General features: G+C 41.2%; 4 protein-coding genes and 1 non-coding gene across 6 annotated transcripts in view; 3 read left to right on the forward strand and 2 right to left on the reverse strand.

Annotated features, from left to right (window-relative positions):
- Window positions 1–22,578: 22,578 nt before the first annotated feature.
- On the forward strand, window positions 22,579–24,076 carry LOC135698255 (uncharacterized). The gene is made up of 2 exons (XM_065218185.1): window positions 22,579–23,721; window positions 24,014–24,076. Exons 1-2 carry the CDS (start codon window positions 22,579–22,581, stop codon window positions 24,074–24,076), a joined length of 1,206 nt encoding a protein of 401 aa, XP_065074257.1.
- A 999-nt stretch (window positions 24,077–25,075) lies between these two features.
- On the forward strand, window positions 25,076–25,702 carry LOC135700379 (uncharacterized). Its single transcript, XM_065220905.1, has one exon. It carries the CDS (start codon window positions 25,076–25,078, stop codon window positions 25,700–25,702), a length of 627 nt encoding a protein of 208 aa, XP_065076977.1.
- A 1,235-nt stretch (window positions 25,703–26,937) lies between these two features.
- Window positions 26,938–29,218, reverse strand: RpS4 (ribosomal protein S4). Its single transcript, XM_065222070.1, has 4 exons — window positions 29,146–29,218; window positions 28,369–28,627; window positions 27,618–27,715; window positions 26,938–27,550 (listed from the first exon to the last, which is right to left on the reverse strand). Exons 1-4 carry the CDS (start codon window positions 29,146–29,148, stop codon window positions 27,122–27,124), a joined length of 789 nt encoding a protein of 262 aa, XP_065078142.1. The 5' UTR covers window positions 29,149–29,218; the 3' UTR covers window positions 26,938–27,121.
- On the reverse strand, window positions 28,183–28,330 carry LOC135708725 (small nucleolar RNA SNORA16B/SNORA16A family). The gene has a single exon (XR_010518310.1). It is a non-coding gene; the product is annotated as a small nucleolar RNA SNORA16B/SNORA16A family (small nucleolar RNA).
- A 34,464-nt stretch (window positions 29,219–63,682) lies between the features above and the next one.
- Srrm1 (Serine-arginine repetitive matrix 1) overlaps window positions 63,683–72,089 on the forward strand; it is a 25,631-nt gene continuing 17,224 nt past the window's right edge. Inside the window, exons 1-5 of one of the 2 annotated variants that reach the window (XM_065222182.1) lie at window positions 63,683–64,056; window positions 64,217–65,124; window positions 65,188–65,264; window positions 65,325–65,517; window positions 65,584–66,135. In XM_065222182.1, coding sequence (XP_065078254.1) covers window positions 64,045–64,056; window positions 64,217–65,124; window positions 65,188–65,264; window positions 65,325–65,517; window positions 65,584–66,135 — 1,742 coding nt within the window. In that variant the 5' untranslated portion in view covers window positions 63,683–64,044. The remainder of the gene's footprint in view (window positions 64,057–64,216; window positions 65,125–65,187; window positions 65,265–65,324; window positions 65,518–65,583; window positions 66,136–72,089) is intronic. The other variant, XM_065222258.1, reaches the window with a different exon arrangement.

Consider the following 72,089-nt stretch of genomic DNA (forward strand, 5'->3'; position numbering starts at 1 on the left):
CGTCTATACTTTTACTATAGATAGCTGTACCATTACTCATGCTTGGCATGCACAGTTTTGGTCACGAACTGCTCATTTCCTAAAAACTTTGCACACAGTTGACGGAACATAGTTCTTTTTGAAGCAGTAGATAGAATAGAGTGTAAGCTTATTATAGATATGCAAAAAAAAACTAGATTTTAATGCTAGTAGTAAACTGTATTTGTTTTTGCGTTGCAAAAATGAGGTGAGAAATGCTCACTACACATCTCGGAATTAAATCGTTAAATTGATTAGTGTTGATTCAAATATTAAGCTTTACCTAATCTTCGCATATCTATAGTAAACTATGAGCCTACCCTAATAAAAATGGTATGGTTTATTTGCTTAACGACGTGTTCGGGGTATCATCCAAACCATTTGTGGAATTGTTCAATGATTTGGGTTATCGTTCGTTTGTGGTAATTTTTTATTAGGGTAATCTATCAATTACTTTAAAGAAAAATAAATTTCAACATCTAAGTGAAAAATTATTACTAAATGAGCAGTTGGTGTGTACAACTGTGCATGCCAAGCATGCCATTACTTCGGTGGCACAAAAGTCATCCAAGAACACTTTGCTTTAAGCCGATTTTTTTGGCTCTTTGCTAAGGCTGTGAACCATTTGCCGGGTTAAATTTAACTCGTGGTTAAAAGTGACATTTCGAAAGTTATTTTCTATGTTCGAAAATCGCTGTGCTGTCGATCGACCGGTTTTCGAGAAGAACTTAGCCAAGGTTGTCAAAATTTAACTTCTTGTCTGTCAGAAGTAACCACGCTCGGATAGCAGGGTTAATCGATAACTTTCCATCTGTCAAATTTTAACCAAAAGTTAAAATAATCCACCAAATGGTTCAGAGTCTAAGGCTGTGTTCCATTTGGCGAATTTTCACTTAAATTTGACACTTCGAAAATAAATTAAGATGTTCGAAAATCCCTCTGTTGTTGATCTTCCTATTTTCGAGAAGGTGTTTGTCAAAATTGATTCCTGGTCTGTCAGAAATAAGTCTGGTACAATAGCAGGTTTATTTGAAAATTTTCCATCTGGCAAATTTAAGTGAAAATTCACCAAATGGAACTCAGCCTAAGAGAAGAGGTTACAATCTGTTACAATACGGGGGCGAAAATGAACCACTTTTCTGTCAAACGTGAACCAGCTCCTGATTGGCCGATTTCATGTGCGTAAGATAGAGATAGATAAATATAGAGATAGAGATAGAAATAAAAGAGGAAGAAGCCAATTGTCACCTCTTCCTCTTAGCAACAATCAATACGAAACAAACGATTTTAAATTGGCTCACTACTTGACTAGCCTATTGGTCCCAAGCAAACTGTTGTGAATGCGATAAATTAGCAATAATTGAAGAACGTTCTCGAGTCACCCAAGACGATGCAAAGAAGTAAATGTTCAAAGTCAAATATAAACAGCTGTTCTGTTTCATCATCCCTTCGCTTAGTCAGGTTCAATGAACACGAGAGCAACGAAAATGACACAATATTATAGGTCAATTCTATGTAATAAGAGAACGCATATGCGGTACACTCTCGTTTGCTCAGTAGGATGTACCCAACGGGTGCATGCAGCATAAAACAGGCAATAAACTCAGCATAGGGAAATTATACGCTTTCACCAGTTTAGCTTTGGTATAGGCGCTGCGTAGGAGTCAAGTGCATCCTAGACGTATGCATACATGTGAGATTATTCTGGAAGGATTGCGTTGGTCCCAAAATGCATCACATGATCTTGAAGGAGAACGATGGATAAGTTTAGATCAGGAATACTTTTTGTCTCTTTCATTCTTATCAACATTACGTTAGGAAGATCTTAGCAGGAGACAAATCTTTCTATGTATGTGTATGTAAAGGATACCACTCATTGTTGCAAGGCACAGCCATTAGACAGTGGATCATCCTCCAAGTATGACTTGATCAAGTACGATACCTGGTTGTATTCAATTTACCATTGTAAGAAGGGCCAAAAACGGAGAGGCGGACCCGTAAGCAGATACACTTACGCGCAATCCGCGGGATCAGGAGAATCGCCTTCCAATGATAAAATCCTACAACCCGATGTAGAACAAGCCATCATACGAGGGAACGTCCCAATGAGTGGGGAGAAGAGCCCGCCGTCAATTCACGAAATGTTAATGACAGGGAGTTGGCAATTCCACTCTCCCCATCCAAATCGCTTCAATCCGGTGCCCTGGTGGTTCCATCCCTCCCCTTTGCATTTAATGTGTGTATATATATATATATTAATATCGGCATTACCCGTTAGATTTTGTCAACACAATTTTGCCTTCTTAGCTTTTCAAAATCTTCAATAAATGCAAATCTTATCATCTGACCTATTCCGCGAGTCGTGCGAATCTCCACCACCAATGAGTCAACAAAAGTCACGCACTAGTGGGGTGACTCTCCGTGCAATCAAATGAAGAGTCACCTCACACGAGGCGACCACCGTCACCCTACTAGCGACAGAGAGCCATACTACTCGCAGAACAGGCCTGCAGGTGACGTTTAAAGCTCCACAATTTTACTGAAAATCTAAGAAAATTATTAAACATAATTTAATAATATAACTGCAGAGCACAAGCAGTTTAAATATACTGAAAACGTGTTGCCAAAATCGAACGGATACTTTATATGTTTATTAATTTATCTTACCTTGATGGACCAACTACTTACCTGTCCTTAATGGCCATAAGCTCCAATCGGTATTTCCCGGTAAATCCGATCACGATCATTTACAACATTTGGCCGACACCAACGCGCATCATCGCAACCACTCAGCACTTTCTTCCTCTTCACTAAATTGAAGGGCTTCTAGGGAAACTATTTTCTTGCGGACCGCGTTGCGGTCGGACTTCACTGTTCTTCTCCTTCTTTTTATCGTTTAACCCCTACTACGAGAAGATGAAACACCTATGTGGCACTCACTCTCCTACTATCGGTTGTCGCTGCATTAAAACCGCTGCCGCTCTCTTTCACCGTTTTCTTTTTGCTTCTCTTTCTACTCTCTTCGTCTCACAGAATTTCACCACCGCTTTACTCTGTATTCCTTTAGGGTGCTCACTCACACACTACTGTTTGCCGCTATATTTTTGGCTTTTTATTTTCCCCGCACTATCAGCTTCTTCTTTTTTCCCCTTTCCTGCCTTCTCGCACTCGAAATTATCGCTACCGTTCGGCGTGGAATCCACAATTTCCACTCTTAAGCGCAACTACCCTTGCGCTCCTCTCGCACACATATGCACACTGGGCCTCCCCGCATAGACCCTTCGCCCCTTCAGCAGCAATCCTGCCAAAAGCAGTCTCAATCACGCTTTTTCTTTCTTCTTCTATCACCGCCACCGATTGAAACCGTCACGCATGTTATAGCGCATCACCTGCGGATGTTAACCGCCACCTTATCTTCGTATCACTCCACCAATCCGCCTCCTAATCCGTATTACCGGACCAGCCTTCCGTCGAACACTGTCCTCGAACCAGCAACAGCCTGAACGCACCAGCAAACAGCACACACGTCCGACTCAGTCGGTAGTCACTCACGTATGATGCAGGAGACAAATCTTTCTAGGCTTAAACCCCTATATAAGGCAAATTTTCAACTTAATCCCGAATAGAAATTTACATTAGCCCAACGTTTGATTTTGATGTCTACATCAGCATCGAAATCAAATGTATGCCTGATGTCAAACATTAGGAAACATTATGATTTAGTTGTATTTAAGCAACGTAACATGGTGTATACATCAGAAATTTTGGAACAAAATTTTGCCATTCTAATGTCGGTCTGACGTCAAGAATTTCAATCTATTGACATTAGAACCAAACGTTTTAAGGATGTTTTCAGATGTACAAAACGTTAGAACTAAATGTTGTTCAGATGTTTTTAAATGTAAACGTTTTCTGATGTTTTCTAATGTACACACTTAGATTTTTCAACCGAGCTCGGCTGTGCAAATCACGGCATAATAAGTTTTACTGATATCTCAGCAAAAGTTACATTTGATAACTGAGTCCCGGATAATGCTTAGCTGAATCTCAGCAAACAAATGAAAAATTTGCTGAGATCTCAGTAAAACTTAACTTGCCGAGATTTGCACAGCCGAGCTCGGTAGAAAAAACTAAGTGTGTAGATGTTTCCTGATGTTAGAAACAAACGTTTTTGGATGTTTTCAGATGTAAAAAACGTTAGAACTAAACGTTTTTCGGATGTTTTTATATGTAAACGTTTTCTGATGTTTTCTAATGTAGAGGTTTCCTGATGTTAGAATCAAACGTTTTTCGGTTGTTTTCGGATGTAAAAAACGTTAGAACTAAACGTTGTTCGGATGTTTTTATATGTAAATGTATTCTGATGTTTTCTAACGTAGATGCCTCCCGATGCTGGAACCAAACTTTTTTGGATGTTTTCGGATGTACACAACGTTAGAACTAAACGTTGTTCGGATGTTTTCAATTGTACTTCGTGTTTGTTGTTCTCTGATGTGTTCAGATGTACAAAACGTTTAAAGTAAACGTTGTTTGAATGTTTTCAAATGTAGATGTTTACTAATGGTTTTAGATATACAAAACACTAGTATCTTACTTTTCAAATGCTTTCAATTATAGTTACAACACATTAGAATTAGAAACATGATCGTGTAAACACTACACACGATTGTTGTTAGATTACATCATAAAAATGCGTACATAACAGTCAATGCTGAAGCTCCCGTTTCCCACCAGTCAGTTAACTGACCTTAGCTAACCTAATATCATTGCGGCAACTCTCTATGCGGCAGGGGAACTATGCCATTAGCGCGCTAAGAGTTGTTAGACCACTGACATAGGCGCCAATTTGTAGGTGACGAGGCACTTGGTGACATTACAGCGAGCTTGACGATTTTTGCAGCATTTTTTTTTAGCAAACTACCAGTTAAGGTGTGTAGTGTTTACAAGATCTTGTTTTTAGCTCTAATGCTTTGTACAATTGAAAGTATTGAAAAAGTTGATTCTCATGTTTTGCACAACCGAAACCATCAGAAAACATAAAATTGTACAAAAAAAGTCATCCATTCTGGTAGACTATCTCTTAAATGCATAAAGAATAGCCATTGCTTAAGCTCCCGTTTCCCACCAGTCAGTTAACTGACCTTAGCTAACCTAATATCATTGTGGCAACTCTTTATGCGGCAGGGGAACTATGCCATTAGCGCGCTAAGAGTTGTTAGACCACTGACATAGACGCCTATTCGTGGGTGACGAGGCACTTGGTGACATTACAGCGAGCTTGGCGATTTTTTTTTTTTTTTTTGTTTATTAATTTATTTGATAAGGCTCAACCGAATTAACTTTACAGAGCCGAGGATTCTTGGTTACTATACAATACATTTTAAAACTATAGTCAAAAGGTACAACACAATAAACACTTTATCTTCCGCTATCCAAAAAGCCTCCTCCATCAGAACTGGAGCCGCTTTCAGTAGTTTCATTGTATGGCGAATTGTTGTACGCCAACGAGGGTCAGAGCGCGTCCATTGCAGCAATGGACGCAAAACGTGGTCAGCACTCACACACTCATCACGAAACGGTTGCTTTCCAAAGTCGACGACGCATCGACCGAAAGAACTGCTGATGAAGAACAATGAAGACCACACAATGGTTGCTGCCGAGAAAACAGACGATCGCGTAGCACACATCGAGAGTGGCCTGCTTTTGTCGACAGCCGAGTGAACACTGAGCTTGGCGATTGTTATAGCATTTTTGAGTGAACTACCAGACAATCATGACAATAAGATCGCTGCGCCTCCAGATCTCCCTTTAAATCGACCCACTGTGCCAATTTGTCAATAATGCATGACACTTTGGACGGGGTTGCTGGCTTGTTTGGTCCACTGTTCGGATATACAAGTGGCAAGCCTTCCCCTTCACGGATCGCTCCAAAAATTGCTGCAAACGAACTGCAAATATATAATAAACAAAATTATTGTGCATGAAAAATATGACAATGGACAATGCTCGAGGAGCACTGGGAGTTTTCGAACGACGCGTGCTTAGGACCATCTTTGGCAGAGGGTATATGAAAATGGTGAATGGAGTAGAAGAATCTAGATAGAGCTGGAATTAGGGCGTAACAGCCTTTGTAAACAATGACTTCTCTTGTTGATTTCTCGGAATTCAAGACACGCCTACACAAACCAACATATCCATCGGGTAGTAGAAGTCTTTCTCTAATCGATGGTGATGTCGATTCGCCTGGGAGAGCCATGACTTCCGCGAAATCATCGAGAGAAGTCATTGATTACAAAAGCTGTTACGCCCTAGTTCCAGCTCTATTTAGGAATGAACCACGAACTGGCGTAACTTTATGGCGAACCCAATATCCAGAAAGTCGCTAAAATTGGAAGGGTACAATGGGCGGGACACGTTGTAAGAATGCCGGACAACAATCCCGCAAAAATGGTGTTTTCCTCAAATCCGGCCGGTACAAGACGCAGAAAAGCACAGCGTGCTATGTGGTTAGACCAAGTGGAGTAAGATGTAGGAAGTGTGGGACGCTCGAGAAATTGGAGACAAGCAGCCAGGGACCGAGTTAGTTGGCGCAACTTGTTATACAGGTTAGGTTCCGAGGGACGTCGGATCAGCAAAAGTAAAGTAAGTATACAGACAAACAGACATAACACTCGCAAGATGTTCATCGAACAAGCATTTATCGGTCAATTTAAAAGTATCTTAGTTGGTAGTACCGCCACCTGTGGCGCGCATAGTCAATTCCCTTGCGTTTGACGTTTCCACACTACCGCCATCTGTTCAGCGTACTACCCACCACAGTGTACTCAACAGAGGGCGGTAATGTTTTAACGACGATGTTTTACAGTGAGAAATATTCAATGTGTTATGTCTGTTTGTCTGTGGTAAGTATCTTATACGTTGGCTAAATTGTTATCCAAACTGCCTAAAAGTTCGAAGAATAGTTCAAGAGCAAATTTTCATTACGTCGAATGTAACAAAGGTAAACAAAGTCGAGCTATCAGTGTCAATCGGTTCTCCTGCTATTACACTATATACTGTCCGAATATAGGATCAAATCCTATTTTTAAATTTATTTGCCAGTCAAATTGCTTTTTGACGTAATCACCTTCCGATCAAAATAGTTTTCGATGTTACTTAAGTCACCCAATTTCTATGGAGATGCCGTTTGACTTAAGTAACAGCGCTGAGAAACCCGTGAAAAGTGTACGTTCGTCGTTTCGCTTTCTCATTATTAAAGTGAATAAATCGAACTGTTTGTTGCTAAGATGATTTCGGTAGTTCTAAAATGATGAATGGGCTGCACGTAAGGAGACGTAATTGATAATTCTCCCGAATATCCTGGTAAATACACTTTGACTTAAGTAACAATAGGGGCCACCAAACGACGTATAATAACTTTTGACTCAAAAACCAGTATTTCTTAGCATGAAAGCTAGCGATTTGCATTTGTATGATTAAAACCCTGCTAAATATGTTAAACATTGCTATCACTATGAGATTATATGTGTTTACTTGGAAATAGGAATAACTTTTCGGTCATCAAAACAAAACTTTATTTTTCTCGGATTGGTGCGAATGTTACTTACGACATAATGAAAATTTGCTCTTGAGTTATTAGATAGTACAGAATTCTAAATTGGCATTATTTATGAAAAATTTACATTAGAATTCTTAAATCTCAGTCTTTCCCTGATTGCGAACCACACTTTAAATTTTATATAAACTTGCGACCCATCTTGTGTACCATCATAAGGCTTGATGAAACTTATTCCGCCCGGAAACATGTTTTTTTTCGGAATTATGAAGTTTTATAGGGTTAACTACCCCATTTTCGGCCTATTAAGCACAACCCGCACAACCCACAGTCCTTCTTTATCTAGCGTAGTTTAGCACCAAACGGAATGTTATTATTACTGATGGCTTCCAAATTTATTTACCTTTCCGTATGTACCATAAGATTTGATAAAGAGAAACCAATCGTTGAGATATTGTCAAAAGTCTAACACTGCTTCTTGACACCAAACTCGGCCTACGGATTCTAAACTCGTCCTAGCGCATTGAAACGCCATTGAAACGCCAATGAATTCACTTCGGCCTATCGGATGAAGATTAAACATTGTAATAATCATTGTATGTAGTCTACACTGGCTTGACGAAATGGAAATAAAGAATAAAGAATGAAGATAAAAATTGATTCGGTCGGAGCGCTTCTTTTGTTTTTGGGAATAATGGGTGCAAACCTTCATATCACGTGTTCTCATTGACTTCGTTCCGTAGGTTATTAACTAAAGTATCGTACCAAATGCATAATTGAATTGACGAACTCTGAAATAATGGATTTCTATTGAAGTTTTCTGCTCGATAGGCCCAAAACGGGCGATTAGGCCGAAGTAGTTCTCTACCCTACGTTATTATGACATTTTGTATTTTTAAGTTACAAGAGGACGTTGCAAAGGATGAGTTTGACGTATGAAACCTGTGCATTTAGTTTTCAGAGAGTCGTAATCAGCGAATTATTCATTAAATCACTTATGGCTGTAAGCTCCAATCGGTATTATAGTACGTTCAGACTACAGAGTTATAACATGTTATAGCGCTATCTTGATGGTGGCTTCTGTGTTGCAATTATTTGACAACCGTTATAACATGTTATAACTCTCCAGTCTGTACAGCTCTTTATCCTCGGATTAAATCCCGATCAAGAATGTCCGGCTGCTTTGATGTCGACATCAGAGTTATTCAACACGATGCTATGCAAACAATTCGCAGATCATCCAAACAGGGACGGTATTAAAAGTTAATCCGAGTTGGAGCTTACCGCCATTATTGCGGCTCTCTGAATCCAATATTAATAGGTTGAAAAAATGGTTTAAAAATGGAACCTAAACGGTTCACATGAACTATGATAAATCAGTGTTATTACATTTGCAAACATCACCATTTTAGCGGCCCTCGCCATAGAGCGAACTGTCATTCAAAAGGATAGTAATGTCATCTAATGCAATTTATCGACAATTTAAATCTTGGTTTACTAATCGAGATGAATGTCTATGCACAGCAAAAAAAAATGTAATATCGATCAACGTAATTCAAGCTGATGTATGAAAAAATGATGTAATAGCAAAAAGCAGATACAATATTACATCAATGGATGTAATTTTGTTCGCAAAATCGATGTACATCGTACAATGTGATATTACACAACCGATGGATTGACCTGGTTGCATCAGTTTCGATGTAATATTCAACAACTTTTTTTGCTGTGTGGGAACGATAAAAATATATTTGTGCTCAGAAAACGAAGCTTGTTCAGATGATGTAGGGGAAATGACGGCTTCGGCATAACAGACTATTTTCGGCAATCCAAATTGAAACACTATTTTCACTGGATTTTCTTACGAAAACACTTCGCTGAATGCATACAAACGATTCTTTATGCTTTCAGCTTCAATTTGACTATATTTTTACCACTGAGAAAAAGCAATCTATCAAGGTTCTCTTGCAACACACGCACTACAAATTGTAGCTGATTTCGAGTTGCCGATAATAGAACAGCAGATTTACATGCAGTTTAAATGGAACGGTTGCCGAAGAAAAACTGGTTGCCGACAATACTCGCTCTCACTAGAGAAGATTGGAGCTTTGTAAAAGCGTTTCAAAACAGTTTTTGACAATTCTTTCGACTGAAATTGTTAGAGCAGCTGGCAGCAAAAGATTGTAAACAAACCAATACTGCATATGTGTGCGTTCCTTAGAGAAAAAGGCTATAGAAAGAACGTCGCTGCTTAGGTTGCCGAGAATACGTAAATTCCCCTATAAAAATTTGTTTGTTTTTCGAAATTATACAACCCAATTCCAGGTTTTCCACACGGAACGAAAACTAATGGATACGTATTCGGTTTCCCCATAGGGATACGTATTCGGTTTCCCCATCAGGATACGTATTCGGTTTCCCCATCAGGATCCGTATTCGGTTTCCCCATCGGGATTCGTATTCGGTTTCCCCATCGGGATCCGTATTCGGTTTCCCCATCAGGATACGTATTCGGTTTCCTCATTGGGACCCGTATTCGGTTTTCCCATCGGGATACGTATTCGGTTACTCCATGGGGATCCGTATTCGGTTTCCCCATTGGGACCCGTATTCGGTTTTCCCATCGGGATCCGTATTCGGTTTCCCCATTGGGACCCGTATTCGGTTTTCCCATCGGGATCCGTATTCGGTTTCCCCATTGGGACCCGTATTCGGTTTTCCCATCGGGATCCGTATTCGGTTTCCCCATCGGGATCCGTCTACGGAATCCCCATCGGGCTCCGTTTACGGAACCCGTCATCGGGCTTGTAGCTTTTAGTAAATACATTGACTCACCTGCAAAGAGATCTGGCTGCAAACTCCCCGCCCGGGATCCAGCTTCGGTTTCCCTACCGGGATTCGGCTTACTGCTACACTTTCCTAAAAAAAACATAATTACATTACATTAAATTAATAAATTCACATTTACTTACCAGAAAAACAATGCATCGCCACCAAAACTCGCGACGGACACATTATTGGCACTTTCCCGGGCTAATTCGTAAACAAATCAAACTTTTCCCACTGCGAAAAAAAAACTGTACACGGCCAATGAGATCAACGCAAATTTGAGTACAGTGTACTCAATTTCGAAAAAAGTGCAGGATGAGTAAATTTGCCGCATGTTTTCCTGTGGAAAACCTCAAAAATCTGCCCTAAAATAAGGAAAATTTACGAGAATCCAGAGAATCCTATCATGAACATGAACATGAGGAAAATTAATTCAAAACTGAGTTCCTGCACTTTTTGCGATTTATGAGTGAACTAACCTCAAATTTGGGTCGTTCTCATTCGCCGTGTAGTGCTGACTCAGGACAAAACAAACTTTGCATGCGGCGAGAGACCGAGGGACAACAATTTACATCGTGATGAACTTTGATTCTAATGTAACGTTTGGTTCTGTTGTCATTGGATGTATTCTGATGTTTTATGCGTGCAACAAATTACATCGTGATGATGTTTGATTCTAATGTAACGTTAAGTTCTGTTGTCATTGGATGTATTCTGATGTTTTATGCGTGCAACAAATTACATCGTGATGAAGTTTGATTCTAATGTAACGTTAGGTTCTGTTGTCATTGGATGTATTCTGATGTTTTATGCGTGCAACAAATTACATCGTGATGATGTTTGATTCTAATGTAACGTTAGGTTCTGTTGTCATTGGATATATTCTGATGTTTTATGCGTGCAACAAATTACATCGTGATGAAGTTTGATTCTAATGTAACGTTAGGTTCTGTTGTCATTGGATGTATTCTGATGTCAAATTTTACATCGTCAAGACGTTTGATTCTGATGTAACGTTTGAGGCTAATGTATTTTTATGTACTTGGACGTCACACTGAAGTCTGAATACATTAAGGTTACAGCAATATACGTTAAAATATAATGTATTGAAGATGTCTGCTGATGTTTCCTACATTACAATTTCTATTCGGGATAAACTGAATGTTTTCGTTAGTCTTAAAACGTCTGTCGATCTGTTAAGATCCGAATTCCTTCCAGCCAGTACCTTCATCAGGTTTTAAACTAAGATTACTGATGAGACCAGAATCTCTAATTTAGTGAGAAGTTCAGTCCTCAGTTACAATCAAAGTCCAAACACCTGATGCTAAAGGCACTCCTTTTCTTTCTATCAAAATCTGAACCACGCTATTGTAACAGTCTCTTAATTTAGGCTCTGAACCATTTGGTGGATTATTTTAACTTTTGGTTAAAATTTGACAGATGGAAAGTTATCGATTAACCCTGCTATCCGAGCGTGGTTATTTCTGACAGACAAGAAGTTAAATTTTGACGACCGTGGCTCGAAAACCGGTCGATCGACAGCACGGGGATTTTCGAACATAAGAAATAACTTTCGAAATGTCACTTTTAACTACGAGTTAAATTTAACTCGGCAAATGGTTCACAGCCTTAGTAGAGTAACTGTCTTAGCGTCTTGAACAGTTCTTTGATAGAATCGAGAAAAAATAGGCACTCGCTCCAGCAGTCCCGGCAGGGCAACGGTGTACCATCCAAACCGTTCGGCGTGGTAAGTAAACCTTCGCGTGATTAAACAAGCTCGGGACAGCTTGTTTTAACTCCTCTGCCATCCGTGCCGAACACAAACGATTAACGTATCCCATTCTAGTCGAAATTCTAGTACTACGCAATGTTTGTTTTGATTCGCTATGAAAATTTGACAGATAAAATGAGGGGTTATTGGTTTTTCCTATGTTTCGAGGGGTGAATCGATTAGCTTGGGACCGAAGAGAGTACCAGAGCCGAGCCAAAAAGTCGAGCACGTTATTTCGGGACCTTCTAGTCTTAGAGTTACCTCTACACTGAAACAAAGATAATAGTTAGGAATACTATTTTGCAGAAAACACTTATTTTCAGTATAACCAACAATCAATACGAAACTAACGATTTTAAATTGGATCACCACTTTAGTAGCCTATTGGTCCCAAGCAAACGATTAACGTACCCTATTCTAGTTGAAATTCTATTACTACACTATGTTTGTTTTGATTCGCTATGAAAGTTTGACAGATAACATCAGGGGTGTGTGGATTCATGCAGAACATGCAGGGGTGAGTGAAATAGCTTGGGACTGCTTGGGACCGTTGTTCTGGTACTGAGTGAGCCAAAAATAATAATGATTTTCTTCGGGACCCAGTGGTCTTAGAGTTACCTCTATGCTGTAGTGAGCCAATTTAAAATCATTAGATTCCACCGGTTGGTGGTACGATGGAGTTAGCATTTTTGATCCGGCCGGTGTTGATTGAGGTGAACAAGTTTATTTTAAACCAATCCTGCTACTAGGTGTTACATTACATTACTAACGATTTTAAATATGCTTACTACTTGACTAGCCTATTGGTCCCAAGCAAATCGATTAACGTACTCCATTCTAGTAAAAATTCTAGTACTACACTATGTTTGTTTTCATTCGCATGAGAGGTTCGTGGATTTCCCTATGTTTCGAGGGGTGCATCAATTAGCTTATGGCCGAAGAGAGTACCAGCAACAATCAATACGAAACTAACGATTTTAAATTGGCTCACTACTTGACTAGCCTATTGGTCCCAAGCAAATCGACTAACGTACCCCATTATAGTATAAATTCCAGTACTACACTATGTTTGTTTTGATTCGCTATGAAAGTTTGACAGATAAAATGAGGGGTTCGTGGATTTTCCTATGTTTTGAGGAGTGCATCTATTAGCTTGGGACCGAAGATAGTACCAGAGCTGAGCCAAAAAGTTGAGCTCGTTTCTTCGGGAGCTTCTGGTCTTAGAGTTACCTCTATGGTACCAGTGCTGAGCCAAAAAGTTGAGCACGTTTCTTCGGGACCTTATTAACGAGGGGTAAGCAATACAAAAAAAACCGGTGCGTCGTAGTTAAAATACAAGCAAAAGTACTTATAGTAATTAATGCGTTTTTAAATAGTACTGAAGATAATAAAAATTAATTATCCGTACTTAATGTAATTAAAAGTAGTGGAAATGTAATTAATGTACGTTAATAACGAAATATCACTGTAATTAATAGATTTAAAAAGAAGTTAATGTTCCGCACTGTGTAATTATTACATTAATTAAAGCAGTAGTAAATGGAATTAATTTAATTAGGCCGTTGTCTGCGTCGGAGTTAATGGTTATTGCGTGCCCCTAGGGTATTGAGGTAAATGCATATTCGTAATCTGCATTAGAAATGGAACCCAAATAAAAAAAAATTCAATTTTAGAACACTGGAACTATTTTGAATAAGAACGATTGCAAAAATCATCTTATTAGCGCCCCTCATTGTCACTTTGTATGGGAGCGACCTGTCAGTTTGTCAGTTTAGTGTCAAAAGTGAAATTATGAGATGAAAGTGTGTAGGTTCGAAAAAAAAATATCGCTGTGCTAAGCAAACGAAGCTCTTTCACATGATAGGGGAATTTACGTATTCTTGGCAACCTAAGCAGCGACCTTCTTTCTATAGCCCTTATCTCTAAGGAACGCACACATATGCAGAATTGGTTTGTTTACAATCTTTTGCTGCCAGCTGCTCTAACAATTTCAGTCGAAAGAATTGTCAAAAACTGTTTTGAAACGCTTTTACAAAGCTCCAATCTTCTCTAGTAGTCAAATTGAAGCTGAAAGCATAAAGAATCGTTTGCATGCATTCAGCGAAGTGTTTTCGTAAGAAAATCCAGTGAAAATACTGTTTCAATTTGGGTTGCCGAAAATAGTCTGGCATGCCGAAGCCGTCATTTCCCCTATATAAAAACCGATATATTTTTCAAAATTAAAGAACCCAATTGAAGTAAACTTTTATTACACCAGGTGTTGATTATATTGATTTCATTCTGAAATTCTTCTGCATCGCTAGAATTATTTATTTCTATGAAGAGCTTCATGTCGTCTGCATATACAGGGTGTTTGGTTCCGGGTTTTACATATTTTCAGGGTAGATAGGGCTCCTAAAGTTATGAAAAAATCCCCATGAAACATAGGGTCGGAAATGACTGCTAAGTGAGTTATTCAACATTTTATGTTTTTTTGTATTGCCAACTTTGGTTAGCTATATTTTTTTAATCCTAATGTGGTTTTCCGATTTCAACATACCAAATGAAAGATTAAAGTCTAAGCTATCAATGCTCTTTGAAAAAGAACTTGATTAAAGTTAATTATCATACATTAAAATTGAAAAGTATGTTGAAAGTACCAAAAAAACTGGTGAAATTTCATACATTTTAATGTTTTTAAGTTGAAAATTTTCATTTCTGTTTATTTAGTTGTTCTACAAAACATTTTCCATGCAGTTCCCTAGATTTGTGCCTTTGGTAGTAACCTTGTAGGTTTTATGGTTTCTTCGTAATTATTGATTTTAAACAGCCAGAAAAACTTGTGACGTTTTCATAAAATGCTCTATAGTCACCCTATTCGATCGTACGTTCGGCTGTTGCAGTGGACTACGCACATGAAAATTTGGTAGAATGTTATTGTAAATGTTTAGCTACATTTTTAACTTTTGATTACCGCACATCTCCTGCGCCGAAAGAAAACATAACTGCGGAGATGTTTCGCGGTAACGAATATTGCTCAGTCTCAGCAGAAAACACAATGAGAGACACCGAATCGGCGAATTCTGAGAGCGGAAGGGAGAGAAGTAGGTAGTGGTAATAAGTCGATGTCCTTTTTATTTCATAGCACTCGCAGCTCAGCTGCGGTGCTGTTTTGATGAAGGAGTGTGGAGCTCCGCTGCTTCTGTATACACACTTAGATTTTTTACAGGAGTTAGTATTTTTACTGGATTTTTGGATTACTGACTCGGTTAAAATTCAAATGACTGTTAATCGTAAAGATTCAATAAAATCGATTTTTTTTTCATCATTACACGGGGTTAACAGAAGTTAGTCTGTAAATTTTCGTAACACATTTTCTCAACTTTGAATTTTTTTAAATTTTACCGAAGAGTTCCGCAATTCAAAAACTCGGTAAAAATTACTGACTCGATAAGTGTGTACTGATGTATGGTTGGTGAAGAGGCTAGCATGTGGAGGGTATTCTCGGGCTAGTGAATGCCACCCATCCCCACTTATAATTCAGTAATACACTACATATTTATTCATTTCTGTTTGATATGTTTACAAAGTTTGCAAACAGAAATGAGCATTACAGTGTAGTTACCAATTGTCCAAGTCATAGACTTCAGATAACTGTTCAAAGTCCCATTTTTTTATAACGGAATCATGAACAAAAAAACCAAATACCACTATGACAAACGTGATCGGTCTGAAGGGATCTTTACACAGAAATTGTTTTAAGGTGATACGATCCAGAACCTCGGGCTCTGGTTCCACTTCGCTTTTTCCAGGAGTCCATTATCTGCTACCGGGAAACATACAATAACAAAACTGTGATGACAATTTAGTGCCTCAAATCACAATAGTGCCCGAGATTAACTCCCTAGAAAACTTGAAGTGGCAGTGAAATGCCTATGATTTGTGGATACTTAACCATACCATCTTAAGAACTCAGTCACAGTAATTAAATGATAGCTTTCTATGCCAACCAATGTATGAATCTGTATTATTACAAGCACAGTGATACTCTATGCACAGGGAAGTTGAGAAAATTTCCAACCTGGGAATGGAACATACTGAGTTCTTAAGGTGATACGATCCAGCGTCCACAGGCACTTTCACTGCCATTTCGAATTTTCTAGGGAGTTAATCTCGGGCACTATTGCGATTTGAGGCACTAAATTATCATCACAGTTTTGTTATTGCATGTTTTCCGGTAGCAGATAATGGCCTCCTGGAAAAAAGCGAAGTGGAATCAGAGCCCGAGGTTCTGGATCGTATCACATTAAAACAATTTCTATGTAAAGATCCCTTCAGACCGATCGCGTTTGTCATAGTGGTATTTGGTTTTTTGTTCATGATTCCGTTATAAAAAATATGGGACTTTGAACAGTTATCTGAAGCAGTGTTCACTCGGCTGTCGACAAAAGCAGGCCACTCTCGATGTGTGCTACGCGATCGTCTGTTTTCTCGGCAGCAACCATTGTGTGGTCCTCCTCATTGTTCTTCATCAGCAGTTCTTTCGGTCGATGCGTCGTCGACTTTGGAAAGCAACCGTTTCGTGATGAGTGTGTGAGTGCTGACCACGTTTTGCGTCCATTGCTGCAATGGACGCGCTCTGACCCTCGTTGGCGTACAACAATTTGCCATACAATGAAACCACTGGAAGCGGCTCCAGTTCTGATGGAGGAGGCTTTTTGGATAGTGGAAGATAAAGTGTTTATTGTGTTGTACCTTTTGACTATAGTTTTAAGATGTATTGTATAGTGACCAAGAATCCTCGGCTCTGTAAAGTTAATTCGGTTGAGCCTTATCAAATAAATTAATAAACAAAAAAAAAAAAAGTTATCTGAAGTCTATGACTTGGAAAATTGGTAACTACACTGCAATGCTCATTTCTGTTTGCAAACTTGGTAAACATATCAAACAGAAATTAATAAATAGTGTATTACTGAATTGTAAGTGGGGATGGGTGGCATTCACGGGGCTTCCCTTAGCTCAGTCGGTAAAGGCGCAGCTACAAAGCAAGACCATGCTGGAGGTGGCTGGGTTCAATTCCCGGTCCGGTCTAGGAATTTTTCGGGTTGGAAAATTTCTCGACTTCCCTGGGCATAGAAGTATGATTGGACTTGCCACACAATCATATCAATGCAAAAAATGGTACAGGCATCGAAAGCTCTCAATTAATAACTGTGGAAGTGCATCTAGAACAATAAGTTGAGAGCACGCTATAAAGCTAATATGCGATATGCAATAAGCTTGAAATGCGAAGAAGAATAAAGAAAAAAAAGAAGGGTGGCATTCACTAGCCCGAGAATACCCTCCACATGCTAGCCTCTTCACCAACCATACATCAGTACACACTTATCGAGTCAGTAATTTTTACCGAGTTTTTGAATTGCGGAACTCTTCGGTAAAATTAAAAAAATTCAAAGTTGAGAAAATGTGTTACGAAAATTTACAGACTAACTTCTGTTAACCCCGTGTAATGATGAAAAAAATCGATTTTATCGAATCTTTACGATTAACAGTCATTTGAATTTTAACCGAGTCAGTAATCCAAAAATCCAGTAAAAATACTAACTCTTGTAAAAAAAATCTAAGGGTGCATCCAGAAGCAGCGGAGCTCCACACTCCTTCATCAAAACAGCACCGCAGCTGAGCTGCGAGTGCTATGAAAGAAAAAGGACATCGACTTATTACCACTACCTACTTCTCTCCCTTCCGCTCTCAGAATTCGCCGATTCGGTGTCTCTCATTGTGTTTTCTGCTGAGACTGAGCAATATTCGTTACCGCGAAACATCTCCGCAGTTATGTTTTCTTTCGGCGCAGGAGATGTGCGGTAATCAAAAGTTAAGAATGTAGCTAAACATCTACAATATCATTCTACCAAATTTTCATGTGCGTAGTCCACTGCAACAGCCGAACGTACGAATGAATAGGGTGACTATAGCGCATTTTATGAAAACGTCACAAGTTTTTCTGGCTGTTTAAAATCAATAATTACGAAGAAACCATAAAACCTACAAGGTTACTACCAAAGGCACAAATCTAGGGAACTGCATGGAAAATGTTTTGTAGAACAACTAAATAAACAGAAATGAAAATTTTCAACTTAAAAACATTAAAATGTATGAAATTTCACCAGTTTTTTTGGTACTTTCAACATACTTTTCAATTTTAATGTATGATAATTAACTTTAATCAAGTTCTTTTTCAAAGAGCATTGATAGCTTAGACTTTAATCTTTCATTTAATATGTTGAAATCAGAAAACCACATAAGGATTAAAAAAATATAGCTAACCAAAGTTGGCAATACAAAAAAACATAAAATGTTGAATAACTCACTTAGCAGTCATTTCCGACCCTATGTTTCATGGGAATTTTTTCATAACTTTAGGAGCCCTATCTACCCTGAAAATATGTAAAACCCGGAACCAAACACGCTGTATAAGCAGTTTTATTTTATTTTTTTAAGTCTCTTGACTAACCACCTGCACCCGGAGATTTGTACACTCAAAATAATCGACACGTTATAGTTACGTGAAAAATCACGTAGAGTATCTCTTTTTGCTTTGTCATCAATTTTACATGATCCAAGTAGAATCTACATGATACCACTTATATATAAGGGGCAATTCCATTCGAAGCTGCTACATTTTTTAATGAAGTTTACGTGATTTGCCCATACACAGATTCTATGTGCGTTTCACGTAAACCATAAATGATTTTCACGCCTGAAAAAAAAAGAGTTACACTCGGAGTGCGCAGTAGGCACTGTCCGCAAACAGACGGTTTTAATTTCGCTGTCACAAATTCCGTGTTTTCCGCGTGTTTTTTGACTTGTACCAAGGCAAAAAGTAATTCGTTTTCATTATTATCATGTGAATATAGATTCATCATGATTAATTTATCGGTGTTTTAATATTGTAAATTATTGTGAAAATTCCTGGGTTACAATTTGAATAGTTGTGTTGCTGTAGCGTCGTGCTAGTGTGTTTCGGTGCTACGCCTCCACTTCCGGAAGCATTGGCGTTCTGCCCCCTGGACAAAAACCGGGAAAGATGAATTTGCAGATTAGACTACGATGCTTCCACGTCGAGGACACAATACATAAGCGGTGAGATCTAACTGATTACAACTAGATATAAAAATATGAAATGCATCCTACTAAATACGTGCCATCTACAAAGCAGGAATTGCTTTGATGATGGAAGTGTACACGCAGTACCAATATACATTTTATATCGGTACTACGTGTATGCGGGGCTTGTTGTAAGTGAAAGTAACCTCGGAATGGACGTGAGTGACCAGGCATTCTGAAATGGGTTACTGAATCTCAACAGAGCTATCACCTTTCAACTTCCGGGCTAAAATTGTTTGCAATGAGATCAGTATAAGATAATAATAGATTATATTGCAAACATTTTTCTTCCATAAAAACACTGCCGGACAGTGGAAGTTGGATTGTATATACATACATACATACATACAAAAAAAAAGAGTTACACTCATAGTTTTAAAAAATATGATTAACCCATTTAGGTAAACAGCATCTGGTAGATGAGGATGATTGCTCTATCCGATGGTGTAGGTAGCTAGTTTACGTGGGTGTGTTGTGATATATATCATAGTATTAAATAATATGCACAAGTTCGCAGGTGCTAAAAGTCATAAACCATTGTATGAGAGTAGTACTACTTCTTCATCCGTTATCATAAAAACTTAGATGGAAATGATGCTTACTCCAACAAATAAGAAGAGTGATGCAGAATAAACTCGAGTGCGAATGCGGCAAACAAAATTTACGTTTGAGATTCTCATGCATATTTCACGCACTCACACTCACAACGCCGAAAAATCATTCCAGCTTGAAACTCATAAAATCCACACAAACGTCAATTAATAACATGCTTATGCAGGTTGCATGAGTTTTCCAACCCCTGATGCTCAAACAATAGTAATAACAATTAGATAGGGGAAATGTTGACTTCGGCAATACCTTAACCTGGCATTTTGATTGGAGTTTTCCGGTGAAAATCTTTTGCCAATCGAAGCAAATTTACGTGTTATCGAAAGCGTAGCAGTGATATTTGGTTTCCCGCACCGCCGTGCGCTAGATTAAGTGGAAATTTTGTTGAATTCCGGCTACGAACATACAAAGCTGAATAAGTGAAAACTCTCTCTAGTGGAAGAGCCAACATGGCCGCCACGGTTCAATTAGTATAGAAGATAGGATGGATGTAATAAGTGCGGTATTCAGTGGAGAAAACCAAAGAAGGAAATCTTAAATTAGCCTCTAAGTGGAAAAATTGTATTAAGAAAGTAAAAAATCAGTTGGCTTTAAATAAAGATTTAATTGAAGTTAATTTTAAGTAAATAATCAAAAATCCACGGTTAAAAAATCGGAAGACATCGGAAAGAAAAGATGCCGCAAGCAAGTCAACCGGTCACAACCCGGTCACAGAGTAGAAAAACTGGGTCATCGGCAGCAGGAGGAGCAAGGCGGGAACCGTCAGGCTTACGTACCACAGCAGGAAGAGCGGTAATCAACGCAACCATGGATGCACCAAACAACACAAAAATCACGCCATCGAAGGTAGTTTATCTCGAACCGATCAAGTATGACGTCCCCATCCCAAGCCATCCAGCAGCAGTCGGAAAAATCCTGATCGACGCCGGGTTTGCGCGGTGTAGCGAAATTACGAAGATCGGCAAATTTCGATTCAAGCTGGAACTGGAATCAGTAGCGGACTTCCCTCAACTGGAAGGAGCCAATCTGGAGCCGAAGAACCTGAAGATATTCATCCCGCAGGGCCACAAACAAACGTTGGTCTTCATCTCCAATGTACCGCGAGAATTCACGGAGGAGGAGATGAGTGCGTCTATCATCGCCAGCGTTCCAGTTAAGAAGGTCGAGCGGATCAGGAAAAAGGACAGAGAAGGCAAGCTAGTGGACACGAGGAACGTTAAGGTGACTGTGCACGGGAGGGAGGCACCTGACTCGATCAAGTTGTATGGAGTCAACTTTCGTGCAGAACTTTACATCTTCCCTGTAAAGCAGTGTAATCTTTGTTGGAAATTCGGGCACACGAAGACCAGATGCACAGGACGAGCACAATGCAGGAAGTGTGGGAAAGCACATGAGCTGGACGCAGAATGCGACAGCCCTCTTCGCTGCACAAATTGCCAACAAGACCACCCAGCAAATGATAGGAACTGCCCTGAACGCGGACGAAGAAGTAGGATTCTGAAGAAGATGCTGACAGACCGAGTGCCGTATGCAGAAGCGGAAAAGGAGTTCCCGATACTACAGAACCGCTTCGCGCTTTTGGAGGATGAGTCTGAATTCCCAGATTTGGATGGACCGGGCACATCCCGGCGGATCAACACCGGAGCCATTCCAAAGGGCTCAGCCAAGGGCAGAAGAGGTGGAAGGTCCGGAGAATTCTGGAAAATGAGACAGGATGAAAACAGGATCGATGAGGGGAGTCTTGACGAAGGATGGGAGCATGAAAACAGGCAGGAAATAAGAAACCAGGGTGGACTTGTCTCAGCGAGAGGGCAAAGTGGGTCGGAAGAACGGGGCAGAGGCTTCAACTTCCATAAAGCTACGGAACTGGAAAAGCTCATCGCACAGATAAGGAAGGATCTCGTGCGGTTCTGTTATGGGAGGAACTGGTTGGCCCCTATAATCGAGCTCAGAAGGAAATTGGAATCCCGCATAAGCCTGGAGAGAACCGAGATCGAGACGGATCAACTGTTGATTGAGGTCAGCATGGACTTGGAGAAAATTGTAGAGGACGCCACAGTAGACAACACGGAGCAGCAGAATAGACTAACAGGATCAAACAATGGATTATAAAAACCTAAAAATAATGCAACATAATATACAAAGTATCAGACAAACGGAAACAAGAGAAGAACTCTACACATGCATGACCTCGAACAACATAGATGTAGCGCTCCTACAGGAAATTTGGCTAAAGAAGGACGAGAATTTCAAGCTGAAAGGGCACACTTTTTTCTCAAGTCGCCGCCCGGACGGGTACGGAGGAGTAGGAATCTTGATAGCAGATAGAATACTTGTGGAGAGCATCGAAATTCCAGAATTCGATTCGCTTGAAGCAGTAGGAGTAAAAATTAAAAAAGGGTTCCAGCAAATAAACCTTTTCTCAGTATACTTACCACCAACGAGGGGCTCGAGTGACGTGAGCAGAAAGGAGATGACGAGCTTTTTCTCATTCCTTCAAGAATTGGACGGAGAGTCTGTACTAGGTGCAGATCTCAACGCTCATCACATTTCCTGGAGTCCGGAATTCACTACGTGCAGTCGCGGAAGACTGCTATGCGACTTAATCGAGGAGTCAAATCTGATTCTGTTAAACGATGGATCCCCAACAATGATCTCCCCTCCTGGAAGCAGGAATTCAGCTATTGACGTCACGCTGGTGACCCCCGGAATCGCCAGAAAAGCACACTGGTCAGTGAAGGAGGAAGAGTTCGGAAGTGTACACATGAGCATTCATCTGGAAATCAGCAGTGACATCCCCAAGGTAGAAAGGACGATAAAACGGATCAACAAAGAAGCCCTTATTAACCAACTAAACACGATACGGCCGCAGTTCTTATACTCCCCGGAAGAAATGGTTACAGTGTTCAACGAAGCGGTAGAAAAAGCGTCGTTCAGCTTCAAAAATAAGAAAGCAAACTTCCTCAAAACCTGGTGGACAGATGAGATAACAAAACTGTACACAAGCAAGCGGGAAGCTCTCAGGGAGTACAACCGACAGAAGACCACCTTAAATTTCATCCGGCTGAAAAAGGAAAGGGCACTGTTCAAGAAAGAAGTAAGGAAGACCAAGCGGAGACATGTCAGGGAGTTGACCGAGAAGATCGATGAATCAACCCCACCAAGGCAATTGTGGAATCTTGTCAAGGGGATCGACACAGCTCTTACGGGAAACCATAGAAAGTCAGCCGAAATCACCCGCGAAGAGGGGATAAACTTCATGAACCACTACTTCCAAGGAAGATACAGAGAGATTCCACTGCCTGTAGTGTCCACCGAACGTTCTCTCGAAGGTTACGAGATGGCAATCAAGGAAGGGGAGATACTATCCGTCCTTCGACAACGGAAGAACCATTCTGCTGCAGGACCAAACGGAATGTCATACGCCGTAATAAAACAATTAAATCCGGGAATGCAAAGCAAAATCTGCGAAATGCTTAGCCGAGTATTTGTTTCTGAGGAAATCCCGGACCAGTGGAGGTACACCGAGATCAAGCCAATCCCGAAGAAAACTTGCAGTCCAGACTCCCCTAACAGCATGAGACCAATTGCCTTGATGAACATCGAAATCAAGCTGATAAACTCTGCAATCAAGAACAGGTTGGCAGAAATTGCAACCATAAAGGACTTGATCCCCCAACTGTCCTTTGGTTTCCGGAAGCATGTCTCGGCGTCTACTTGCATCAATTACGTGGTAAACTCGATACACAAAGCAAAGGAGGAGCACAAAGAAGCTTTTGTGATTTTTCTGGATGTGAGCATGGCGTACGACTCAGTCGACTCAGCAATACTGATTGGAACCCTAGCAAAATTGAGAGTACCGGACAAGATTATCTCGTGGCTCCACGAGTATTTAAGATCTCGGTTACTGTTACTAAGAACGGAGGAAGGAACAATAGAAGTCGAAGTATCTGAAGGATTACCGCAAGGTTGTCCCCTCTCACCGATTCTCTTCAACTTGTACACGGCCGAGCTTCATGACCTTTCATCCGATGGCTGCGAGTTGGTGCAATTTGCTGACGATTTCGCTGTCATCATCACAGCAGACTCAGTGGAAGAAGCTGCAGATACCTGCTCAAAGTTCCTACCGCAACTTTACGACAGATTAGAAAAACTAAACCTAAAAGTGAGCAGTCACAAATCAGCGATCATCCCATTCACTAGAAAGCGGACTGAAGGCCTCAAAGTGGCTGTACGTGGGGTCAAAATCGACATTGTAAACACCCATCAGTACCTTGGGTATGTGCTTGACAGAGGATTGGCGCACAGGAAACACATAGAGTCTGTAAGAGACAAGGCGGGGAGCAAAATCGGACTACTTAAAATGCTATCAAGGAAATCAAGTGGAGCAAACCCGGAAACCCTCGTAAAAATAGGAAACGCTTTGATCAGGAGCCGGATGGAATACGGAGCAACAGTGTTCGGAAACGCAGCAAAGACCCACCTGAAGAAGCTACAAGTGCAACAAAATGCATATGTGCGAAAAGCAATGAACTTCCTCAGCACCACTCCAGTTCACGTTATGCTGGCGGAAGCAGGCCAACTACCTATGGAACAGCGGATCGAATCCCTTACGAAAAGGGAACTCATCAGGACTCTTTGGTACAGAACGCCGTTGATGAAGTTTGTCGGAGAGACTCTAAATAGAGAAATGGGCAACGAATCTTTTCTAACGGAGATCACAGACAAGCACGTGGACCTACTCTTCCAAGTTCACCCTTCAGACAGGGAGTTCCCCCTGTTGAAGAGAAGGCGATTCATTCCTGAAGTCGAGTTCGATAGGATAATTAGAACAACGTTAGTGGAAGCAAGGCCCAAGAAAGAACGCACCCCTGCAGCAGTATGGCAGGCACTTTTCCAGGAAGCAAGCCAGACCTTGTACAAACAGCATAACAGAATTTATACAGACGCTTCAAAAACGGCGTCAGGCACGGCAATCGCCGTGTTCGATGAGACAGATGAGACCAGCGTAGCGGAAAGCATCAATATCAACTTCACGATTACGAATGCTGAATTGCTCGGCATTCTGAAGGCGATAGAGGTAACGAAAGAGAAAGGCTACAAGAAAACGGTCATAGGTATTCACCGACTCCAGGAGTGCCTGCGATATGCTGCTGAACGAAAGTCTATACGAAGCAAATTACCTGCTGTGGGAGATCCACAAGGAATTCCAGGACCTTGGAGGACGAACGATCAAGATCCAATGGGTACCAAGCCACAATGGTATCAAAGGCAACGAGACAGCGGACCAACTTGCCGTGACCAAATCACAAGAAAAACAAACATTCTACCATGGAATAACGGTAGGAGACGCCTTAAGACTCAGCAGCACAGAAATATGGGAGGATTGGACCAGGAAGTACAAAGCAACATCGAAGGAGAAAGGGAAATGGCACTACCAGCTCATGGACCGGCCAAACAAGAAGATATGGAGCAAGGATCTCAGGTTGCAGCCAGATGAAGTGAAAGTCTTAAGCAGAATAAGAAGCGGACACAGTCTGACCAAGGAAAGAAAAGCAAGCTGGGGATGGGAACTGCACGATACGTGTGATTGGTGTGAAGTAACCGAAAACTTAAAGCACATCCTATACGACTGCCCTCGATACAACCAAAGTAGAAGCAAATACATAGTACTGGACTACATGAAACCGTTAGAAATGATCCTGACGGAAAACTGCGAAGAAGAATTGAAACAAGTGGTGAAGTTCTTAAAGGAAAACAACATCCACATCTAAGACGGACAACCATTCATCAAAAACCTACACCTTTAAATTAAAGAAACAAAGCAAATTACTGACTACCAGCGGCGAGATGGACCAGCCATGGTCTTAGCCTGTCTGAAAAGACAAATCCAAAGAAAAAAAAAAAAAATACATTAACCTATTATCGTCAGGGGGGTAAAGAAAGTCATAGAGCACTCAAATTTGGCCAATAGATGCTCTGAAACACAATGTATGCACATGCCAAAATTGAGCTCTCAAGGTCGTTGTTTACCCCCTGACGATAATAGGTTAAGGTATTGCCAAAGCCAACATTTCCCCTATATGTATAAATAAATGAATTTTTGAATCTGAAAGTTCATCGGTGTTTTTGGCGACGTTGAATTTTGGATGGCAAAACTCATGCAGATTTGAGTGTCCGAACACTGCTTGACGATGTTTCACTAGCAACTAAAAAAAAAAATACACTTGTATTGTATTCTCGCGTCACTTTTCAAATAGACCAATGTAACAAATGTAAACAAATCGAGTTAAGCTATACAAACTATTGCTCTTCTATCATTGTATGTGATACAAAAACATCCATCCAAATTTACTTTCATTTATTTAAGATAATCATAGGTAAAAAATTGTCCAATGTACAGTTTGAAATGATGGGTATATGATTGTTACTTCGGTCATTCGGACTGCCTAACTTGATTGGTGCTCATTTTTCAAAGGCGGGGCCAATCTAAAGTTAGGTACTATACTCTGAAATCTGTGAAAGGGAATCTAGTATCATGTAGACAAAACGTCCAATGTAACACTCATTGATTATGTCATTGAGAAAAATCGTCCAATGTAACATGTCCGATGTACAACTTGACTAGTCAAAAAGTCCTATGTGGTTTTTTTTCTATATTTTAGCATACAATTCAAAGTAAAATTGTGATTTTACCGTTTCTAATAAATTTTCAACGTTATTATTCACTGACTACATTAAAAGTGGTATTGCAAAATGTATTGTTTCTAAACAGTTTAAATAATAATCTGTCGAACTTCAACTTCGATTTTCTCAAAATGGTGGATATGTTACATTGGTCTATTTGAAAAGTGACGCGAGTATTGATGAGTGTTCTAGGATAAATTATGGGCCCAAACTTTAGATCCATAGGCCAATATTAGAGCCATTTCTCCTACCTACATAACTTGAACAGATGAAAATGTCCAAGAAAGTCATCACGCAAAATCAATAACTAAACTCATTTGATAATTTTTACGGATTTTTGTATTTCCAGCATTTGAATACAGGTGTTGGCTCTCAAATGTACCCTCCGAAAGCTTTTCTCTTCCCACTGTCGTAAAAATACATAACTTGCCTTACTTTATCGCGGAATCATAGTGCTCGCGTAAGCGAACTTTCGCCTACAAACTGCTTGCTTCACACATATCAGCTTAGTGAGCAGCCTTGCTAGCCAATCGCCTGTCGCGCTCTTCGGCAATGGACAGCTTGACACCCTTGCCCTTCGGCAGCGAGATGAAAGCCTTGATAGCCTTGCCGATGATGAACACGTTGGTCAGACGGGTGGCAAAAACGTGACCGGTGGAGTCCTTGATGTGCACGATTTCGAACGATCCCGGGTGCTTCTCACGCTGGATCACGGTACCGACACGACCCAAATTCCTTCCTCCGGTGATCATGCACAGATTTCCGGGTTCGAACTTGAGCACGTCCATCACCTTACCGGTGGCGATATCGTACTGGATCGAATCGTTCTGGTGAATGATCGGATCCGGATAACGGATGGTGCGTCCGTCGTGGGTCAGGATAAACGGCACCTTCTTTGGGCCGATCTGGACGCGTTTCACCTTCAGGAGCTTGTACTGTAATCAAATGATTAGGAAACACATGAATGTAAGATGCAGGACTTGTTTAAAAGGTATTACGAACCTTGGCTTCCTCTGGAGTGATACGGTGCACGGTGAAGCGACCCTTGACGTCGTAGATAAGACGGAAGTTCTCGCTCGTCTTGTCAATGGTAATGACATCTGGAAAAGAAACATTTATTGTTAGTTGCGTACATTTCCTAAAGAACGTCGAATTTAATTTTGACCATCGCTTATAAGCCCGAAGAAGTACGGTGAAACTCGTATTTATTTAGTTACTCGGATGTGTCCAAACCTTATTCATAAAAATAAGGTGAAAATTGAACAACTTTGTAGTCACATCGCTATACGAATTCTACTATTTTTTATCTTCGGGATTGTCAGTATTTAACGCTTTTAAGCTAATAAATTAAGGACAATTTTATCTGTCACGAGAGCATTGACATTAAGTTACATTAGTATCAAATTATGTCTTGCAGAATAGAATCCTAAAACTGAAATTATAAAATTGTAATCTCTATCAACTGCCGAGATTCCCCTTTTAATCCGTGAGTCTGCTGTGAGATTTGATTCACTTGTTTACTTTTACGATCTAGTCCTTAATGCAAGAACATTATTGAATTTAATGAAATTGTACTCCGCCAAAAATGTTATTGGTGAACCACACGTAGTTCAAGATTCCCAATGACCGTCGACGGAGCTATTTTTGCTATTGGCCAATTTTTGACAGGAAGACAGGCATAATTTAGCCGCCATCCTGCTTCGATATGGCCGAACATACACACGCACTTAACATAAACAAGTCTTGTTCTCACCCATGAATCCGGCTGGGTAGTTGGGGTCGGTGCGGACCTTGCCGTCGATCTTGATGTGACGCTGCATCACAATCTTGGTGACCTCGGTGTTGGTCAGGGCGTACTTCAGACGGTTGCGCAGGAAAACCACCAGCGGCAACGACTCACGCAGCTTGTGTGGACCAGTGGATGGACGCGGGGCAAAGGTACCCCCGGTCTTGTCCAACATCCATCCTCTTGGGGCGTTCAAACGCTTCAAATGTTTCTTCGGTCCGCGAGCCTAAAATCAAGGGAAAATTTCATTAGCATTTGATATTGCCACAGAAACCCATTGTCATGGGCGGGATGATAAATTGGTGCATTTCCGTTTCCATTCATTTCATTAGACCGCTTCACAGATTCGTTGTTTAACCGTCTAACCTCTCCGGGATGTCAACAATGTCTATAGCCGGCGGCACATATACACAATATTACACTTCTTCAGCCCGATTTAGCGTATTTACTGTAATATTCATTTATATCCACCAACGCACTTCGAAATATTACATTTCCACTGAATTTCAGCTATACCTTACCATGACGGGACACCGCTTCTCAAAATATATCAACAACTCGATGCATGTGCCAATAAATTTTAACTTTTTTCGGTAAAACACTCGGCCTACGGCGGAAAATCTATGATGTGCTGCATTGCTGATTTCAGTAGCTCAATTTTCCGCACGTTCAATAGGTATTTCCACTATAATTCCAACGAAATTCACCAATTTATCATCTCGAATCGCACGACACGTTACTTACCATCTTGATAGTTTGGGGCGAAAAGAAAACTACGAAAGACAAATCTCCGGAAGTTGTCAAAAACAGTTCAGTGGATCCGTTGTTGGCATTTGACAGCCGAGTGGAAATCGAAGCGTCGCTTTCAGTTTTGGCACCGCTTCAATTCAATTTGTGACGTTCAAATTTTAAATCAGCCGTTCTCGCGTCACTTTTCAAATAGACCAATATAACATATTCACCATTTTGAGAAAATCGATGTTGAAGTTCGACAGATTATTATTTTAACTCGACAGTGAGCATGCATAAGGGCCTATACGCGTTGATCGATTCTCTTCGTCGATTTTCTCTTTCGTTAATAACTCGCTAGATTTAACGTTTATCGGTGCGTTTGCTGTTGCTTTTGATAGCCAATAAAACCTGTTACTGCTCTGCATTGAACAAATTCTAGAAAATTGTTTCGCTTAGCTGTAGCAATGCAAAGAGAAAATCGATGAAGAGAATCGATCATCGTGTATTCGCCCTTATGCATGCTCACTGTTTAGAAACAATACAGTTTGCAATACCATTTTTAATGTAGTCAGTGAATAATAACGTTGAAAATTCATTAGAACCGGTAAAATCACAATTTTACTTTTAATTTTATGCTAAAATATAGAAAAAAACAACATAGCTAGATAGAGCTGGAATTATTGGGCGGACTACTTTCGGAGAATAAAAACACCGGAATTAACGAATTCTAAACCGCGTACTTTATTCGTGTCTTATCTTACAGAGATCTGAATTTGGAATGAATGAAAACAGCGCTTGGCGCGCAAAAGAAAAAAATAGCATTGGGCGTTAAAAACAAAATACATCGAGTACACACTGAGAAATTGTATACCTTATCATCCCTGCTCAATTTCTGATAGTTGAGAGGTTAAGTTCCCCCCGCAATCGACAGAATGGCCCACCTGGTAGTGACTTCGTCATGATGTCTGCTACTTGCCGCTCCGTCGGAATGTACTCCATTCGTATGCGTCCCTGCTGAATCATGCTTCTGATGTAGTGCAACTTCACGTCAACATGCTTCAACCTACCGTGGTCCTTTTGATCTTGCACCACCTTTATGGTAGACTGGTTGTCCTCAAAGAAAGTTACAGGAACAGCAAACTTGTAACCTACTTCCTCCAGAAGACGGATCAGCCACACTCCTTCACAAACCGCTGTGCTGAGCGCGACCAGTTCAGCTTCAGTGGATGACAACGAAACAGTTTGTTGCTTTCTGGTCAACCAAGTCGTCACGCAGCCGAACACTTTAAACACGTAACCCGTCACCGAACGCCGGTCGATGACACTGTTCGCCCAATCCGCATCGCAGTAAGCCGCAACAATATCCACATTGTTATCACCTCTGTACTCCAGTCCTATGTCAACAGTACCCTTAATGTACCGTAGAAGCCGCTTCAAATGTGTCCAGTGCTCCTCAGTCGGACAACTCTGGAACTGACTGTAATAGTTGACCGAAGCGCAAAGATCTGGACGAGTTGTTAAGGTTACGTACATTAAACAACCAATTAGCTCCCTGTACGGTTTCGATGTGCGCTGCGACTCTTCTCCTTTCTGGAGTTTCAGGCGACACTCCATCGGTACCTTGCTTGGTTTGCAATCTGCCATGTTGAATCGATTCAACAAACCTTCGAGGTACCTGCGCTGACTAATGCACATGATCCGCTTTTCGACGTCTCTTTCAATCCGCATACCCAAGAAACTGGAAACTTCGCCAATATCGGTCATGTCAAACTCCTTAGAAAGACAAGCTTTGATGATTTGAATCTCCTTCAGGTTGCTTCCAATGACCAGAATGTCATCCACGTATAGGATCAGGTAGATCTTCCGCTCCTTCTCACCTCGCCAATACAGACACTGGTCACTGCTGCTCCTCTTGAACCCTAGCCTAGCAATGAATCGATGGAAGCGATCATTCCAAGCTTTCGACGCCTGCTTGAGGCCGTACAGTGACTTATGTAGCCGACAGACCAAATCTGCTCCTTCCGCAAAACCCTCCGGTTGTGACATGTAGATTTCCTCACTCAGATCGCCATTGAGGAAGGCCGTGCGAACGTCCATTTGGTGAACGAACATTCGCTCTTGATTAGCCACAGCCAACATAGTTCGCAACGTGTCCAGTTTAACTACCGGTGAGTAGGTTTCCGTGTAATCAAAACCATACCGCTGGCTGAAACCCCTCGCAACAAGCCGAGCCTTATATCGATCTGGACCACCTCCTTCGCCTGGCTTTACCCGGAACACCCACTTGCACGAAATCGGCACTCGACCTTTCGGTAGCTTCACCAGTGTCCAGGTTTTATTCCGCTGCAAAGAATCCATCTCGTCCTGTATTGCCGCTTGCCACTTCAGCCAATCCGGCCTCTTCTTCAATTTCGCGATGCTTCCCGGTAAGTTCTCGACATACTCCATTGCACCTAGAGCCACACCAGCAAACATCATGTCGTAGTCCTTCGCCCACACTGGGGGCTTCGAGATGCGCCCCGAAGATGTCACACCAGTTGTCTCACCACCACTTGCTTCCTCAAGAGTATCATCACCTTCTTCCGCCAGAGTTTCATCGCATGAATCAAACACTTCGGACGCTTCTTCCCGATCAAACTCGTTCTCACATTGTTCGTTTTTACACACTTCTTGTTGTCCATGTCCATTTACACCTTCTTCGTCGGAGTCCCCTTCATCCTCAACGTCCGCAATCACTGAGGGGCCGATGACTCTTTCAGTCCACTTAATGTCTTTCATAAAATCACTTGCCCTCATTTTCGATATCTCGTCAATAATCACATCCCGAACAGTCACGATTCTCTGCTCCTCGGGATTCCAAACTCGATATCCGTTCGTTCCATATCCCACGAAGACACCTTTCCAACTCTTCTCGTCGAGCTTTCGTCGCTTTTCTTTTGGAATGTGGCAGTAGGCCATGGATCCAAACACTCGCAACTTTGACACATCAGGCTTTCTTCCCTCGAACAGTTCATACGGTGTCAGTCTCTGACCGATAGCGCTGGCCGGACTCCTATTCGCCAAGAACGCAGCAGTTTGGACCGCCTCCCCGAATAGAAATTGTAATGTAGGAAACATCAGCAGACATCTTCAATACATTAAATTTTAACGTGTATTGCTGTAACCTTAATGTATTCAGACTTCAGTGTGACGTCCAAGTACATAAAAATACATTAGCCTCAAACGTTACATCAGAATCAAACGTCTTGACGATGTAAAATTTGACATCAGAATACATCCAATGACAACAGAACCTAACGTTACATTAGAATCAAACATCATCACGATGTAATTTGTTGCACGCATAAAACATCAGAATACATCCAATGACAACAGAACCTAACGTTACATTAGAATCAAACATCATCACGATGTAATTTGTTGCACGCATAAAACATCAGAATACATCCAATGACAACAGAACCTAACGTTACATTAGAATCAAACTTCATCACGATGTAATTTGTTGCACGCATAAAACATCAGAATACATCCAATGACAACAGAACCTAACGTTACATTAGAATCAAACTTCATCACGATGTAATTTGTTGCACGCATAAAACATCAGAATACATCCAATGACAACAGAACTTAACGTTACATTAGAATCAAACATCATCACGATGTAATTTGTTGCACGCATAAAACATCAGAATACATCCAATGACAACAGAACCTAACGTTACATTAGAATCAAACATCATCACGATGTAATTTGTTGCACGCATAAAACATCAGAATACATCCAATGACAACAGAACCTAACGTTACATTAGAATCAAACTTCATCACGATGTAATTTGTTGCACGCATAAAACATCAGAATACATCCAATGACAACAGAACCTAACGTTACATTAGAATCAAACTTCATCACGATGTAATTTGTTGCACGCATAAAACATCAGAATACATCCAATGACAACAGAACTTAACGTTACATTAGAATCAAACATCATCACGATGTAATTTGTTGCACGCATAAAACATCAGAATACATCCAATGACAACAGAACCTAACGTTACATTAGAATCAAAATTCATCACGATGTAAATTGTTGTCCCTCGGTCTCTCGCCGCATGCAAAGTTTGTTTTGTCCTGAGTCAGCACTACACGGCGAATGAGAACGACCCTAATTTGAGGTTAGTTCACTCATAAATCGCAAAAAGTGCAGGAACTCAGTTTTGAATTAATTTCCCTCATGTTCCGAATATGAGAAAAGCAAAGATTGGATTCTCTGGATTCTCGTAAATTTTCCTTATTTTAGGGCAGATTTTTGAGGTTTTCCACAGGAAAACATGCGGCAAATTTACTCATCCTGCACTTTGTTCGATATTGAGTACACTGTACTCAAATTTGCGTTGATCTCATTGGCCGTGTACAGTTTTTTTCGCAGTGGGAAAAGTTTGATTTGTTTACGAATTAGCCCGGGAAAGTGCCAATAATGTGTCCGTCGCGAGTTTTGGTGGCGATGCAATGTTTTTCTGGTAAGTAAATGTGAATTTATTAATTTAATGTAATGTAATTATTTTTTTTTTTAGGAAAGTGTACCGGTACCAGTCCCAGCCGAATCCCGGTAGGGAATCCGAAGCTGGATCCCGGGCGGGGAGTTTGCAGCCAGATCTCTTTGCAGGTTAGTCAGTGTATTTTTTTACTAAAAGCTACAAGCCCGGTGACGGGTTCCGTAAACGGAGCCCGATGGGGAAACCGAATACGGATCCCGATGGGAAAACCGAATACGGGTCCCAATGGGGAAACCGAATACGGATCCCGATGGGGATTCCGTAGACGGATCCCGACGGGGAAACCGAATACGGATCCCGATGGGGAAACCGAATACGGATCCCGATGGGAAAACCGAATACGGATCCCAATGGGAAAACCAAATACGGGTCCCAATGGGGAAACCGAATACGGATCCCGATAGGGATTCCGTAGACGGATCCCGACGGGGAAACCGAATACGGATCCCGATGGGGAAACCGAATACGGATCCCGATGGGAAAACCGAATACGGGACCCAATGGGAAAACCAAATACGGGTCCCAATGGGGAAAACGAATACGGATTCCGATGGGGAAACCGAATACGGATCCCAATGGGGAAACCGAATACGGATCCCGATGGGGATTCCGTAGACGGATCCCGATGGGGAAACCGAATACGGATCCCGATGGGAAAACCGAATACGGATCCCGATGGGAAAACTGAATACGGGTCCCAATGGGGAAACCGAATACGGATCCCGATGGGATAACCGAATACGGGTCCCAATGGGGAAACCGAATACGGATCCCGATGGGGAAACCGAATACGGATCCTGATGGGAAAACCGAATACGGATCCCGACGGGGAAACCGAATACGGATCCCGATGGGGATTCCGTAGACGGATCCCGACGGGGAAACCGAATACGGATCCCGATGGGGAAACCGAATACGGATCCCGATGGGAAAACCGAATACGGGTCCCGATGGGGAAACCGAATACGGATCCGGATGGGAAAACCGAATACGGATCCCGACGGGGAAACCGAATACGGATCCCGATGGGGAAACCAAATACGAATCCCGATGGGAAAACCAAATACGGGTCCCAATGGGGAAACCGAATACGGATCCCGATGGGGAAACCGAATACGGGTCCCAATGGGGAAACCTAATACGGATCCCGATGGGGATTCCGTAGACAGATCCCGATGAGGAAACCGAATACGGATCCCGATGGGAAAACCGAATACGGATCCCGATGGGAAAACTGAATACGGGTCCCAATGGGGAAACCGAATACGGATCCCGATGGGGAAACCGAATACGGATCCCGATGGGGATTCCGTAGACGGATCCCGACGGGGAAACCGAATACGGATCCCGATGGGGAAACCAAATACGAATTCCGATGGGAAAACCGAATACGGGTCCCAATGGGGAAACCGAATACGGATCCCGATGGGGATTCCGTAGACAGATCCCGATGGGGAAACCGAATACGGATCCCGATGGGAAAACCGAATACGGAACCCAATGGGAAAACCAAATACGGGTCCCAATGGGGAAACCGAATACGGATTCCGATGGGGAAACCGAATACGGATCCCAATGGGGAAACCGAATACGGATCCCGATGGGGATTCCGTAGACGGATCCCGATGGGGAAACCGAATACGGATCCCGATGGGAAAACCGAATACGGATCCCGATGGGAAAACTGAATACGGGTCCCAATGGGGAAACCGAATACGGATCCCGATGGGATAACCAAATACGGGTCCCAATGGGGAAACCGAATACGGATCCCGATGGGGAAACCGAATACGGAACCCAATGGGAAAACCAAATACGGGTCCCAATGGGGAAACCGAATACGGATTCCGATGGGGAAACCGAATACGGATCCCAATGGGGAAACCGAATACGGATCCCGATGGGGATTCCGTAGACGGATCCCGATGGGGAAACCGAATACGGATCCCGATGGGAAAACCGAATACGGATCCCGATGGGGATTCCGTAGACGGATCCCGATGGGGAAACCGAATACGGATCCCGATGGGAAAACCGAATACGGATCCCGATGGGAAAACTGAATACGGGTCCCAATGGGGAAACCGAATACGGATCCCGATGGGATAACCGAATACGGGTCCCAATGGGGAAACCGAATACGGATCCCGATGGGGAAACCGAATACGGATCCCGATGGGAAAACCGAATACGGATCCCGACGGGGAAACCGAATACGGATCCCGATGGGGATTCCGTAGACGGATCCCGACGGGGAAACCGAATACGGATCCCGATGGGGAAACCGAATACGGATCCCGATGGGAAAACCGAATACGGATCCCGATGGGGAAACCGAATACGGATCCCGATGGGAAAACCGAATACGGATCCCAATGGGAAAACCAAATACGGGTCCCAATGGGGAAACCGAATACGGATCCCGATAGGGATTCCGTAGACGGATCCCGACGGGGAAACCGAATACGGATCCCGATGGGGAAACCGAATACGGATCCCGATGGGAAAACCGAATACGGAACCCAATGGGAAAACCAAATACGGGTCCCAATGGGGAAACCGAATACGGATTCCGATGGGGAAACCGAATACGGATCCCAATGGGGAAACCGAATACGGATCCCGATGGGGATTCCGTAGACGGATCCCGATGGGGAAACCGAATACGGATCCCGATGGGAAAACCGAATACGGATCCCGATGGGAAAACTGAATACGGGTCCCAATGGGGAAACCGAATACGGATCCCGATGGGATAACCGAATACGGGTCCCAATGGGGAAACCGAATACGGATCCCGATGGGGAAACCGAATACGGATCCCGATGGGAAAACCGAATACGGATCCTGACGGGGAAACCGAATACGGATCCCGATGGGGATTCCGTAGACGGATCCCGACGGGGAAACCGAATACGGATCCCGATGGGGAAACCGAATACGGATCCCGATGGGAAAACCGAATACGGGTCCCAATAGGGAAACCGAATACGGATCCCGATGGGGAAACCGAATACGGATCCCGATGGGGATTCCGTAGACGGATCCCGACGGGGAAACCGAATACGGATCCCGATGGGGAAACCAAATACGAATCCCGATGGGAAAACCGAATACGGATCCCAATGGGGAAACCGAATACGGATCCCGATGGGGAAACCGAATACGGATCCCGATGGGGAAACCGAATACGGATCCCGATGGGAAAACCGAATACGGATCCCGATGGGAAAACTGAATACGGGTCCCAATGGGGAAACCGAATACGGATCCCGATGGGATAACCGAATACGGGTCCCAATGGGGAAACCGAATACGGATCCCGATGGGGAAACCGAATACGGATCCCGATGGGAAAACCGAATACGGATCCCGACGGGGAAACCGAATACGGATCCGGATGGGAAAACCGAATACGGATCCCGACGGGGAAACCGAATACGGATCCCGATGGGGAAACCAAATACGAATCCCGATGGGAAAACCAAATACGGGTCCCAATGGGGAAACCGAATACGGATCCCGATGGGGATTCCGTAGACGGATCCCGATGGGGAAACCGAATACGGATCCCGACGGGGAAACCGAATACGGATCCCGATGGGAAAACCGAATACGGATCCCGATGGGAAAACCGAATACGGATCCCGATGGGGAAACCGAATACGGATCCCGATGGGAAAACCGAATACGGATCCCGATGGGAAAACTGAATACGGGTCCCAATGGGAAAACTGAATACGGGTCCCAATGGGGAAACCGAATACGGATCCCGATGGGGATTCCGTAGACGGATCCCGACGGGGAAACCGAATACGGATCCCGATGGGGAAACCAAATACGAATTCCGATGGGAAAACCGAATACGGGTCCCAATGGGGAAACCGAATACGGATCCCGATGGGGATTCCGTAGACAGATCCCGATGGGGAAACCGATGACTGTTTGGATGATCTGCGTATTGTTTGCATAGCATCGTGTTGAATAACTCTGATGTCGACATCAAAGCAGCCGGACATTCTTGATCGGGATATAATCCGAGGATAATACCGATTGTAGCTTACAGCCATAAGTGATTTAATGAATAATTCGCTGATTGCGACTCTCTGAAAACTAAATGCACAGGTTTCATACGTCAAACTCATCCTTTGCAACGTCCTCTTGTAACTTAAAAATACAAAATGTCATAATAACGTAGGGTAGAGAACTACTTCGGCCTAATCGCCCGTTTTGGGCCTATCGAGCAGAAAACTTCAATAGAAATCCATTATTTCAGAGTTCGTCAATTCAATTATGCATTTGGTACGATACTTTAGTTAATAAGCTACGGAACGAAGTCAATGAGAACACGTGATACGAAGGTTTGCACCCATTATTCCCAAAAACAAAAGAAGCGCTCCGACCGAATCAATTTTTATCTTCATTCTTTATTCTTTATTTCCATTTCGTCAAGCCAGTGTAGACTACATACAATGATTAATACAATGTTTAATCTTCATCCGATAGGCCGAAGTGAATTCATTGGCGTTTCAATGGCGTTTCAATGCGCTAGGACGAGTTTAGAATCCGTAGGCCGAGTTTGGTGTCAAGAAGCAGTGTTAGACTTTTGACAATATCTCAACGATTGGTTTTTCTTTATCAAATCTTACGGTACATACGGAAAGGTAAATAAATTTGGAAGCCATCAGTAATAATAACATTCCGTTTGGTGCTAAACTACGCTAGATAAAGAAGGACTAAGTGCGGGTTGTGCTTAATAGGCCGAAAATGGGGTAGTTAACCCTATAATGACTTCATAATTCCGAAAAAACATGTTTCCGGGCAGAATAAGTTCATCAAGCCTTATGATGGTACACAAGATGGGTCGCAAGTTTATATAAAATTTAAAGTGTGGTTCGCAATCAGGGAAAGACTGAGATTTAAGAATTCTAATGTAAATTTTTCATAAATAATGCCAATTTAGAATTCTGTACTATCTAATAACTATTCTTCGAACTTTTAGGCAGTTTGGATAACAATTTAGCCAACGTATAAGATACTTACCACAGACAAATAGACATAACACATTGAATATTTCTCACTGTAAAACATCGTCGTTAAAACATTACCGCCCTCTGTTGAGTACACTGTGGTGGGTAGTACGCTGAACAGATGGCGGTAGTGTGGAAACGTCAAACGCAAGGGAATTGACTATGCGCGCCACAGGTGGCGGTACTACCAACTAAGATACTTTTAAATTGACCGATAAATGCTTGTTCGATGAACATCTTGCGAGTGTTATGTCTGTTTGTCTGTATACTTACTTTACTTTTGCTGATCCGACGTCCCTCGGAACCTAACCTGTATAACAAGTTGCGCCAACTAACTCGGTCCCTGGTTGCTTGTCTCCAATTTCTCGAGCGTCCCACACTTCCTACATCTTACTCCACTTGGTCTAACCACATAGCACGCTGTGCTTTTCTGCGTCTTGTACCGGCCGGATTTGAGGAAAACACCATTTTTGCGGGATTGTTGTCCGGCATTCTTACAACGTGTCCCGCCCGTGGAAGGGTACAATCTTCCACTTTTAGCGACTTTCTGGATATTGGGTTCGCCATAAAGTTACGCCAGTTCGTGGTTCATTCCTAAATAGAGCTGGAACTAGGGCGTAACAGCTTTTGTAATCAATGACTTCTCTCGATGATTTCGCGGAAGTCATGGCTCTCCAAGGCGAATCGACATTACCATCGATTAGAGAAAGACTTCTACTACCCGATGGATATGTTGGTTTGTGTAGGCGTGTCTTGAATTCCGAGAAATCAACAAGAGAAGTCATTGTTTACATTCCAGCTCTATCTAGATTCTTCTACTCCATTCACCATTTTCATATACCCTCTGCCAAAGATGGTCCTAAGCACGCGTCGTTCGAAAACTCCCAGTGCTCCTCGAGCATTGTCCATTGTCATATTTTTCATGCACAATAATTTTGTTTATTATATATTTGCAGTTCGTTTGCAGCAATTTTTGGAGCGATCCGTGAAGGGGAAGGCTTGCCACTTGTATATCCGAACAGTGGACCAAACAAGCCAGCAACCCCGTCCAAAGTGTCATGCATTATTGACAAATTGGCACAGTGGGTCGATTTAAAGGGAGATCTGGAGGCGCAGCGATCACATTGTCATGATTGTCTGGTAGTTCACTCAAAAATGCTATAACAATCGCCAAGCTCGCTGTAATGTCACCAAGTGCCTCGTCACCCACGAATAAGCGTCTATGTCAGTGGTCTAACAACTCTTAGCGCGCTAATGGCATAGTTCCCCTGCCGCATAGAGAGTTGCCACAATGATATTAGGTTAGCTAAGGTCAGTTAACTGACTGGTGGGAAACGGGAGCTTAAGCAATGGCTATTCTTTATGCATTTAAGAGATAGTCTACCAGAATGGATGACTTTTTTTTGTACAATTTTATGTTTTCTGATGGTTTCGGTTGTGCAAAACATGAGAATTAACTTTTTCAATACTTTCAATTGTACAAAGCATTAGAGCTAGAAACAAGATCTTGTAAACACTACACACCTTAACTGGTAGTTTGCTAAAAAAAATGCTGCAAAAATCGTCAAGCTCGCTGTAATGTCACCAAGTGCCTCGTCACCTACAAATTGGCGCCTATGTCAGTGGTCTAACAACTCTTAGCGCGCTAATGGCATAGTTCCCCTGCCGCATAGAGAGTTGCCGCAATGATATTAGGTTAGCTAAGGTCAGTTAACTGACTGGTGGGAAACGGGAGCTTCAGCATTGACTGTTATGCACGCATTTTTATGATGTAATCTAACAACAATCGTGTGTAGTGTTTACACGATCATGTTTCTAGTTCTAATGTGTTGTAAATATAATTGAAAGCATTTGAAAAGTAAGATTCTAGTGTTTTGTATATCTAAAAACATTAGTAAACATCTACATTTGAAAACATTCAAACAACGTTTACTTTAAACGTTTTGTACATCTGAAAACATCAGAGAACATCAAACACGAAGTACAATTGAAAACATCCGAACAACGTTTAGTTCTAACGTTGTGTACATCCGAAAACATCCAAAAAAGTTTGGTTCCAGCATCGGGAGGCATCTACGTTAGAAAACATCAGAATACATTTACATATAAAAACATCCGAACAACGTTTAGTTCTAACGTTTTTTACATCCGAAAACAACCGAAAAACGTTTGATTCTAACATCAGGAAACATCTACATTAGAAAACATCAGAATACATTTACATATAAAAACATCCGAACAACGTTTAGTTCTAACGTTATGTACATCCGAAAACATCCAAAAACGTTTGGTTCTAACATCAGGAAACATCTACATTAGAAAACATCAGAAAACGTTTACATTTAAAAACATCCGAACAACGTTTAGTTCTAACGTTTTTTACATCTGAAAACATCCTTAAAACGTTTGATTCTAATGTCAATAGATTGAAATTTTTGACGTCAGACCGACATTAGAATGGCAAAATTTTGTTCCAAAATTTCTGATGTATACACCATGTTACGTTGCTTAAATACAACTAAATCATAATGTTTCCTAATGTTTGACATCAGGCATACATTTGATTTCGATGCTGATGTAGACATCAAAATCAAACGTTGGGCTAATGTAAATTTCTATTCGGGTCTCCCCAGAAATCGCGGTTGATTCCGGAATCGAACATCATTGAACGAGCCTTCTCAACTAACGTACGGTTCATCCGTTCGCTAGTGCCGTTTTGCTCAGGGCAGTAGGGCACAGTGAATTCCATTTTGATACCCTTTCGCTGGCAAAACGATCGCATTTCCTTGCAGGTATACTCCCCGCCGTTGTCGGAACGAAAACGGGAAATTTTCGCACCAAACTTCGCTGTCATCTGCGCTTCGTATTCCTCAAACCGCCGAACCACCTCGTCTTTCGAATGGATTAGATATACCACCGTGAACCTGGACCAATCGTCGATGAAAGTGACGAAATACTTATGGCCATTCCTTCCTGTCGGCGTAACTGGCCCGCAGACGTCGGAGTGTACGAGCTCCAGTACCCGACTCGACCGCCGCTCTTCTTGCAGCGTGAACGGATTTCTCGTTTGTTTAGCTGCTACGCACGCCTCACAAATCACCATAGATTTATCGCTACCGCTTTCTTTCAGGTTATTCACCATTCCATTCTTGATGAGGCACGACAAATTGCGCTCCCCGAGGTGTCCATAACGACGATGCCACAACTCTGTCGCTTTACTAATCTGACCCGAGAAATAAACGGAACTGCACTCACCTTTTGCTGCGTAAAAGTTGAGTTCGTAGAGCTTATCACGCCTCTGGCCGGTGGCAACTACCTTCGACCCTCGCTGGATTTCAACTCTACCGTCCTCGAACACGACTCGCATACCTGCAGCTTCGATCTTGCTAATGGAAAACAAATTACAGCGCGCTTCCGGGATAAAAACCGCTCCTGCCACCGTCGCTTTGACAGTTTTTCCACCAACCACCGCCAACACCGGAACATCACCAGCGTACTTCGCAGTTACCCACTCTCCACTCTTTGCAACGGCGATCCGCATCGGCTGCTTCAACGGAACGAGCTTCGAAAATAATCGCCGATCATTGCAAATGTGCTCCGTGGCACCGGAGTCGATGAACCACTGGATCTTGCTCTGGTTGCTTGACATTTTGTCACTGGTCAGAAACATCACACCGTCATCGTCCTTTTCAGCCACCTGCGCTTTTCCGGAATACTTCTTCTCGGTCTTCTTCTTATCCGGGCAGTCACTCGCCTTGTGGCCTTCCTTCTGACAGCTGAAGCATTTGAAGATCTTCTTCTTCTTCGCTGGTCTTCGCTGCGCACCGCCAGAGAAAGCCGCTTCACTTTTCACATTGCCATTAACACCGCCACTTGTCGCCGTTGTGCTCTTCCGTTTAATTTCCTCGTCGAGCAGCCGGCACTTCACAAAGTCCATTGTAAGATGCTCCTCCGGCTGCGACTCGATCGAGGTCACCACCGCTTCGTACTCGGATCCCAACGACAACAGCAGTCGGCAAACAACATCAATATCATCCATCGTGCCACCAGCGTTACGATACAGACGAATCAAACGATCGAATCTGATGAAATGATCCTGCAACGAACCTCCCGTGTACCGAAGATCGTGCATCTCGCGATTCAAGTGTAGCCGCTTCGCAACGCTCTTCCGCTCAAAAATCCTCACCAGCGCATCCCACATCTGCTTGGGAGTTTCACGTCCTTGAAGGTGCTCTAGCTGGTCATCGTGTATACGTGATACTATCAACGATTTGCATTTTCGATCCCGCTTCTGGCGCTTTTCCAATGCCTTGGATTTCGTGAGTCTAACCTCCGCCGAATCGCCCGGCTCGACCTTGAGCTCCGCCACATCGCCCACTTCCGTTTCGATGCACTCCACCAACTCATGCTCTTCCAGCAAGGTGAGCATCCGGAATTTCCACGCGACAAAGTTCGACCCGTCGAAAATGGCGACACGAATGGTTTCCTCCGGTTCCAAGCTCATTTTTCCGCACTTACGACCGAAAAACACTTCACTCGACCAAAACACAACCAGGAATCGTTCCTGGGCCCATAACCTATTGGGCGGACTACTTTCGGAGAATAAAAACACCGGAATTAACGAATTCTAAACCGCGTACTTTATTCGTGTCTTATCTTACAGAGATCTGAATTTGGAATGAATGAAAACAGCGCTTGGCGCGCAAAAGAAAAAAATAGCATTGGGCGTTAAAAACAAAATACATCGAGTACACACTGAGAAATTGTATACCTTATCAGGAATTAGGGCCTAACAGTTTTTGTAAACAATGACTTTTCCCGATGATTTCTAGGAATTCAAGGCACGCCAACGCAAACCAACATAACCATCGGCTAGGGGAAGACTTCCTCTGCCTGATAGTGATGTTGATTTGCTTGGGCGAGCCTTGAGTGTCTAGAAATCATCGAGAGAAGTCATTGTTTACAAAAGCTGTTACGCCCTAATTCCAGCTCTATCTAGATAGGACGTTTTGACTAGTCAAATTGTACATCGAACATGTTACATTGGACGAGTTTTCTCACTGACATAATCAATGAGTGTTACATTGGACGTTTTGATCTACATGATACTAGATTCCCTTTCACAGATTTTATAGCAGAATACCTAACACTAATAAAATTCCACACATTTTTATTGACGAATTTCCATATGAAATTCCACATGATTTTCATGTGACCACACATAAACAGAATCCACCCAGAAGCACACATGAAATTTATAAGTCAAATGAATAGTATGTGTGGTTACACATGGCTTTTTTGTGTACACATATTACGTATGTGTCCGACACATAGATAACATTTGTTGATCACATTGCAAAAATTCATGTGTGGAACACATAAAAACAATCTTTGAAATTTTATCAGTGAACTTTAGATTGGCCCCGCCTTTAGAAAACGAGCACCAATCATGTTAGGCAGTCCGAATGACCGAAGTAACAATCATGTACCCATCATTTCAAACTTTACATTGGACAATTTTTGACCTATGATTATCTTAAATAAATGAAAGTAAATTTGGATGGATGTTTTTGTATCACATACAATGATAGAAGAGCAATAGTTTGTATCGCTTACACGGTAACCAGCGTAAACACATTAATGTGTAAAATTTCACACATTTCGTGAAAAAAGGGGCCTACCCGCATAAACGCGAACCATAAATTGACCTTACCTTAAATGGTTAAAAATTGTTTATAATCCCTCCTAAACTTTAACTGAAATGGTTATGGAACTTTACATGAACGTTTAATGATAAAGTTTCAACCTTATGTCTTATGGTTTTTTGGAACTGGACTTTACAAATAATGGGTTGTTAAGAACCATTACCATTCCAAATTCTTGTTTTCTCCATACATTTTCAGAAAGAGAACTATATAAGAACGTTTTTACTTATGGTTTGAGAACATTAATGGTAATGGTTATGGTAGTCAGTAAGGTCCATTAATGGTTTTGTATTATCGCTCAACTTTACGTGGAATATATCGTGAATTGGTAATCAGTAAATTACAGGCAACCAATTCGCGATATATTCCACATAAAGTTGATCGATGTAACAAAACCATTCGTGGACCTTACTGACTACCATAACCATTACCATTAAAGTTCTCAAACCATAAGTTAAAAGGTTCTAATATAGTTCTCTTTCCGAAAATGTATGAAGAAAACAAGAATTTGGAATGGTAATGGTTCTTAACAACCCATTATTTGTAAGGTCCAGTTCCAAAAAACCATAATACATAAGGTTGAAACTTTATCATTAAACGTTCATGTAAAGTTCCATAACCATTTCAGTTAAAGTTTAGCAGGGATTATAAATAATTTTTAACCATTTAAGGTAAGGTCAATTTATGGTTCGCGTTTATGCGGGTACTCATGAAATGTGTAAACTGCGTTTACACCAGGGGGAACGACACTTCAGGATTATCCCATTTTTACCCAAACCTTTCATATAATTTTCAACGTGCACAAAATTTCAATCCATCCTATCTACACTCAAAGATAAATTAAATCAAAAAAGCTTAAAAAGTATGCAGTTTCCCGCTTCACCTTATTGAGTCCGAGCCATGATTACTTCGACAGTACACACAAAAAATAATCGCTAATAAAATTAAAAAAACCATTCGTCGAATTAAAAGTTTGCATTGGTTCTTTTTGGTAGAAAGCGCTTGGCTTTCAAAATGAAAGTAATCCAACTGTCAATTCAAAAGTTTCCTGCTACTTTCTTTTAAAAGTTTAAGCTTTTAAAAAGAATTGTAGTACTGTCAAATAAAAAGTTTGGTAGTGCACAAATTAAAAGTGGATTATGTTTAATTCAAAACATAGGTTTTACGAGAAAATTCTGCGTAGTTAAAATAACATGTGCCATTTTAAGCTGAAAAAAAATATTTTCAATTTAAAACCAAGCATTTTCAACATAATAACTTATTTTTTTTATTTTCAATTAAAATAAATATTACATTTAAAGTTTTTATAATTTGATTGAAAGGTCACCCATATATTTCTTTTGTTTCCAAAATATATAATAAATTAAAATTATTAGTCGTTTTCGAGGCTAATAGCGATGATGTTGACATCGTGGCTGTCTTCCTTATCGATCTTTACCTTGGGGATCGCACGATCAATTTTGGACGGGGGTCCATCGGTTCAAACGTGGACCAGGTACTGGCAGCCTGGTGGATTCCAACGGCAATGCACGTTGTATTCGCTGGTACTTCCAGTTGAGACTCAGAAATCGTTCGTACCAGCTTTGACGACCTCGTTTGGGAAGGGTTCACCATTCAGTTTCTCGTTCACCGTTGCTCCCCTGAATCGGGGTCTTCCATCAATGTCCGGAGGTAGTATTTTATGGTCAAAGGCGATTGCAACATGATGGTTCCGTGTTCTGATGCTAACAGATTATTCGGTAGCTCTCCTCTCCGAACAGGGAAAGTAACATCCTAGGCAATCGAATTACGGTGCGAATCAGTCATCATCTTCAATCTCCGCTGTGGATTTTGCCTACATAAAACCGGAAACGAAAAGGTTACAAGCCACCTAATTTTCATTAATTAAATTAACATTAACTTACAGTCCCACTTGCATCTTGCTTAAATCCAGGTCAGGGTTTGCCCTCGGGTTTGCCTTTTTGTCGTAGCCGACAACTTCATTGGACTGTCTTTGCCCCACGTATGTTCGGATCAGGCTCAGGATCAGTTAAATGCGGCTTTGCTTCTCGCTCAGACCCATGGCAATAATCGATAGCTTCTTGATTGAGTGGAAGAGGAGCTGTTAGTGGAGAAAAAGACGATATGTATGTACTTTGCATTCATATGGGGAAAATTTACTCCCTTAAATTCCTAACCAACCACCTGAATATAATCATATATATAGGTCAACACCGCGACCGGGTTAAGAGAATCATTTACTGGAAGCTATGTTTTGAAACATTTAAAAGTATTTATGAAACGTAGGTTCCACCCACGCCAGAGAACGAAATCTTCATGAAACGTCACCATTTCTCTCCGTTTTTCATCATTATCCTAGTGATTGTCCTCAATAAAAAAAGGGTCGCACAATCAGAATAACATTACCAATCGATGCTCACGTTTTCGCACTTGATCCGGATTGATTCCACTACTTTTCCGGCGAAATTGAACAAACTGATCTCTTATTCTGAAACGCACTATTAAAAATGTAAAAAAGGCGGTAAATGAAGGTTCAGTGCTGCCATAGACCTTTTTGACGTTTAATCGTCCTTCTATGTCTAGCACACATGGATGAATGCACGGTTTGTTTTCCCACTAATCTGTTTTCCTCTTGCTCGCACTCGTTCGATTTAAACGGTGCAGTAGTGTGCGCCGATTAAACGTCAAAAAGCTCTATGAAAATGAAAAATGTCGGTATTTTTGACAGTTAAACAACTTTTCATTTAAAAAATGCACTTTTAAAATTACACGTCAAAATTGAAAGAAGCACTTTCAAATCAAAAACATAACTTTCGATTTATGTATTTTCATAGTTGAAACTGCGAGTTTTGAGAAACTTTCAATTTGAAAATACAATATTTTTATTTGAACAATTTTTGTTCTTTGTGTGTAGTCATGCATGATTAAAATCGAAATAATCTTTCCAGTATTAAATTTTATTCTTTTTCAATACTGATATATAATAAAAAAAGATTAAAATACAATCAAAAATGTTTAAAATAGAATCAAAAAGGATTAAAAAATATCCAAAAAAGATAATCTACAATCTAATCAACCATGATTAAACTGGGATTAATATCAGATGCTTATTTTTTAGAAAGAGAGGATTAATTTTTAATCATTCGATATGATTAAACTGAGTTTAATGTCAAATTGATTAAATTTCAAGCAAAATGGGAATAGTTCAATTTATCAGTGTATTCTTTCTGTTCCCAACTTATCCCTTCTGCAGGCACACAAATTGTCAAGCAAGCCGTGCAGTTTTTCGAAGTTTTCAGGTCGACCGCGAAGCACTCTGCCATACTCACTGTCAGTTTACAACACTCCCCGAATAGAAATTGTAATGTAGAAAACATCAGCAGACATCTTCAATACATTAAATTTTAACGTGTATTGCTGTACCCTTAATGTATTCAGACTTCAGTGTGACGTCCAAGTACATAAAAATACATTAGCCTCAAACGTTACATCAGAATCAAACGTCTTGACGATGTAAAATTTGACATCAGAATACATCCAATGACAACAGAACCTAACGTTACATTAGAATCAAAATTCATCACGATGTAATTTGTTGCACGCATAAAACATCAGAATACATCCAATGACAACAGAACCTAACGTTACATTAGAATCAAACTTCATCACGATGTAATTTGTTGCACGCATAAAACATCAGAATACATCCAATGACAACAGAACCAAACGTTACATTAGAATCAAACTTCATCACGATGTAATTTGTTGCATGGATAAAACATCAGAATACATCCAATGACAACAGAACCTAACATTACATTAGAATCAAACTTCATAACGATGTAATTTGTTGCACGCATAAAACATCAGAATACATCCAATGACAACAGAACCTAACGTTACATTAGAATCAAACTTCATCACGGTGTAATTTGTTGCACGCATAAAACATCAGAATACATCCAATGACAACAGGACCTAACGTTACATTAGGATCAAAGTTCATCACGATGTAATTTGTTGCACGCATAAAACATTAGAATACATCCTATGACACAACAATAATGGCGGTAAGCTCCAACTCGGATTAACTTTTAATACCGTCCCTGTTTGTATGATCTGAAAAATGTTTGCTCAGAATTATGTTGATTAACTCTGATGTCGACATCAAACCAGCCGGACATTCTTGATCGGGATTTAATCCGAGGATAATACCGGTTGGAGCTTACCACCATAAAAAGAGGCTTGCAGTGCAGTGATGCCTCCTATGCATAGTTTTGTGACATTATTAATTGCAAATAAAATTGAACTCTTTAGAAGAGTGGAGACGCTAATAAAAGTGCACTTAGACGTTGTATCGTCTTGACGCCTTCTGCGCACTTATTATTCATTCACCAAGGAATAAGTGCGATGAAGACACAACAACAATTTAACGTAAAACCGCACTTTTATTAGTGTTTCCGTGCCCAATGCGCAATTCTCGGCGCAATCATATAAAATAGCACATTGCGATTACAAGGTAGAGCTTACCATCATTAACTCTTACACGACTGACATAGCCTCAAATCACTGAAGGAAATTGTGGCATGCCCTGTGGTCAATGTTTATTTGTATGTAAAACAAATGCCCTGGTGACGTTACAGTGCAAGAGTTAATTAGTGTTTTAATTGATTATTATCGTTTCAATTGAAACCCGATTTTACTCTTGTTCTATACGTTAAACATAACGTCGGCCATAGAGATTGCTAAAGTATGATTGTGTCAGTGATTTGTTTTCATCGGGAAAATTTTCTGCTATGAAGTTTTTTTTCCCGATGAAAACATTTTGCGTATACGTATACGTGACGTAGTGTGCGTACGATAAACGTCAGCAATCTCTATAGTGTGCTGTATACCGCATCAGTGTACGAATACAGCACACTATGTCCGACGTTATGTTTAACGTATACAGAACGTTTTCAACGAGGTTTTCATTTGAAACGATAATATTAATTCCAAGGCAAACGAAGAAAACCATCTGGCCACCCTGCATGGGCCGGCGCAGCCTGCATGCATATGCATTCCTCGGTACATTCTATGCGCTCGAGTATTGATGGTCCGAATGTGAGGATAACAATAACAAACCAGCATATCTGGCTGAAGCGAAAGTGAGGATAACAAACTTCGCACTTGAAAATGGGATTGCGCAAGTGTGCGTGTTATGAACGACAGAAAGGTCATTGTCGTTCTCATTTTTGAAGTAAAGCTCTATACATCGCTGCTGCATTAGCGTATACCAAAATTATTCAGGGTGTAGGTGTCAGATCGACGTTCCATTACAAACAACTGATGTTGACCTGTCAATAATTCGCGTTATTTGGCGTTTATTAGCTGAATCGCAAAAAGAAAACTAGAGTCCCTGAGGCCCTTCACGGTGTTTCGCAAAAACCCATTAATGGGTATAAAAACACCCATTTCCGCTAAAAGTGCCCCTCTTCATTTAATGGGTAAACTATGGTTTACTCATTAATGGTTAAAAGGGGGATCTGTCAATAAATGGGTGTTTTTTACCCATCTTCTTAAATTGTGTTTTTCGTAAAATGGGTAAAAAAAATACCCATTGCTTCAAATGGAGGATGCTGGTGCTGGGTTATTTGTCCTCGTTGATATAAAAAACTTTCAAATATTTACATTGAAAATAAATGCAGTTGTAGCGAAAAAAAAAATATTACACGAGATATTACAATACCATATTGGATAAAACTGAATAGACTTATCCGTAAGCCTCTCCAATGTTTCGGAATCTAACCTTTTCCGGAGATCATCCATTTTTGCTAAAAAAAAAGCGGACAGAAACTGTTTGCATTCCTTAATGGTCGGTGACGGAATGAGACGATAAAATTTCGAAGTGTTTTTTCACCCATTAGTGGGTAAAAAATATACCCATTATGCAATCGTGAACTGATTCATAAAATGGGTATTTTTTCACCCATTTTATGATTTCCAAATTCCCCCATTTTTTGACAGCTGCATACATGGTTTGAAAATGGGTATTTTTTTTACCCATAAATGGGTTTTCAAGAAACACCGTGTTGCGCATGCAAAGTTTGTTTTGTCCGAGTCAGCACTACACGGCAAATGAGAACACCCAAATTTGAGTTTAGTTCACTCATAAATCGTAAAAAGTACAGGAACTCAGTTTTGAGTTAATTTCCCTCTGTTTTTCCAGGTTTTCCAGGTTTTTCCAGGAAAATTTTTCCGAAAATAAGAAAAGTAAAGATTGGATTCTGTGAATTTTCGTCAATCCTAATTTTCTGGAAGATTTTTGAGGTTTTCCACAGGAAAACATGAGGCAAATCTCGAGGCAAATTTACTCATCGTTGCGTTCCTGCACTTTTTTTTTGATTTTGAGTACACTGTATTCAAATTTGCGTCGATCACATTGGCCGTGTTTTCGCGGTGTGTGTTGTTTTGGCAAATTAGTCCGGGAAAGTGGTGGTAAATCAGCAAGGCTGTTTTTCAGGTAAGTAAATGTGAATTAATGTACCTATTTAATGTAATTAAGTTTTTTTTTTTTAGAAAAGTGCACCAGTCCGAAGCCGGATCCCGGTAGGAAGTCCGACGCTGGAACCCGGCGGGGAGTACGAAGCCGGATCTCTGCAGGTTAGTGCATGTGTTTTTTTATGGATGAATAAATAAATAAATCCGGAGAACTTTGAGATTAGGGCGTAATTGCTTTTGTAAACAAACACGTCAATCGCCAATTTCTCGCCAATTAAAGCTCAATCTAAAAAATTAACGGCACAAACAGGTAGAGAAATGATTCCTTTATCATTTAGTATGGTTTGTTCGCGACAATAAGTTTCAATTTACGATTAATCGGCGATAGACGTGTTTGTTAACAAAAGCAATTACGTCCAAATCTCAAAGTTCTCCGGAAATACTAAATACTAAGTGGAAGTGGACCCCGTTGGAAATCCGATGACGGATCCCAATGATGGGTTCCGTAATCGGATCCCGATAACGGGTTCCGTAGACGGATCCCGATAACGGGTTCCGTAGACGGATCCCGATGACGGGTTCAATAGACAGATCCCGATGGAGAAACCGAATACGGATCCCGATGGGGAAACCGAATACGAGTCCGGATTGGGATTCCGTAAAAGGATCTCGATGGGAAAACCGAATACGGATCCCGATGGGGAAACCGAATACGGATCCCGATGGGGAAACCGAATACGGATCCCGATGGGGAAACCGAATAAGGATCCCGATGAGGAAACCGAATACGAATCCCGATGGGGAAACCGAATACGGGTCTTGATGGGGAAACCGAATACGGATCCCGATTGGGAAACCGAATAAGGATCCCGATGGGGAAACCGAATACGAATCCCGATGGGGAAACCGAATACGGGTCTTGATGGGGATTCCGTAGACGGATCCCGATGGGGAAACCGAATACGAATTCCAATGGGGAACCCGAATACGGATCCCGATGGGGAAACCGAATACGGGTCTTGATGGGGATTTCATAGACGGATCCCGATGGGGAAACCGAATACGAATCCCGATGGGGAAACCGAATACGGATCTCGATGGGGAAACCGAATAAGGATCCCGATGGGGAAACCGAATACGAATCCCGATTTTGAAACCGAATACGGATCTCGATGGGGAAACCGAATACGGGTCCCAATGGGGAAATCCAATACGAGTCCGGATTGGGTTTCCGTAAAAGGATCTCGATGGGAAAACCAAATACGGATCCCGATGGGGAAACCGAATACGGATCCCAATGGGGAAACCGAATACGAATCCCGATGGGGAAACCGAATACGGGTCTTGATGGGGAAACCGAATACGGATCCCGATTGGGAAACCGAATAAGGATCCCGATGGGGAAATCGAATACGAATCCCGATGGGGAAACCGAATACGGGTCTTGATGGGGATTCCGTAGACGGATCCCGATGGGGAAACCGAATACGAATTCCAATGGGGAACCCGAATACGGATCCCGATGGGGAAACCGAATACGGGTCTTGATGGGGATTTCATAGACGGATCCTGATGGGGAAACCGAATACGAATCCCGATGGGGAAACCGAATACGGATCTCGATGGGGAAACCGAATACGGGTCCCAATGGGGAAATCCAATACGAGTCCGGATTGGGGAACCGAGTACGAATCCCGATGGGGAAACCGAATACGGGTCTTGATGGGGATTCCGTAGACGGATCCCGATGGGGAAACCGAATACGAATTTCAATGGGGAACCCGAATACGGATCCCGATGGGGAAACCGAATACGGGTCTTGATGACGATTTCATAGACGGATTCCGATGGGGAAACCAAATACGAATCCCGATGGGGAAACCGAATACGAATTCCAATGGGGAACCCGAATACGGATCCCGATGGGGAAACCGAATACGGGATGGGGATTTCATAGACGAATCCTGATGGGGAAACCGAATACGAATCCCGATGGGGAAACCGAATACGGATCTCGATGGGGAAACCGAATACGGGTCCCAATGGGGAAATCCAATACGAGTCCGGATTGGGTTTCCGTAAAAGGATCTCGATGGGAAAACCAAATATGGATCCCGATGGGGAAACCGAATACGGATCCCAATGGGGAAACCGAATACGAATCCCGATGGGGAAACCGAATACGGGTCTTGATGGGGAAACCGAATACGGATCCCGATTGGGAAACCGAATAAGGATCCCGATGGGGAAATCGAATACGAATCCCGATGGGGAAACCGAATACGGGTCTTGATGGGGATTCCGTAGACGGATCCCGATGGGGAAACCGAATACGAATTCCAATGGGGAACCCGAATACGGATCCCGATGGGGAAACCGAATACGGGTCTTGATGGGGATTTCATAGACGGATTCCGATGGGGAAACCAAATACGAATCCCGATGGGGAAACCGAATACGAATTCCAATGGGGAACCCGAATACGGATCCCGATGGGGAAACCGAATACGGGATGGGGATTTCATAGACGAATCCTGATGGGGAAACCGAATACGAATCCCGATGGGGAAACCGAATACGGATCTCGATGGGGAAACCGAATACGGGTCCCAATGGGGAAATCCAATACGAGTCCGGATTGGGTTTCCGTAAAAGGATCTCGATGGGAAAACCAAATATGGATCCCGATGGGGAAACCGAATACGGATCCCAATGGGGAAACCGAATACGAATCCCGATGGGGAAACCGAATACGGGTCTTGATGGGGATTCCGTAGACGGATCCCGATGGGGAAACCGAATACGAATTCCAATGGGGAACCCGAATACGGATCCTGATGGGGAAACCGAATACGAATCCCGATGGGGAAACCGAATACGGATCTCGATGGGGAAACCGAATACGGGTCCCAATGGGGAAATCCAATACGAGTCCGGATTGGGTTTCCGTAAAAGGATCTCGATGGGAAAACCAAATATGGATCCCGATGGGGAAACCGAATACGGATCCCAATGGGGAAACCGAATACGAATCCCGATGGGGAAACCGAATACGGGTCTTGATGGGGAAACCGAATACGGATCCCGATTGGGAAACCGAATAAGGATCCCGATGGGGAAACCGAATACGAATCCCGATGGGGAAACCGAATACGGGTCTTGATGGGGATTCCGTAGACGGATCCCGATGGGGAAACCGAATACGAATTCCAATGGGGAACCCGAATACGGATCCCGATGGGGAAACCGAATACGGGTCTTGATGGGGATTTCATAGACGGATCCCGATGGGGAAACCGAATACGAATCCTGATGGGGAAACCGAATACATATCTCGATGGGGAAACCGAATACGGGTCCCAATGGGGAAATCCAATACGGATCCCGATTGGGATTGCGTAGAAGGATCCCGATGGGGATTCCGAATACGTATCCTGATGGGGAAACCGAATACGGATCCCGATGGGGAAACCGAATACGGATCCCGATGGGGAAACTAGTAGGTCCCGAAGAAACGTGCTCAACTTTTTGGCTCAGCTCTGGTACTATCTTCGGTCCCAAGCTAATCGATTCACCCCTCGAAACATAGGAAAATCCACTAACCCCTCATTTTATCTGTCAAACTTTCATAGCGAATCAAAACAAATATTGTGAAGTACTAGAATTTTGACTAGAATGGGGTACGTTAATCGTTTGCTTGGGACCAATAGGCTAGTCAAGTATTCAGCCAATTTAAAATCGTTAGTTTCGTATTGATTGTTGCTATTATTGTATCTGCTTCTTGCTATTACATCATTATTTCATACATCAGCTTGAATTACGTTGATCGATATTACATTTTTTTTTGCTGTGTACAGCCATAAGTAATTAATTTAATGAATTCGCTGATTGTGACTCTCTGAAAATTAAATGCCCAGGTTTTATACGTCAAACTCATCCTTTGCAACGTCCTCTTGTAACTTAAAAATACAAAATGTCATCATAACGTATGATGACTTCATAATTCCGAAAAAACATGTTTCCGGGCGGAATAAGTTTCATCAAGCATTATGATGGTACACAAAATGGGCCACAAGTTTATATAAAATTTAAAGTGAGGTTCGCAATCAGGGAAAGACTGAGATTTAAGAAAGCACAATTCTAATGTAAATTTTTCATAAATAACATCAATTTAGAATTCTGTACTATTCAATAACTATTTCTTCGAATTTTTAAGCAGCTCGGATAACAATTTGGCCAACGTATAAGATACTTTACTTTTGCTGGTCCGATGTCCCTCAAGATTTGACCTGTATAACAAAGTTGTGCCAACTAACTCGGTCCCTGGCTGCTTGTCTCCAATTAATCATGTTTTGTGGTTTTTGACATCATCCAAATCCAGAGGGCCAGTCACTTCGAATGTATGGGAATGGTGGGAAACCATTTGGAAATGCATGAAAATTTCCAGTTTTTATTCATTATCGTCTTTATGGGCAGTTTTAGGTGCCCAAAAATTGCACGAATACATTACTATAGTGATAAGGTAAACACTGGTTTATTTGTTTCCTTCTGTGAAAGCATATTTCAAGAGCAAATTTTCATTATGTCGTAAGTAACATTCGCACCGATCCGAGAAAAATAAAGTTTTGTTTTGATGACCGAAAAGTTATTCCTATTTCCAATTAAACACATATAATCTCATAGTGATAGCAATGTTTAACATATTTAGCCGGGTTTTAATCATACAAAGGCAAATCGCTAGCTAGTTCTTATACGTCGTTTGGTGGCCCCTATTGTTACTTAAGTCAAAGTGCATTTACCAGGATATTCGGGAGAATTATCAATTATGTCTCCTTACGTGCAGCCCATTCATCATTTTAGGACCACCGAAATCATCTTAGCAACAAACAGTTCGATTTATTCACTTTAATAATGAGAAAGCGAAACGACGAAAGTACACTTTTCACGGGTTTCTCAGTGCTGTTACTTAAGGCAAACGGCATGTCCATAGAAATCGGGTGACGTAAGTAACATCGAAAACTATTTTGATCGGAAGGTGATTACGTCAAAAAGCAATTTGACTGGTAAATAAATTTAAAAATGGGATGTGATCCTATATTCGGACAGTATATAGTGTAATAGCAGGAGCATCGATTGACACTGATACCCTAATAAAAAATAACCATAAACGAACGATAACCAAAATCATCGAACTATTCAAAAAATGGTTTGGATGATACTCAGAACACGTCGTTAAGCAAATTAACCATACAATTTTTATTAGGGTAGCTCGACTTTGTTTACCTTTGTTACATTCGACGTAATGAAAATTTTGCTCTAGATTTAGTCACAAATCGTGGATTTTCTGATATTCTTCATACTGCAAAAATGATTTTCCTACAACTGAAGGGACGACATCTCTCGGATCTTCAGCATAGCTACTACTCAAATCATATAATTAATTTCTCGAGCGTCCCACACTTCCTACATCTTGCTCCACTTGGTCTAACCACCTAGCACGCTGTGCTTCTCTGCGTCTTGTACCGGCCGGATTTGAGGAAAACACAATTTTTGCGGGATTGTTGTCCGGCATTCTTACAACGTGTCCCGCCCATTGTACCCTTCCACCTTTAGCGACTTTCTGGATATTGGGTTCGCCATAAAGTTACGCCAGTTCGTGGTTCATTCTTCTCCTCCATACACATACACTTCATATACCCTGCCAAAGATGGTCCTAAGCACGCGTCGTTCGAAAACTCCCAGTGCTTCTCGAGCATTGTCTATTGTCATATTTTTCGTGTACAATAATTTTGTTTATTATATATTTGCAGTTCGTCAATAAGGCAGCCCAAAACTTTCCGCATTTTTGGATCATCTGTGGAACAGGCAGCAATTTTTGGAGCGATCCGTGAAGGGGAAGGCTTGCCACTTGTAACAGTGGACCAAACAAGCCAGCAACCCCGTCCAAAGTGTCTGGCATTATTGGCAAATTGGCACAGCGGGTCCATTTAAAGGGAGATCTGGAGGCGCAGCTATCACATTGTCATGATTGTCTGGTAGTTTACTCAAAAATGCTATAACAATCGCTAAGCTCGCTGTAATGTCACCAAGTGCCTCGTCACCTACAAATTGGCGCCTATGTCAGTGGTCTAATAACTCTTAGCGTGCTAATGGCATAGTTCCCCTGCCGCATAGAGAGTTGCCACAATGATATTAGGTTAGCTAAGGTCAGTTAACTGACTGGTGGGAAACGGGAGCTTAAGCAATGGCTATTCTGTATGCATTTAAGAGATAATCTACCAGAATGGATGATTTTTTTTGTACAATTTTATGTTTTCTGATGGTTTTGGTTGTGCAAAACATGAGAATTAACTTTTCCAATGCTTTCAATTGTACAAAGCATTACAGCTAGAAACATGATCTTGTAAACACTACAAACCTTAACTGGTAGTTTGCTAAAAAAAAAATGCTGCAACAATCGTCAAGCTCGCTGTAATGTCACCAAGTGCCTCGTCACCTACAAATTGGCGCCTATATCAGTGGTCTAACAACTCTTAGCGCGCTAATGGCATAGTTCCCCTGCCGCATAGAGAGTTGCCGCAATGATATTAGGTTAGCTAAGGTCAGTTAACTGACTGGTGGGAAACGGGAGCTTCAGCATTGACTATTATGTACGCATTTTTATGATGTTATCTAACAATTATGGTGTGTAGTGTTTACACGATCATGTTTCTAATTCTTATGTGTTGTAAATATAATTGAAAGCATTTGAAAAGTAAGATTCTAGTGTTCTGTATATTTAAAAACATGTTCTCTGATGTTTTCAGATGTACAAAACGTTTAAAGGAAACGTTGTTTGAATGTTTTCAAATGTAGATGTTTATACATTTGAAAACATTCAAACAACGTTTACTTCAAACGTTTTGTACATCTGAAAACATCAGAGAACAACAAACACGAAGTACAATTGAAAACATCAGAACCACGTTTAGTTCTAACGTTGTGTACATCCGAAAACATCCAAAAAACGTTTGGTTCTAGCATCAGGAAACATCTACGTTAGAAAACATCAGAATACATTTACATATAAAAACATCCGAACAACGTTTAGTTCTAACGTTTTTTACATCCGAAAACAACCGAAAAACGTTTGATTCTAACATCAGGAAACATCTACATTAAAAAACATCTGAAAACATTTACATATAAAAACATCCGAACAACGTTTAGTTCTAACGTTTTTTACATCTGAAAACATCCAAAAACGTTTGGTTTTAACATCAGGAAACATCTACATATGAAAACATCAGAAAACGTTTACATATAAAAACATCCGAACAACGTTTAGTTCTAACGTTTTGTACATCCGAAAACATCCTTAAAACGTTTGGTTCTAATGTCAATAGATTGAAATTTTTGACGTCAGACCGACATTAGAATGGCAAAATTTTGTTCCAAAATTTCTGATGTATACACCATGTTACGTTGCTTAAATACAACTAAATCATAATGTTTTCTAATGTTTGACATCAGGCATACATTTGATTTCGATGCTGATGTAGACATCAAAATCAAACGTTGGGCTAATGTAAATTTCTATTCGGGTCTCCACAACAAACACCTCGTATGTCAGCTGGCCATGCCGGTAAAAAATCGATGCGAAAACTAAAAAAAGATGACGGACCACTCGTCTATAATCGGTCTCGGGGGCAAAAACATCAAGTGCATCACGGAGGAGACGGCAACGCACATCCCGGACTCAAACCGATTGAATTCGACGGATAAGAGCCCGGGTCTCTGTGTGTTGTAGCATGGAAGTTGTCGAACAGGCGTGAAGCAACTGTTGATTTCGTTCGAACTGCTGATTCTAGCCCCGGGAAAAGCCTTACCAATGAAAACCCCTACGACAAGCAGGTGGAAAAGGAATTCAGGTCATTTTTTCCACTCGGCCCAAGTTTTACTCGTCTCTGCTGCTGGTCAAGGGTTCGGATAAGAAAGAGCTAATGGTGAAGTAAGACACCCACCGGCTGATGTGCAAGAATATTGCGAATCAAATTCCCGTCCAAATACAGCTGGGAATATTAACCGGAACCTTGTAATCCATCGCCATCACCCGTTCCTCCTACTGTGCAGTTTCGACCTATTCGGTGCGGAACCGTTTTCTGCACTTGGGCTGTGAGCTTTGGTTATTATAGTTGGGCGGTGTCCCGAGCGGTGTCCATTAATTCCGTTTCGCTAAAAATCAATATTTTTGACCCCCCCCCCGGTTGGAAAAAAACGTTACACTGAAAATGACCTCTCTCTATTTATTACGTAACGCTCTATAAACCCCCCTCCCTGCCTTTTATTTAATTAATTTTTGATTCCGTTTCGTATTTTTTATTTTTAGGTAATTAATTATATTATTAATATTCAAAACAAAAACAAAAGATCAGAGTACCATCGAGTACCTGCTTTTCAAAAGTTCAAGGATAGCAAAAATCTCAATTTATAAAATTAAAACAGATCCATTTTGCAAAGCAAGATTTAGTGATGACAGCCTTCGTTATTGTACCAAAAACGTCAAAAAAGACCTGTATTTTCAAACTTTACATCAAGAAACGAAAAAAACAAAATGTTCTCTTTGTTACGTAACGCAAAGCTTTACTACTCCTCCCCTATGTATAATTCGTAACGATATAGGTGACACCCTCTCCTCCTAAAAGCGTTACGTAATTCATGGACGCTTCATTGCAGAAAATTTTTCTTCTTTTAACACCTATCCTCTTCGCGTTCAGACTCGTATCCCTCTGAAATTTTTTAACCCTCTCACATCACATCAATTGTCTGATCTAGATCTATTCTCATCTATTTTTTCTATTGGAAGATTGCCGTAAAAGCTCAACGCAGATGTCGCCACTGCATGATGATGATAATGTTGACAGACTGCATATAAAATTCGTGAAAATTAGCGTTAAATCATAATTTTCATGAAGCCTGTGTAAAATCCTTCCAATATAACATTCGAATTGAAGAAGAAAACGTTTTTACGATCAGACTGACGTGCATCTTTGACTTTTCCAGATGAACTTTCATAAGATATATTCATTTCATTTTGCGGCTCCATCAATGCTGCATCGTAAATATGATGTAAACAGAGGTAAATTACTCAATTACTCAAAATAAAGATGATTTGTCATCTTGTTATCACTTTGAAAACCATCTAGCACCATTTTATAGTATGGTGTGTGTTGAGTAAATCAAGTTCCGTTGCGTTTTCCGCGAAAATTGTGAGTATCAATATGTTTGCTTAGAAAAGGCCAAAATGAACATTTATTGAATATTGGCGTCCTATACAACCAATTTTCCATTACCACCAGCATGATACAACCTTTCCTAAGTAAATTCACGTAATTTACACTTTCATCTTAGTGGAAATCGCACATATTCACCATTTTCTGAAAAATGCAGCTGCGCAGGAGGTAACCTCTTGCTGTAGGTGTAAACTTGTTATGCATTATTTTCCATGAAAGCATCTCCGATCCATACCGAAATAATAACAATTAGTTTTCAAACACGTTTCCTTACACGATTCAAACAAAAATTTCCACGGGAAATTGTTAGTTTTTCTTTATGGACCGATTTGTCCCAAAAATTGTCTGTTTTACTTGGAAAATTTGGAAACTATCCTCCTTCTAGTAGTTCTCACTTCGAAATGTAGGAGGCGAAAGCTTGGAAAAGTTTCACTCTAGGGGAAGTACAACTTGATCTGAAGTTATATTTGATGTAAAAATTGCTCAAATTGGTATTTATTATAATTTTTAGTATAAATATTAATGATATTAACTGTCAAGCGGAAAGCTTAAAAGTAAAAAAAAAATAACAGTGTAACTTTAACGCATACACACAAAAAACAAAAATTGTATCAATAAAAATGATGCGTTTTCAAAATAAAAGTTTTCCAGCTTGGATAGTTTTAACAATGAAAGTTTTTAAAACAAAAGTATTTGGTTTGGTTTGAAAATGTATTTTTCACTTTTGACTTGTATTTTTAAAAGCGCCTATTTTTAAAATGAAAATTGTTTAACTGTCAAAAATACCTTGTCATAGCAACGTTTTTGGCAGCACTGGACATACATTTGCCGCCAAATTTAACCTTAAAGTCAAAAGACGCAAATCATGTTCCTTGTGTGGAATGAAACTGAAAATCAACATTAAGTCCGCTGGATATTTCAGGCAATATTTTTACTATTGTCGGCGAGATTGTCGGTTACGGAATCCACTGTGACATCGTTAATTAAAATTGTAAGTATTTAATTATCAATGTTATTGTGTGAAGTTATTTAGTTTTTTTTTTTTCAGACGATGAAATCTACCAATGAATAGATCCGAATCAACCCTAGAATCAACAGTCAGCCGAAAAAATCCACCTGCAACTTTATGATGTCGCAATACGATTACAACGATTTTCTACTCACTGAAAACCTGCGGATGATGTCTTCCAAAACCCAGCATAATTAATATATTTGTATTCATGTGGATAGTAGTAATAAATATAGTTGTAGTTCTTTTTTTAATTTATGAAACATTTTTTACTATCGATTGAATGAATATTTATTAGAATTTAAAATGAAAATTAATATTGCAATGTTGAAAATGCTTGTATTTTAATTGAAAATATTTTTATTATAGATTCAAAACGGCACATGTTATTACAACTTTACCAAACTTTCATGACAAAAGTTTGATTTGATACAAAAATAATCCACTTTTAATTATAATACTATCATGTTTTTCTTTTGACAGTTCTACAATTCGTTTTTAAAGTTTCAACTTTTAAAAGTAGCATGCGAGGAATTTTTGAATTGACAGTTAGCTGATTTTTGTTTTGAAAGCTAACCGCTTTCTACCAAAAAGAACCAATGCAAACTTTCAATTCTACCAATGGTATTTTTAATTTTAGCAACGGTTTTTCTTTGTGTGTACACTCAATGACGTTGCACCGTTGTTGTTGATGTTTACTGCAGCTTTCTGTTTGTCATAATTTTTGCCTATACATATTTTCGTTTTCGATAGCTCTGATCGATTTCGACTTCGGCTTTTCATGATAAAAACGGTACTGGACGTTCCCCCAGCAACAAATCTCTCTAAGTTGCATGCTCATGGCGAATCGAGCGTAATACAACTACGGAACCATCACTTTGGGATTCCGTTAACAGGGGCGGCGTTGTCAATCGATTCAAGTTCCATCGGAGAACTGCACAATGGTTCACAGACGATGAAGAATTCGTGGAAATTAATCCCTGGGAATGGCCGATTATGTGCACTGAGCGAGGGGGGCGACACATCTAAATCTCAAGTTTAGATGGTCAACAAATCTCACACTAGCGAATCAATCTTCGAACAATCTTCTTTCATTTGTCGCATCTACTTGCATCGCTCATCAATTTTTTGCAGAAAATCTTCAGAATCGTCATCAATCTTCTTTCTATCTACTCAGCGTGCGCGTAGCTAGCCACGGCAAAACACAATCTTTTTTGCATCGTAGATAGAGTCGTCCCCCTCGGCACTGAGAACAGCTACCAAAAAATGCTGAATTTATGAGAACAAGGAGCGGATTTTGGTGGCGGTGGCCAGGAATGATTTGCCTATCATGTGGAATAAATTTTCGATTAAACGAATGTCAAATGTACACTTAAAACAAAAATAGTCAAAAAGAAACAAAAAACAACTGTCAGACTAAGTATAAGATTCGCAAATATCACACATATTAAAATATTTAATATTTCTACCATCGGTATTGATAGTGATACTTGGAGCTGTCCTTCCCCTAGGTTTCACTGCAAGACGCCAATCCCTGCTCTATTTTCGTCATCACGACACACTCAAAAAAATCCCATCAATTATGTTTTTCCCCGAAAATCCCAAGTAATTACTAGACTGCAAAAATACATCCAAATGAGTGTCGTTCCCCCTGGACAACCCTAATAAACGCGTACAATATACTAACGATATCTTAGATGGTGCGACCATACCACATAAAATTGGGATGATATCGCGAATTGGTGGTTAGGCGCATCTTATGGTTATTGTTTATGCGGGAAGTCCTATACCAACAGCAGCGTTTGACAGTAGGCAGCATGTCCCGGGCTCAAATAGTTTATTTTGCTGTGCTGGGCCCGCTGTCACGGTATAACATGTTGCCTACGCAGTTTACACGTTTTATGAGTAGACCCCTTTTTCACGAAATGTGTGAAATTTTACACATTAATGTGTTTACGCTATAGTCGCTATATTCATAGTCTGGCGGATAGAATTTCGATCTAACAAAAAGCGGAACCATTTCAATATATTGTAGACCAACAATTGAAAAGGTGCTATCAACTTTTATAAACAAAACGTTGATTATTCTTTCCTCGCCAATCGAAGGTAAATTACCAGCATCATCGGATAGGCAAGACTTTCCACAACCTAAAAATGGCGTTAGTTTGTGGAGCTGATCCTTTAGTCACGAGAAAACGGTTTCCGAAATTTTGTTCGCAATAACTGATGTGCTCTTTTCTGTTGTTGGTCGTGATTTGCTCGATTGGCTCCGCTATTTGACAGCTCAATTGGTTCCCGAGATTCTATCCGCCAGACTATGAATATAGCGACTATAGTTTACGCTGGTTACCGTGCATAATCCTCAATTTTCCGTTCCCCCGTTCGTAGTTTGACAGATCGCACCGCAAACTATCTAAGCCGCTACTGTAGCTGTCAACAAACGATCGCAAAAAAAAACTGAAAAAAAAACTTTTCTCCGTCGTCAAAACGATAAAACGCCATTTTGCATGTGCCGCTAGTTTGAACTGGGAAAAATGCTAAACAAGTCAGGAAAATAGTGAATTTTCGGGTGAAAATCCGACCGCTTACCGTTTTCCGGTGTAGTGCTTCTGGTGTGCTATGGTGTGATCGTGGAGGCTGTTCCGAACTTGGCCTTTTCCGAGTGGTATTATCAGTGCTAAGTGCGTATAGATGTTGCAGGGTGGTGTGTGAGCGAAAAAAATTGGGCTAGTGGAAAACAAAATTTGTGAAGGAAAAACATTTTGAAAGAAGCTCTTCAGTATCGATTAGCAGAAGAATAATCTGGTTTTGATAACGTGCTATTGAAAAAACAAAAATTGGTTATCAAGATGATGTTTACGGTAAGTTATATGGTAATCATGTTGGTTAAGGGAAAATGAACATTTTTACACGGTTGCAAAGCTTTTAATTAGCCGTAATGCCGATTATGAAATCGTGTATTTATCTGTACACGTCTAGAAGAAGAATATCGACGATTTTGTTTTCTATTGCTTTATCCAGGGCACCAACCAGCAGCAGGACACGCGCTTCAGCGATAAGGAGAAGAAGCTGCTGAAGCAGATGAAGTTTGGAGACAACTTAAACAAGCGTGTCGACATGTCTAAAGTCAAGCTGGATGTACTCCGTCCTTGGATCAGCAAGAAGATAACTGGTATGTTGAACATTGAAGACGACGTCATTGTCGAGTTTGTTTACAATCAGTTGGAAGAGGAAAAGTATCCTTGCCCGAAGAAGATGCAGATCAATATGACCGGTTTCTTGAATGGGAAAAATGCTCGCGTCTTTATGGAAGATCTCTGGGCTTTGCTGTTGTCTGCGCAGGAATCTGATTCAGGCATTCCGGCGGAATTCATCGAGCAGAAAAAAGATGAAATCATGAAGAGGGAAGAGGATTCCAAACTTCTAGATGAAATGCGATCACGAAGGTCTCGTAGTCGGGGAGGCAGCCGAGATAGAGATGATCACAGGAAGTCTAAGAAAGAGGTTCGTCCGATGTACAAACCGGAACCGGAAGAGTATCTTGATGAAGAGGAAAAAATGATTGAAGATTTCATCGAAGCCGAAGTACCTATTTCCAAGGAAAAAGAGCCAAAGAAGGTGGTTGAAGAAGTTAATCCTCCTGCCTTGAAGGAACCTTCTCCAGAGCGAAATGAAAAGAAATCACCGGAAAAACCTAAGGAATCCCACAAATCGGAGAATTCGGATAAGAACCGCCGCAAGTCCCGTGATCGTTCGCGTTCCCGCGATCGTCGTCGTTCTCGTGAGCGCCGTTCGTCGAGAGACCGGAAATCATCCCGGGATCGGAAGTCTTCCCGAGATCGACGACGTTCGCGCTCGACTCGACGGTCACCGGATCGAACCAAGAAACGCAGCCGTTCGCCAAGGGACAAGCGGGACCGTGACGTGCGGTAATAGTTGCTTGTAAGTTCTGTTTTTTTGCAGAGAGTTTAAAACTTGATTCACTCTTTCAGCAGTCGTGATAAGGATCGCAAACGTTCGCGCAGTTCATCCCGCGTCAAAAAGAATTTGGTTACCGAGAAAGCTGTTGGTAAGGTCCAACTACAGTTGCGTCGTTTGATTAAACATTCATACGATTATTACATTTCAGACAACGGAGGGTCAATTTCTAAACTTCAATCCAAATTGATGAACATGGCCGAGGGTAAGAAGATTTCTCCTGCTGCCAAGCGTCGTAGCCGTAGTCGGTCCTCATCGCGATCTAGGTCTAGGTCTCGATCTGTTAGTAAAAAGAAGACTGCAAGCCGCTCCCGTTCTCGGTCCAGGTCTAGGTCGAAGTCTAAGTATGCCCGAATAATTATTATTGGTGAAGTTGAATACAGAACTTTAAAGTCTTTGTTTATCTGCAGGGTCCGCAAGGGCAGAAAGTCCCGTTCCCGTTCGCGTCGTTCCCACAGCTCGGATTCATCACGTTCATCTTCCAGCAGTCGCAGTGGAGACCGGAAGAAAAAGTCCGGAGTCGTGGGTAAGAAACGTAACGGTAAAAGTCGCAGCCGCAGTCGGAGGAGCAGTCGCAGTCGCAGTCGCCGTGATACGTCTAGATCGCGATCAAGATCCCGTAGCAGTCGATCGTCTTCGCGACATACTAAGAAGGATGACTTCGAGATACAGAAGAAAGAAAACAGCATCCAGAAGAAACGTCACTATCGTTCGAACAAGGATTCGTCGGATTCGGAATCGGATCGAGGTGGTCGCATGCCAGCTAGGAAAGGCGATCGCGGCGGAAGGGATCGTCGCTCCCGCTCTCGTGGCCGCCGCGATGGATCGAGAGCTCAAAAAGATCGCTCCAGATCCCGGAATCGATCCAGGTCATCACGCAACCGGTCTCGCTCGAGGAATCGGTCCCGTTCACCGAGGCGCTGGTCCCGATCACCCCGGGGAGGCAGAGGACGAAACAATCGGTATGTATTTTAGGCGTTTATTTATCTCACTTTTTACGATATGAATCCATGAGAGTCACTCATTGCTACTACTTCTTCGCAATTTCTCTTATGTTTATATTCTCAAATGAACCATCATTTGATCTTGCTCCTCGTTTTTCTTTCTCTTGAAAGTGTTTCCTTAAAATTGCGACCCTCTCAGTTTGCTCAGTTAGAAAAGAAAATGCAGAATTCAGATGATGATGCATTCAAGGGGCCGATCATGTTCGGTTCCCTGTACCGATTTGTGACCGTTGCTGGCCATTCTGGTGTTCATCTGTCTACAATATTGACATGCAGTTCGAGTGATTTATGTTCATCATTGCTCGCAGCCAGTTTGGCCGTCAGTGGCGGATGATGACGGATGCAGGTTGCTTAACGGAAAGAAAGTTCTTGAACAATCCGAAACGACGTCACTGTGCAGCGGCATAGCATTTCTATCACATGACACACTTTACTGGATGCGTTCGGACCTTATTCCACACGGGACCGCACGGACTCATCATTTCTGATGCTGTTGTGGCAGAACCTTAAGGCCATTGATGACACCGGAAGCACACTGGAAATCGCCAGAACATATGACACAATCGTTACCGGACCGTTCCTGACGCCATCGATGCAGATTCTATCCGAAATTCTATCACCTCGTTCGCTTTCTATCCTGACTACACCTCACCTCACTCGCCAGTTACCTTCAGTGTCGACTTCCATGGGTTTGACTATGTAGCAGACTTCCGTCATCTTCCGGTCGCTTGATTCTGTTTGGTTTGAAGCCCACCCACACTGATTATCTTCCGTTTCTGCGACAGAGATGATGATGAGGATGATGATGATGATGATGATGATGAGGAAGAGGTAGGCCTGTAAGTTGGGCTCATTTGAGCGATTAATCTTTCGTTTTTAGTTCAAATTCAAACTACAAATCTATTGCGGCATCAATTTGTAATGTTTAAAAATTTAGCAAATCATAAACCACCACCGTCTAGGAATATGGCCGAAAGGCATCGTTGGAGCTAATCTGCAACGGACATCATCACTAACACATAGTTTTCTCACAGGGTGTTTTGAATGAACTGAAACCTATTATTTATTAAGATTCTTTCCCATATTTACCGAGAAATTATATACGAAACTCAAGGGCTTTAATTCTCGGTATTTCAACGACCAACCACCATATTCTGAACCGCGTCAAAGTGCGCCACCATTATTACTTACCTGTTATAGTATGATGTACACTCAACCCTTTTTTGCGAGGGTAAAAAATGTACCCAAGTTAGTCAAGTTAGGAAATTTCTGTAGGTACCATATTTTTCTTTGTTTTTTTTTCTGATTTGACAACAGTTGCATCAAGCTTGGTTTTAGTTGAACATATGAAAAATGAAAAATAAGACCACTTAAAAAAAGGGTTGGGTGTTATAAATAGCACCTCGCAGAATTGTATTAACCCTCCGTTACTCTCGCCAGCTTTTGTAACACGAGTACTCGCGCGTTGTACTTTGTACAACAGTGTGAGTTTTCCATTGCCATTTTGTAGCCGAGCTACCAATCGATATGAAACCAACGGGTATTCCTTAAAAAAATTGTTTTTAACTAAACAAGCTAAACTTTTATCACAGTCACCCCCAAAAATGCGGATAATAGAGAAAATGTGAATGGAAACCGTGTAAACGGTGTCCGTACTACGTGGGATTTGACTTAATTGATAACAACATGGACAATCTCGAGATCCTGACCAGATAGAAAGTTACTGTCTTCGGCAAAGTTGTTCTAGAGATCATAACCTAGAAGACATGTAAAATTATCGCATGTGATGTATCTCGAGCTCATGACCAGATAGAAAGTTACTGTCGTCGACAAAGTTGTTCATGAGATCAAAGCATATTTCTTGGAACACAATAGTTCAAAATTTTCTCAATACGCGGCACTAAAGGGTGATACGGTCAAAATTTGGTCAAGGGAAAACGCGTGTAAATCGGTGAAATCGTTTATTTAAAAAATCAAATTAAATTTCTTTTTCAAGTTCAATTAGTATAAAATTCAGGAAAAATATTCAGTTAGGCTTCCGCTTTTCCAAATCCGAATTGCCGGGCCTTACGTTTGACCCCTGCCATCAGATTTTGTACAGCCACCTTGTCCACCTTCTTCGCCGCAGAAAGCCAGTTTGCCTTGAACTGCTGCTCGCCCTTAGCAGTTTTTTGGTCTTCTTTAGGTTCCGCTTGACAATAGCCCAGTATTTCTCAATTGGGCGGAGCTCTGGCGTGTTGGGAGGGTTCTTGTCCTTGGGAACCACCTGCACGTTGTTGGCGGCGTACCACTCCATGGCCTTTTTACCGTAATGGCAAGATGCCAAATCCGGCCAAAACAGTACGGAACAACCGTGTTTCTTCAGGAAAGAGAGCAGACGTTTATTCAAACACTCTTTCACGTAAATTTCTTGGTTGACAGTCCCGGAAGCTATGAAAATGCTGCTTTTCAAGCCACAGGTACAGATGGCTTGCCAAACCAGATATTTCTTTGCGAACTTTGACAGTTTCATGTGCTTGAAAACATCTGCTACCTTTCCCCTTCCTTTTGCCGTATAAAACTCCTGTCCCGGAAGCTGCTTGTAGTCGGCTTTGACGTAGGTTTCGTCGTCCATTACCACGCAGTCAAACTTCGTCAGCATCGTCGTGTACAGCCTCCGGGATCGCGCTTTGGCCGTCGTATTTTGTTTATCATCGCGATTTGGAGTCACTACCTTCTTGTAAGTCGATAGTCCGGCTCGTTTTTTGGCTCGATGCACGGTTGTAGACGATACACCCAGCTTATTTGCGGCATCTCGGAGAGAGAGGTTAGGGTTTCGCTTGAAACTACCGGCAACTCTCTTTGTCCTCTCAGCGGCTTCCGGTTTTCGATTTCCCCCCGATCCAGACTTCCTGGCTGTCGACAAACGTTCCCCAAACACTTTAATTACATTTGTAACGGTTGATTTGGCAACTTTTAGCAATTTTGCCAACTTTGCGTGCGAGTAGCTCGGATTTTCGCGATGCGCGAGCAAAATTTTGATACGCTGCTCTTCTTGCTTGGACGGCATTTTGACAACTGAAGAGTGAATTCCAAAATCAAAATAGGAGCAACATTCTACACACACACACACCTTCAAAATGAGGGGTGTTCAGGTTTTTTAAATGCAAAATTGAAAGAAATACGTCAAGTTGATATTGACCAAATTATGACCGTATCACCCTTTAGTATACACGTAAAATTCTCATATAAAATCTCTCGAGATTCTGACCAGATAGAAAGTTACTGTCACGGGCAAAGTTTTTCAGGAAGTCAAGATCTATTCGTTGGTGGAGTAGTTCAGAAAATTCTCGCTATGTGGTGCTAGTATATACGTGCAATTTTCGCATATACAATAGCTCGAGATCCTGAGCAGATAGAAAGTTACTGTCTTCGGCAAACTTGTTCAGGGGGTCAAGTATTTTTGGCTGGTGGAGATCCTGACCAAATAGAATGTTACTGTCTTCGGCAAAGTTGTTCAGGGAGCCAAGGCCTTTCGGCTGGTGGACTGAAATTCAATTTTTTCACATCATTGTGCTTGTATACACGTATAATTCTTGCATTTGATATATTTCGAGACCTGCTAAACTGTCATCGTCAAAGTTGTCCAGGAGATCAAAACTTTTTCGTTGGTCGATAGTACAGAATTTTCTCACTACGCGGCGCTAGGAGATCCTAAACAGCTAGAAATTGACTGTATTTGGCAAAGCTGTTAAGGAGATAAAGATCTTTTGGCTGATGAACAGTAGTTCAGAAATTTCTCAAAACTTGGCGGGTAATTCTCGCATATCAAATATCATAAAATAAAAATACAATTTACATCAGCCTAAGTGGGATAAGACAAATATATTTTGGATTTCTTTTACTGGTGAAGTTCATGCAGATTTGTGCATACATAAATTTGGGTGAGTCGTTCCACTTGTATACCTCTGATAAATTAGGTAACACGTATCTCAGATGGAAAACATTATCTTGAAAGATCAATATCGCTGAAACTTCCACCAAATGAATGTTTGGAGTTTCCCTCATTTTAGGCTAATTTCAAAATGTATTATCGAGGGGTCTAGAACAAAAAAAAAAATCCCTGTATTTACGTATGCACGGACAACGAGACTAACTCAGAGAGTGAGGCACTTTTGCGCAGTTGAATGAAGAAATTTATAAAACCGTACACTCCCGATCATAAGTTTAAGGACACCCCCTAAAAACGTCCAATTTTCGTTCTTTTTTTAAACATTTGATGATGATGATGATGATGATGATGGTCCCACCTCTTACCCCTACAAAGGTTTGAGCTGGACGATTTATCTTTAAGATAATTAAATATGACATTTTAACCAGGTTGGCAAACAAAATCGAACTGGTTTCAGTTACAGATATAAATTCCCTCTAGAGTTTACAGTTGCTTCACAGCGATATAAATGTTGAAAAGCTCAGGCGTCCACCTCTTAGTTCGCCTTTTTGTCCACCTAAAATATTCATAAGTATTACAAGCAATCAAGAGTTAATGAACAATCAACAAAGCATCCTATTACACTAGTAACCCCGCAATCTGATGCTATCATAATTTTCAGCAATGTCAGAAATGCTCACGAACCCCCAACATTTGCCAGAAAACTTACTACTAACTCAAGGTATCTTCCAGATAAGCTTCAAAATTGCATTTTTTTTTAATCAAATCAGTGCTAACATTTGAAAACGGCACAAAAGCCATTTGTAAACAAATGGTTTGTGGGCCCTTTACTCACTACTTGAAGTACACCCACGCGACACAACAGCAACATCGGGTAGGGGAAATTTTCCCCTTCCTGACGATGCTGTTGGTTTGCGTGGGCGTTCTTCGGGTAGCGAGTAAAGGGCCCACAAACCATTTGTTTACAAATGGCTTTTGCGCCGTTTTCAAATGTTAGCACTGAAATGTTAAATTCAGTCCTCTATATCCGTAATACGCGCGCGAGGCTCAAACCTTTGTAGACTACTATATTTTTTTTACTACTACTATTAAATCATATATCAAAAATCCATCATCACCATCGTGGCGAACAAAATAGTTTTTGCAGTGCTACAATAATTATTAAAAAGTCGTTATAACAGCCATCCATACAAAGTAATCCGTTAAAAATAACTTCGTCAAGATACATAATTTGTCAATTCATAAAAAAAATCACTGGATAACCGTTCAAAAGACAGTTTTAACGTGTGAAATGCAATGTCTCTTAAATTCTGCTAATGTTGTTGAACGTTTAATGTGTCTAGGCATCGAATTGAAAACATTTATTCCTTTAAAAAATAATGAATTCTGTGAAGCACAAGTCAAGAAATGTGGTGTTCTTATTTCATCCGCGTTTCTAGTATTATATCTATGATAGTCACTTCCTCTTTCAATTCGATCACACAAATATCGAGGCAGCAAACCGTTAACTACTTTAAAAATGAACACCATAGTCAAATATACAATTCTTTGCTTCACCGACAACCATTGTAAGGCGTCTAGCATCAAAGTTGAGGAAGTGAATCTATTACATCTCAAAATCAAACGCATTATTTTATTCTGCAAGCGCTGTAATCTCGATATTTGTGTTGCATTGGACAGAAATAAAATGGATGGGCAAAAGTCTAGATGAGGAGAGATGATTGATTTGTATAGCTGTATTTTACTGGCAATAGTTAAATCGTTTTTCAATCGACATAGAATTCCATACTTCTTGGCAATTTTCTTGATGACATTGTCAATGTGAGAGTTGAACTTAAGTTTGTCATCAATAATCACGCCAAGATATTTAATCTCCTGAACGCGATCAATAGTCTCATCATCAATTACAACAGAGACGTTCTCATTTAATCGATTCCGCGAAATTACCATAAATTTAGTTTTACTTGTATTCAATTTTAAC

Source organism: Ochlerotatus camptorhynchus, unplaced genomic scaffold (assembly GCF_037179485.1).
Source record: "Ochlerotatus camptorhynchus isolate MF236.1 unplaced genomic scaffold, CSIRO-AGI_Acam_v1.1 ptg000002l, whole genome shotgun sequence".
Taxonomy (NCBI): Eukaryota; Metazoa; Arthropoda; class Insecta; order Diptera; family Culicidae; genus Ochlerotatus; species Ochlerotatus camptorhynchus.

What these genes read in the sequence shown, in the direction of transcription:
- RpS4 (XM_065222070.1), bottom strand. An exon ending in CTACCCAGCCGGATTCATGG is followed by an intron (nt 27,716 to 28,368) that starts GTGAGAACAAGA and finishes TTTCTTTTCCAG; the next exon opens with ATGTCATTACCATTGACAAG. An exon ending in TCACTCCAGAGGAAGCCAAG is followed by an intron (nt 27,551 to 27,617) that starts GTTCGTAATACC and finishes ATTTGATTACAG; the next exon opens with TACAAGCTCCTGAAGGTGAA.
- LOC135698255 (XM_065218185.1), top strand. Translation starts at nt 22,579, where the DNA reads ATGATCTCCCCTCCTGGAAGCAGGAATTCAGCTATTGACGTCACGCTG. An exon ending in CTTTTGTGATTTTTCTGGAT is followed by an intron (nt 23,722 to 24,013) that starts GTGAGCATGGCG and finishes TCATCACAGCAG; the next exon opens with ACTCAGTGGAAGAAGCTGCA.
- LOC135700379 (XM_065220905.1), top strand. Translation starts at nt 25,076, where the DNA reads ATGCTGCTGAACGAAAGTCTATACGAAGCAAATTACCTGCTGTGGGAG.